Source organism: Mesocricetus auratus, unplaced genomic scaffold (genome assembly GCF_017639785.1).
Source record: "Mesocricetus auratus isolate SY011 unplaced genomic scaffold, BCM_Maur_2.0 Super-Scaffold_100003, whole genome shotgun sequence".
Lineage (NCBI taxonomy): Eukaryota > Metazoa > Chordata > Mammalia > Rodentia > Cricetidae > Mesocricetus > Mesocricetus auratus.
This window is the reverse complement of record NW_024429188.1, coordinates 101419019-101491107: the sequence shown is the minus strand read 5'-3', so window position 1 is coordinate 101491107 and position 72089 is coordinate 101419019. Positions and strand designations below refer to the sequence as shown.

At 41.5% G+C, this 72089-nt stretch overlaps 1 protein-coding gene and 2 pseudogenes across 3 annotated transcripts; all 3 read right to left on the bottom strand.

Moving 5' to 3' along the window:
- Positions 1-24382: 24382 nt before the first annotated feature.
- Positions 24383-34520, bottom strand: Ccdc160 (coiled-coil domain containing 160). 3 transcript variants are annotated; one of them, XM_040744627.1, is made up of 3 exons: positions 34479-34520; positions 31476-31530; positions 24383-25782 (listed from the first exon to the last, which is right to left on the bottom strand). In XM_040744627.1, exon 3 carries the CDS (start codon positions 25756-25758, stop codon positions 24787-24789), a length of 972 nt encoding a protein of 323 aa, XP_040600561.1. In that variant the 5' UTR covers positions 25759-25782; positions 31476-31530; positions 34479-34520; the 3' UTR covers positions 24383-24786. The 3 variants fall into 3 exon arrangements, with proteins under 3 accessions (XP_040600561.1, XP_012980309.1, XP_005085604.1); XM_013124855.3 differs by lacking the exon at positions 34479-34520 and adding an exon at positions 32574-32922; XM_005085547.4 differs by lacking the exons at positions 31476-31530; positions 34479-34520 and adding an exon at positions 32574-32923.
- A 2413-nt stretch (positions 34521-36933) lies between these two features.
- Positions 36934-37777, bottom strand: LOC101825104 (annotated as a pseudogene).
- An 8198-nt stretch (positions 37778-45975) lies between these two features.
- On the bottom strand, positions 45976-60219 carry LOC101825368 (annotated as a pseudogene).
- Positions 60220-72089: the final 11870 nt, after the last annotated feature.

The window sequence follows — 72089 nt, the reverse complement described above, 5'->3', positions numbered from 1 at the left end:
TTTAAGGATTTATTTTTATTTATTTGTATGGGTCTTTTGCGTGCATGTATTTCTGCACACCGTGTACATGCCTGGTGTTTGAGGAGGTCAGAAGTGGGCATCAGGTCATCTGAAATTACAGATGGGATGTTAGCTGTCATGTGGATACCTGGAATGGCACCTGAGTGCTCTGCAAGAACAGGTGCTTTTAACTGTGTAATTAATCTCCCCAGCTCTCAACTATAGTTTCAGATTAAAAGTTTGTTTTTAATAGACTTTTAAGATTCAGTTTGTTAAGATTCACTTTGTTTTAATAGTGTTCTCCAAGCTATATCTCAAAAATAAAGTAAAACACAAGGTTGACAAGTCGTCTGCCATGTTTCTAAAACTGCTTTGCTCATCACAAGTGATGTCTGGTAAATCTTATTTCATCTGCTAGGTTCTAATTACTAAAAGAACTAAAGACTCAGATGATAATGGCCCCTGTATTAGCCCCAATGACAGATGGTAACATTGCAATTCTCTGCATTTGGCATAGAAAATTCCAAAAATGTGCTACAATCATTCTCATCTTATCCAATAGCAAAGGGCTTTGTAATTGTCCGAGTGTGTGTATTCCTGTGTAGACCTATACTTTTAAAATCCTGTGGTAAAATGCTAGTGAGACAACAGATTCCTCCAAGATTGATTCCTTTCTATGCCAGGAGACAGATGTAACCTGTACAGCTTTACTGAGAAGTTGAGGTTGGGTGATGAGGAGCAGGGGCAGGAATCTCTTCAAGATGTCTCCATTGTGCCAAGCTACCCCAGAATGGCTCTTTAGTGCTCTGCCTTCCACTTCTTCCTCTTCTCTGGAGGGTGATATTATTGTGACGAATCGAGTTTGTAGTTGGGGTGAAGACAAAAGTTTGTGCCCCAGTTGGGGTATGGGTTGGGAAATAATAGAGGATTTCAGTTGTAAAGTAATCTCGCTAGCTTCCTGCATACCCTGTTTAAAAGTAACTCAGGCACACCTCTGAGAATGCCCTGGGAAGGGAGTTATTCAGGCAGCACCACAGGAAATTAAGGAAGCTGGTGGGGCAGAATTTTATGGAAAGAAGGTTTTAAAATATGTTTAAGACCAACTACTTCTTTTAATGTCTTTCTAAAATAGCAGCCAAAACAAAACCAGTGGAGTTTTCAGATTTATCCAAGTGAATATGTCTGGTCTAATTAAGCAAAACGAGGACAGTGTATAAACTCAATAACAGTTATGTTCCAGGAGAGATAGCTCAGTGGGGAACCTGGGTTCAATTCCCAGCATTCACATGGTGGTTCACAACAGTCTGTAGCTCCAGTTCCAGGATACTCAACTCCCAGTCTCTGTGGCCCCCAGGCATATATGTGATGCACAGACATATATGCAACAAAACACCCATATACATAAAACAAAAATAATAATACTCAGTTGCTACTTTATCCAAAATGTATGTACATTTATGATTAGGTGTGCCATTTACAGTAGTCTAGTTTTATTCCTGAAAGGGCTAATAATAATTTGTTTTGTCCTCTGAGAAGACCTAGATTATCATGAGACATATTAGTAACTGGGATGCAGGTACAGTATTGAAATGGATGATGAATAATTCAAATAGACAATTTACATTCTGAGAATTAGGAATTAGCATTCTGTTTTTTTTAAAGACACTCCTATGCCAGAAATGGGTTAAACACTCATTTTCTACATGACTGTTCTATTCTTAAAGATGTGAAACGTGTTCTAGCAAAAACTGACACATGAATGTTTATAACAGTATTATTCAGATTAGCCAACAAATAGACTCTTCCAAATGCTATCTAAAACTACATAGATACAAAAAATGCTGTGTCTTACAGTACAAACATTATTTGGACATAAAACCAAATGCAGTACTAACAATGCTAAAATATGGATGAACCTTGAAAACACAATTCTACATAAAAGAAGACATGCAAATGGCACACATATTGTATGATTCCATTTTCATGATCTACCACAGGCAACTCCATGCAGAAAGAAAACATGTTGGTGGTTGCCAGAATTGGGTATGGAATTTCCTGCTGGGGTAATGAAATGTTCCAAAAATTGAAAGTGGTGATGGATGCCTGAGCCCTTTAATGCACTGAAAATAATTGAATTATAAATATTAAGTGGATGAGTTGCCTAACATGTGATTGATGTTCCAATAAAACTGTTACCAAAAAAAGAGGAAAAAGCCTATCGGCACAGATCTAGTTAGCATAGGGGTTTGTAAATTAGCTGAATAATTGTTGCATCTTCCTGGGAAATATGACATCTAGTGCTTTCCTGTACATAACTAAAAATAAGGATAGCTGGATTTACATCCTGTCTGGTTCCTATTTTTAAGCCCCAGGGATTCTGAAGGATCCACAGACACAGTTAACTGGCCAAATACTTGAGTGACTCAAGCATTTCAACTGGATCTGGGAAACACTCAAGTTTACACATTGATCGTCTATATCTCCAGTCAGATAAGCCAATATAAGGGGCCAGGGAGAAATGAAGATGCTCTAAAGGGACAACTGCATCTCTCATTTTGACTATCAAAACAGTGGACTTCAAAGAAATGGAAAATTTCCCCCAAAGGAATCTTATTCTGGTAGGAAGAAAGAAAGGGCCTTAGCCTTAGTGGGGAACTTGCCCACTGTAAAGAGATTTCCCCACAGTTCTTACAACTTGTCAGACCATCTTGTCAGATAACACTGAAGTCCAGACAATACTGGATCCCTGATGGATGGACGAAACCACACCTTGACTGGGACTGCTTAAATGTTCACATATTTGGCCCTCTATTTAAGTTTTAATCTGACTTCAGTACCCCACGATGGATTTGGAGTGTTAGCTGGATCCCTTTGTCCTTCCCAATGTGGCTACATTGAACACATTTCACACTGAATAAACCTCACTATTAATTTGGTTCTTTTAATTGACCTACTGATAGGTGGCTGAAGCTGGTTTGGGGCACAAGCTGTGACCTCCAATTTGATAACAACCTGAGTGCTTATTGTTTTGTTTCAGTGCTGGGGACCAGGACCTTGCATATGCTAGGCAAGTGCTCTAAGCTATACTTTCAGTCCTATTTGAGACGTTTATTATTTCTAATTTTTATTAAATCACCTTTTTCATAGTCATACCTACTTGATCTATGTGTATCTCTTTTTTCACATTGCAATACTGTTTTTTGTCATCTGTAAAGTTTATCCTCAAAAATCACACAATCACACAAACAAGTTACAAAACAAACAAACAAAAAATCAAACAAACAAACTGGCCATAATGTTTGAAGTAAATGTAGGGTTTTGTGTTGGATTCATAGTTGTCTTGGGCCACAGATGCTCCACAAGCTAGGGGTTGTTTTCTATTCATACTCTCATAAGTGGAAAATAAGGTAAGTTAAAAATACACTTAAACAGCTGGAGAGATGCCTTAGTGGTTAAGAATACTTGTTCTTCTGTCGGAAAGCCTGATTTTGGTTCCTAGCCACTATATAGGGTAGCTTACAACAACATGTAACTCTGGCTCCAGGAGATCTGACGCCCTTTTCTGGCCTCTGCAGGAACCTACATTCATGCACACAGCAAAACACATACACATAATTTAAAAGAAATAATAAAAAACTAAAAAAAGTACATTTCATGCATTTAACATACCAAATGACATAGATTAGTCTAATATGTTTTGAATCTGTTCAGAACACTTATATAAGCCAAAACTTGGCACAGACCATCTAGCAGAAGCTCTGATTTCTAGTAAGCATTGACTATTCCCTGGAATTTATTGTGTACTGTACTACAAATGAAAACAATGGTCGCACATATACTCAAAATTAACATACACAGCAGGATATACAGATGGACCTTTTGTAGATATGGTGGGATGTAGAAGCACATCAACATCCAAAAAATGCCTTAGCAACACACCACAGTGCAGTGTAGACGCAGCATGGCCTATTTCCCCTCAAAGTTACATGATGGCTGAGCCGCACTTTGCTGTTTCTGCCAAGCATCATGAGGGAGTGTGATAAAACACATCAACAGCCTAGGAAAGATCAAAGTTCAAAATTTGAAATATAGCTTCCATCAAATGTGTATGCTTTCACAATGAGGCAAAATCAGAAAATGATAAATTGAGCCATTGCAATTTAGGGACCTTCAGGGGCTTCCAAAAACTATTGTTATCAGATTTGAGGATGGATTTGGCTTACTTACAGAAGGTAGGACACACGACTGGAGGAGCACTAGTAAGAGAGAAATTTTTATTTCCACAGAGAGAAACCCCAAGTATTTGTGAGACCATTTTTCTTCTAGTCTATTTTAAATTTTATTTTATTTAATTAGCATTTTTAAATTTACTTTACATACCGGCCACAATTTTCCCTCCCACCTCTCCTCTGATTCCCTCCTCCTCACTCTCATGTACCCCCTCCACATCCACTCCTCCTCCATCTCCATTCAGAAAGAGGCAGGCCTCCCATGGGCTTGAACAAAGAATGACACATCAAGTTGAGGTAGCATGGAACTCTTCTCCCTGCATCAAGGCTGGTCTGGGGAAGGAGATCCAGCATGGGGAACAGGTTCCCAAAGGCCAGCTCAAGGCCAGGGACAGGTCCTAATCTTGTGAGAACATTTTAAAGGGATTCAAAAGTACCGATCAGTCCAGCTGACTGGGCCAGAAGAGGTGGTCCAACAACCTGTTCTATTTTTTTTCTGTTGCTATGATAAACACCATAACTAAAAGCAAACCATACAGAAGAGAATTTATTTGACTAACAAGTTACCGTCCATGTCCAAGAGAAGCTAAGGCAGGAACTGAAGGCTGGAGGTTGAAAGAGAGCCCATGGAGGAATGCTGCTCCAGGCTTGCTCCCTGGTTTGTGTTCAGCTTGATTTCTGTGGAGGTTTGAATGATAATGGCCCCTATTGACTCTAATATTTGAATGCTTTGCTGCTAGCTTTCGAACTATTTTGGGAAGGCTTAGAAGGTGTAGCCTTGTTGGAGGTGGTATAACACTGGAGGTGGACTTTGCGGTTTCTAAAGCCCACACCAGATCCAGTTTCTCTCTCCGCCTCCAACTTGCAAATCTGCACTGTAAGCTCTCAGCTACTGCTCCAGTGCCATGTCTTCTTGCTTGCTGCCTTTCTCCCTGATGACGGTCATGCACTCAACCTCTAAAACTAAGCAAGCTCCCAATTAAATGTGTTCTTTGATAAGTTGCCTTGGTTATGGTGTCTCTTGAATAGCAATAGAAAAGTAACTAATATACTTTCTTATAAAGCTCACCTGCCTAGGTAAGGCATCACCCACAGTGGGTTGGACTCTTCTACATCAATTAATGATCAAGAAGATACCCCACTGGCATAGCCACAGGACAATTTGGTGGAGGCAATTCCTCAATCAAGGTTCCCTGCTTTTAGATGTGTTAAACTGACAACAAAACTAAGTAGAATGAAAACTTTTGTTGTAGCCAGTTTGCCTTGGTCTTCATAGAGCTCTGCTTCAAGTGAAATGACCTAGTAATGTGGAGTACTGTGAATATGAATTCTATCAACCATCTTTGGTACCTACATGTGAAGGTTCCGCTTTTAGTTTTTCTCCAACGATCCTGGGCTCCTGACATTGACACCGTGTATGATTTCCTCTCCTCATGAGTAGCTGTGACTTCTGACTTGCTCTAACTAAAAGAATGTAGCAGGGATGATGGGAATACCACTTTCTATCATGCAAGCTGACTTTCTCTACTGCCTTTGCAATTTATGTGACTTGATGAAGCAAGCAGCCATGCTAGGGAGGACTATGTGTCAAATAGAGTGAGGTGAGACTCTGCTAACAGTCAATCCAGGAGAACACAGGAACTGAGTTGTCCTGACCATGAGACCTTGCAAGTAAACCCTCTCCAGTTGAGTTCCATATGGGACCCAGCACCATTCAGGAATCTCTATTGCAATTCTCTGCAAGACCTTGAAACAGGCATCCTAGCTAAGCCTGAAGTTGAGGCAATAAATGTATGTGTAACAAGAGAGAGAGAGAGAGACTGTGTGTGTGTGTGTGTGTGTGTGTGTGTGTGTGTGTGTGTGTGTGTGTGCGTGCGTGCGTGCGCACTGTGGTAGAGTTTCATGTCAGGTGTCTCCCAGTTCTGGGATTAAACTTGTGTGCCACCACCTCCTGACTCAACTAATTTTTTGAAAAATGTTCTCTCACTGAGCCTGGAACTGACCAGTTTGTCTAAGCTCTTTGTTGATGAGTTACAAGGACCTTCCTGTCCCTGTCGTCCCAGTGCTGGGATTGCAGGATGCCTGCTTTTTATGTGGGTGTTGGGAATCCAAACTCAGGTCCTCACGCTTTTTCAGCAAGCACCTTATTGAATGACTCATCTCCCAAGCTCCTAAACTGCTTTTCAATTGAGGTGTCTCATTGTGTTGGCCAAGCTGTCTTAAAACAATTCTCTTGCCTCAGACTCCTGAGTGTCTGGGATTACAGTTGTGTGCTACGGTGCTTAGCTTAAGCTGCTTTGGAAAAAAACAACTCTTGTGAGGATAACTCCTTGCTCAGAAAGTTTTCTTTTGTATCAGCCTTAGGGAGGGGACTGATTATTGTATGCCCCAGTAAAATGGGTACAATAAGAAATAAGATGAGACAAACACTTATTTTAAAACAAGTTCTAGAAACAAAAGTATTCTGTTATGGGGGGGTGTCTTTCACCTGCATGTACATCTGTGCACTACATGTGTGCAGTGCCCCTGGAGACCAAAAGAGAGCACTGGATTGCTAGGGGATGGAATAACAAAGGGTTGTGAGCTGCCATGTGGATGCTAGGGATCAAACCTGGATCCTCTGGAAGAGCAGCCAGTGCTCTTAACTGATGGGCCATCTCTCCTGCCTGAAATGAAGTATTTGTAGGTTCAATGAAATGCCTTGGATTTGCCTTAAAGTTGTTCATTTGGGATTTGGGTATTGTAGGCAGGGGGTGGGGTTTGGAAGCAGAGAGAGACTATAGATGAAACTAGCTAAGTTATGTACTGGTAATTATTAAAGTTGAGTGATATGTAAACCATTATATAATTCTTTCTACTTCTGTGTGCATGCTTGAAATTTTCCATAATAAAGCAAAACCAGTTCTTACAAGGTCACATTGTTCTGTACTGCCATGTAAACAGTAAGTATTTCAGAAGTCACTAAACTGTGACCTATTGTACAGACTAATAGAACTATTGCCATTCAAAATACATGATATGGAGATTCTTGTACTCGGCTTGACATGTGACCATTTTTTAGCAGATGCTATTTGTATTTGCAAGATATGATGTTGTTGCCTGTTATTCATTTTGAGGGAGGGTCAGGTCCAAGATAGCAACATTTTAGGTTTATTTTGGTTATTTAAACTCTGTGCTCTTAATGGCTATGATTGACAATAACTTTGTGTAGTAGGAATAATAAAAACCCAGAGACAGATATTGGGGTTAAAGCTGAAAATCAGAGAAGCAAAGAAGCCAGCCACTAGAGAGTTCTCACCTCTACCAATGCTCAGATGGAAGGGGCAATCCAGTGAACCTCAGAGTGCTCCCAACTGCATTGCTCCTCCAACTGCATCTCTCTTGTCTCCTCCTGCCTTATATTCCTGTCTCTGCCCAGCCATATCACTTCTGTCTCCACCTCCCTAGTGCTGGGATTAAAGTGTCTTTCCATGTGCTGGGATCGCCTTTGTGTGAGTTTTTCTTTTAGACAGATTCAATCTCCTGAAGCCCAGGGTGGCCTTGAACTAACATTCATCTGCTTCTGTCTCTCAAGTGCTGGGATTAAAGTTGTATACCATCACTGCCTGGCCTCTATGACTAACTAGTGTGGCTATTGGGATTAAAACTGGGTGCCACCACTTCCTGTCCTCTATGGCTGACTAGTGTGGCTGGCTTTGCATTCTGATCTTCAGGCAAGCTTTATTTGTTAGATCATAAACAAAATATCTCCACAACTTTTTATAGATTTAAATAGAAAACATCACAAATATATTGATTATAATGTAGGCATTATATGTATATGCATATATAAGCAGTAGCATACACAAAACCGAAAATAACGCCAGGCGTTGGTGGCTCACGCCTTTAATCCCAGCACTTGGGAGGCAGAGGCAGGCGGATCTCTGTGAGTTCCAAGACCAGCTTGGTCTACAAGAGTTAGTTCCGGGACAGCCTCCAAAGCCACAGAGAAACCCTGTCTCCAAAAACCAAACAACAACAACAACAAACAAACAAAAAAAACTGGAAATGATAACACAAAAAGAGAAAACAAACTAATTTATATAGAAATTTCCCAAACAGGGAAAACCTAAAGCAAAAATTAAAATAGCCCAAGGTTCCTCAGAACCAGTACATTTACATTCAACACAGCAAAGACAAATGTTACCTTCGATTCAGGGGGCAAAAAAGTCCCTTTTTGTCTTTTAAAGCATTTCATCCTTTTAGCACTAGAGAACTGACTCAGTGATGAAGACCACTTGCTACTCTTTCAGAGGACCTTGGTTCAATTCACAGAACCTACATGGTGACTCACTACTCCAACTATTGGCGATCTGGTGCCCCCTTCTGGCCTCTACAAGTACACATGCAGTGCAATATATACATGCAGGAAACCCATGAATGAAATGAAAATGAATACATTTTTACTAAATGATTTCATTCAAAGCCAAGCATGATGGCATATGCCTATAATCAGGAGACTGCGGCAAGAGAGCACTGTGAGTTCAAGGCCAGCTGGACTACATAGAGCATTCTAGGTCAGCTTGTGCTACAGTGTAAGAATCTGTCTCGAGAAAAAATTATTCAGACTGTCAATCATTTAATATGTATGCTCTGACAGGCACTGAAACGTGTTTTGGCAGGAAAGAAATGAGAAAGTACTTAAATCCCAGCCTTCAGGGAGAACACTTTGAAGCGAGGGTTTAAGATTAGGACCTCTTTATACTGGGCTGAAATTGCCTTTTAAGTACAGAATGATTGGGCATTCGTTAATAGGATACTAATAGGAATGAAGGCAGCTCCACATTCCATTTCAGTGCTTTGCAGTATATGTTCATTTTTGCTTTTCATAGGTATTAAGAGTGTACCTAAGTACACTCCCTAATTAAACAAGTGCTTTCTTGAATGAAACCAATGGTCAAACCATCAGGGAAATCTTGTTTGACCAGCTCTGCACACCCTAACTGATGGAGAATTCTCAGCCTCTTGGTAAGGATATTAAAAATAAATAAATGGATCACCTACATGGCTAACAGGAGCAGATAACTACAGTAAATGAACACCTGAGTTAACAGGCAACTGACAACCACGTTGAAAAGGTCATGACTGCTTTGGTTGTATACAAAAGAGTTCTCTTGTCTCCTACATGGAGAGGGTAGATAGAGAATTCTAGAAAACAAGCCTGGAACTTTATAGTTAAGATTGGCTTGATTTTAAGGTTCAAGTCAGCAAAAACAAGGCTGTTGGTTTGGGAATTTTGACACCCTGACAGATGACTCAGGCCATCTAGGTGAGTGCTCAAAGAGGTTTCAAATCTTGTCATCCTTTGGATGAGAATAGGGTCAGGAATTTAAGGTCTTGGTACCCAGTTGATGGTACTCTTTGGGGAATGTCTTATTTAAGTTATCTATTTGAAGAGATACCATGGCCACTCTTGTAAAGGAAAACATTTAGTTGTGGCTTATAGTTCAGGGGTTCAATCCATTACCAGCATAGCAGGAAACAAGGCAGTGTAGGCAGACATGGTGCTGGAGAGGAAGCTGAGAGTCCTAATCTTGATCCACAGGTAACAGGAAGTGGTCTGTCTCACTGGGCCTGGTTTGAGCATATATGAGACCTCAAACCTCCTCCAACAAGATCACACCTCCTCCAACAAAACCACAACTCCTAATAGTGCCACTCCCTTTGGGGGTCATTTTCTTTCAAAGCACCACAGGGAAGTTTAGGAAGTGCAGCCTTGCAGGAGGAAGTACGTCACTGGGGACAGGCTTTGAGAGTAAAAGGCCCTTCCACTTTGCACACATTGCTTCATGCTTGCATTTGACGATATGAGCTCTCAGCTTCCTGCTCTTCAAACCATGCGTGCCATGCTTTGTAATGATTGCCGACTTTATCCTTCTGAAACCACACAAATAAACTCTATTATAAGTTGTCTTGGTCACAGTGTTTTAAAACAGCAACAGAAGCTGAATGTGGTGGCGCAGGTCTTTAATTCAAGCACTTGGGAGGCAGAGGCAGGCAGATCTCCAAGTTCGAGACCAGCCTGGTCTACAGAGTGAGTTCTAGTACAGTCAGGGCTACACAGAGAAATCCTGCCTTGAAAAACAAAACAGAAACAAAAACAAAAACAAAAAGCCCAGCAACCAAAAAGTTACTAATACAAACCCTTAAGCTAATGGATATGAACCACCTCATCTGTATTAAGAGCAAGCATCCTGCTGTCTCCATGCTGGAAGACTAAGCAAAAGCCTCTTTCCATAAAACAATATAAGTTCCATTTCAGGACCCTTCCTAATGTCCCTTTCAGTATAGTATTTAGGCATCATATATTTGGGGATGTGCTGGATCTGGTATGCAAGGAAAGGGCTTATACTCCAAGGAAGATGAAAGCAACTAGCAACCAGCAACTAGCAGAAGAAATGGCCCTTGGTGCATGAAAATACATTGAGCAGGTAAGGTAAGAGGAATTCTTTTTTTTCTCAGATTTTTTATTTAAATTAGGAACAAGCTTATTTTACATGTCAATCTCAGTTCTCTCTCCCCCAATCCTCCCCTGCTCTCTACCAACCCCCTATCCCATCCCCTTTCTGCTCCCCAAAGAGGGTGAGGCCTTCCATGGGGGAATCTTCAAAATCTGTCATATCATTTGGAGAAGGGCCTAGACCCTCTCCCGTGTGTCTAGGCTGACAGAGTATGCCTCTACATGGAGTGTACCTGCCAGGGGAGATAGATACCATGATCACGTAAGAGGAATTCTATGACTGGGAAAGTACTAACTTGGGAGCAGATTTTCTGAGCTACACAATGTTAAGACATTGTCCAGGACCCCAGAAAGTCGTCAAATTTTCTAATGGGATGGTACCTAGAAGTAAGAAAAATGTGATAGCTTATAACGAGAGAAGCTGAAATGTTAGAAGTGTCGTGGTGCCAGGCATTGGTGGCACATGCCTTTAATCCCAGCACTCTGGAAGCAGAGGAAGGCAGATCTCTGTTGAGTTCGAGACCAGCCTGGTCTACAGAGTGAGTTCCAGGACAGCCTCCAAAGCCACAGAGAAACCCTGTCTCAAAAAACCAACCAACCAACAAACCAACCAACCAACCAACAAACAAACAAATAAATAAATAAATAAATAAATAACTGCTGTGGCAAATAGCATGGAAGGGGAACAAAAGGACTCCAGGAAGTACCCATATTAGAATGGATGTTACTAAGGACAGCCACATGACTTACTGAAAGATTGAATCACCAAGAACAGCCTGTAAATCCACTGTTTAACAAAGGCCACCAGTAATGCTTGGAGATAGGGTTGCTGGTATCACTGAAAAAAGTCTAGGGGTTGTGAGATAGCTTTAATGGTATGTGGGGTGCCTGTATTTTCAGCTACTGCAGAGACTGATGCAGGAGGATCTCTTTCAAGGTCAATCTAAGAAACAGGGTCCTGGTTAGTTTTTTTTTTGTCAGCTTGGTACAAGACAGGGTCATCTGGGAAGAAGGAACCTCAGATGAACAAATGGTGTCATAAGGTTGGTGTATAGGCAAATCTATGGGGCCATTTGCTTGATTAATGATTGATGTGGGAGGGCCTAACCTACTGGGGGTGGTGCCATTCCTGAGAAGGTGGTCTCAGGATGTATAAGAAAGCAGGCTGAGCAAGCGACAAGGAGCAAGTCTGTAAGCAGTGGTCCTCCATGGCCTCTGCTTCAGTTAAGTTTACTTGCTTTTAACTTTGTAATAACATCCAAATCAGAGGGCAGGTCATGGTTCTTATTAGCCAGGGGCCAGGAGCTTTTATAATAATTGTAATATAAATTACATTAATGAAATTATTGTATTAGTGTGTATTATTATATTACTATTAATAAGATATAATATACAATTATAATAATAAAATTAAGTTTATATGGACACCAAAGGGAGACGACTCAAGAGAGTTCTGGAGATGATTGTTAAAACAGCATGGTATCTCTTGGGGTATAATTTATTGGACTATTAGCTTGTAATAACAGAAAAAGTCTGGAAAGTCAAGGGCAGACACTTCAATAAGCTGTTATGACCTCTGGTACATTTTCTAGGTCTGAGACCATTTGCAGTCTCGAGCTCAGCAGAGGATGGGATTAGGTTCCTAAGAGAAAAGAGTTCTCTGAGTCTCCCCTTTCTTTCTGCAGATATGCTTCTGGTCATTTATTTGAGCAACTTTTCACCAAATAAAGCAAATACTGGGATGTGGTAAAGTATATGGGAGATCTATTCTGAACTGATACAAGTGCTCAGAGAGCCAATGCATCGTTAATGTCAACTGTGAGAGCAGGGATAGAATGAACCCAGGTAAAGGAGACCTGGGCTTCCAGCCAAGACCCACCTCAGAGGAATCCCTCTGGGTGCAAGAATTAGTGTAAGAACATTCTCTGGGTGTTCAATGAGGTGGTTTTCGTTAGCATTTTGTGACTTTGGCTAGTGACTTAATATCTGTTGCAATGGAGATGGTCAAGTGGAAGTCTGTTACTAAACCACTACTGCCCCCGGCCAAGACAGTAAACCATCGCATCCCCAAGGGTGGGTGTATGTGCAGATCAGTGTTATATTTAAGGATGTAGGAGTGGTGATTGGCATTATATCTCCGTGGAATTTTCAAGTCTTATGTCTGAAAAAGCTAGAAAGAACCTGGAAAGTGACTATAGACTCCTATAAGATTGAGCAAGTAGCAGGTATAGGCAAAACTGTAAATGCAAGCTGTCCTAGATGTTCTTTGTGAGAGTAGATTAATACAGTTAGAAATCCATGTTATGTTGGATTTGGTGGTTATTGTCTGCAATCCAAATTTAGGAGGTTGAGGAGTTCTGGGTGAGCCTGGGCTATATAGATAAACCTTGTCTGAATTACTCAGTTCTGGTGTGGTGTGCATGGCTGTAAACCCAGTCCTCATGAGGCCAAGGCAGGAATCTCAATGCAATTTTAAAACCATCTTGAGCTACATAATCAATTCAAGCCCAGATTGGGCTATATATTGAGACCTTGACTCAAAAAAATGTAAGTAGATAGATGATTGACAGATAATAGGTAGATAGATGATAGACACATAATAGATAGATGATAGATAGATAGATAGATAGATGGATATGCAGAGCACTTACTTATTATGCAGAAACCCTATGTTCAATCCACAGCATCACATAAACCAAGTAATCTCAGCACTTGAATGGGGTGGGAAGACTCAAGAGGATTGGGAGTTCAAAGTCATTCTCAGCTATATAGTGCATTGGCAGCTAGTCTAGCACACGAGAAAGAGAAAAGTTGCCATTTTAGCAGAATAGAAAAGGGCATGTATTTACAGTTTTGCCTCAAGGTTATATTAGCCCTCCAACCCATTTCCATATTTAGTCTGAAGAAACCACAACTGTCTATACATGCTGGAAAATATATTAACCTATCACACTGATGATGTTTTGATGATTCCACCAGATGAGTACTTTGAGTGTGAGAGATAAATTCCAGGAAAAATCAGAGGCTTACAAGACCCATACAATTTTTAGAAGTCTAGTGGTCAGGGCCATAGTGGGCAGTCCCTCAAAAATAATGAACAAAGTCTTGCATGTTGTATGTTGTACCTCCTGCTACAAATAACAACATAAGGTGAACTTTGTTGGGTTTCAGAGGCAACACATTTCATTCACGTGGGCTCTGCTCCATCCCTTACACCAAGTAAAAAGGAAAACTGCCAGCAGTGTCTAGGCCCAGAACTGTAAAGGGCTTTGTGGCGGGTCTAGACAGTCACAGGACACATGCCAATGGAGCTGTCATTAGCTGAGTTCTATCAGAGCCACTCAAGTGCCGAAGTGCATCTACTAATACCCCACCAATAGATGAGAGGGGGCTGGTCAATAGTGACCATGCGCAGAAGTAGAGGGCTTGAGAAAACTTCAAGATCATCCAGCATAGACCTTTATGACTGCACTATCTTTCTAGCACCATCCCGCTTTCAGTGCATGCCTATTGTTTTGGGGACTTTGGCATTAACTGTAAGAAGATGGCAAACAGCCAGGCATAGTGGCACACATCTTTAATCCCAGCACTGGGGGGGGGGCACAGAGGCAAGCAAATTTATGAGTTCAAGGTCAGTTTGGTCTTTGTAGTGAGTTCCAGGGAAGCCAGGACTACACAGATAAACGTTGTTTGGAAAACAAAACAAAACAAAAATGTGGTAAACCTTATTTTATGGAAAGGTTGGATCAGTATGAATGTACAAATTAGGGGCTGGAGGGTTGGCTCAGTGGTTAAGAGCACTGACTGCTCTTCCAGAGGACACAGGTTCAATTCCCAACACCCACATGGCAGTTCTCAACTGTCTGTAATTCCAGTTCCAGGGGACCTGACACCTATGGCAAAACATCAATGCACATAAAATAAAAATAAATAAATTTTTAAAAAGTTCAAATTAAAACTGGACAGTGGTCACTCACCTTCCCTTCACTCCTTCAACTGAAGAAGGTCATTAAGTCTTCATTAAAGACTGATCTTAACTTTGAAGCCACAAGGACACAGAAAATATTCTGAACAAATAAGGAAACTCTCCATCCTCACCAGTTCATTTGCTATGGGATCATATCCTTTTGTCTTCTAATTGTATTTTCCCATGACTGTTCACACTTCATCTGACTTAAGCATAAAAATATACAGGCTTCTTTGTTTCTTGGCTTCATTTCAGAAAGCTCCTGGGTCACATGAAACTTACATTAAATAAGTTTATATGCTCTGTCTTGTTAATGTTTTTTATTTGTTGCTGTTATTATAGGAGCTTTAGCCATGAACCTAGTTATGAGCAAGCAAAGAAATCTCCCAACACCATACAGGGCCACAGGATCTGGTCCCCAAAGGGGATGCATCTTCATTAGGGCTGTACCAAGAGTCCTGCCTAAGTTATAAGTGATACCACTGTCAGGGGGCCTTGAGCTCCTTGTGCCTCAGGACCAGAAGAGGTGTTGCTGAGCAGGAGTACTTCACCTTTCTTATCAGGAATACATGGCTGCTGTCCTACCAGTGGAGCAGGGAGAAATATCTGAAAATACGTGTGCCACTTGGGCCTAACTTGGCACTCTTAGGCTCAATGTGATTATAAGTGATCACTGCAACAGCTGTAGCATGAGAAGGGCATAAGGATCAGGTGGTTGACTCCCTTCACAATGAGGGTTGGGGTCAGGCCAGCTAGGAAGCTACAAAAGCCAGCAGAGGGTATTGGTTGTGGGTGAGAGTGTCCTAAAATGAATAGTAGGAGAGGCAGGGAACGTTTCAATTGGACCTCTGAGGTCAGTGCAAGAGTGACGCCTGAGTTTCTACAGGAATCACACACACTTGGGAGAAAGGCCTGAAGGAATCCGGAAGGAGTGTTGCATAGGTGCTCACCAAGCATGTACATCAAGGAAGGGCTAGCTTCAGTGGTAGGAGTCAAGTTCACAGATGGATCCAGCCCTCAGTGATTGCAGGCTTTGCCTTATCTGGAACAAGCCACTCAGTACCAACTCATATCCTTCCAGAAGCATCCTACTTTTGGTGACTGAGTGAGGCAGGAGCATAAAGGCCCCACCCATCTCCACCCATGTGGAGCTAGCCTCATGTGCAAGTTTCCCATCTCTCTCTGATCCCCAATAAACATCTGGCTCTATAGCTCCACCTTAATGGCTCCTACCAGTGGACCCAACTGGGCAGAATGCCACAAAGCATGCTTCTCATAGTCTACAACCTCTCTCTGGCTTGAGAAGATGAACCAGAGCCCTCTTGCTGACAGCAGTTCATTTGTTTTAAATTAATTTGTTGTATAGATGTATGAGCGTTTTGCCTGTATGTACATACACGTACCACATGCACACTAGTGCCTTTCTAGGTCAAAAGAAGGCATTGAAATTCCTGGAAGTGAACTTATGGGTGACTGTGAGCCATTATGTGGATGCTGGGAACTGAACACACAAGAGCAACAAGTGTTCTTAACCAATGAGCCATTTCTACAGCCCCAGCAGTTTATTTATTAAACAAATGTTTTTTTATTTAAGTTAGAAACAAACTTGCTTCACATGTCAATCCCAGCTCCCTCTCCCTCCCCTCCTCCCCCACCCTCCCCATCAAGTCCCCCCAGTCCCCCACCCAAACTCCACTCTGATTCCCAGGGAGGGTGAGGTCCTCCATGGGGGATCTCCAGAGTCTGTCATTTCATCCAGGTCAGAGCCTAGGCTCTCCCCTATGTGTCCAGGCTGAGAGAGCATCCCTCATTGTGGGATGGACACCCAAAGTCTATTTGTATGCTAGGGATAAATACTACCCAAGGCCCCATAGATTGCCTAGGCCTCCTCACTGACACCCACATTCAGGGGATTTGGATCAGTCCCATGCTTTCTCAGTCTGGGGTCCAAGAGCTCCCCCTTGTTCAGCTCAGCTGTTTCTGTGGGTTAAACCAACGAATCTTAAAATATTCCCAAAGGGAATAACCCATGTTTGGTGCGGGAAGTCCTTATGCTACACACACACACACACACACACACATATATATATATATTTACAACCACATAAAAGCATATCATATATTTTGAAAAGTTAATTATCTCAGAACCAGAAATGCCCTTCAGGCTCTCTGCTGACATAACATTTATAAATGTCAAGAGCAACTCTCCAGATTTTGTTCTACTTCAGTATATGAAGGAGAAATATTGCTTTTATACATTCCCAAATAAATGTGTAGATTTGAAATAAAGTGTCTTGTGTTGTAAATGAAAACGTTTTAATAAAAAGACCCCGAGATACCTTTTGATGCATCCCTTCAGCAGCTGCAGAGGTGATGCAGCAGTTTTGAGTGCTTGCTGCTCCCACAAAAGATCTCAGTTCTGTCCCCAGTACCCTGTCATGTGTTACACAGGACCCCATGCCCTCTTCTTGCATCTTTGATTACTGATGCTCACATGCATATTCCCAAACACACACACACACACACACACACACACACACACACACACACACACACGCACACGCACGCACGCACGCACGCACCTGAAAGGAAGACAAAATCGTAAGAACAAAGACCGAACAAGATACAATTCCTTTCTTGTAACTGAAAAACTTACCAGGAAGCAAAGAAAGAGTAAGGGGAAAACATGCAAATCCTCTATATAATTAACGCATTCTGAGCAGCAGGGATCTTTGTAGCGTTGTGATTTTTTTCACTCAGAGCTAATTAGCTTTCAATGACAACACTTTAGAAAGCAAAGATTCCAAAGAAGAAAGTAAATATTGTATGAAAAAATGATGAACAATTTTGAATTGGAAAATATTGAGATCCCCAACAATACAACAAAGACTCATCATAGTCCTGGTTGCCTGGTTTTTTGGTTTCTCTGCCAATGCTGGCACTAAACTTACAGAGCTGTTGGTTTGGCTTCATATTTCAGTTGTTTTTATGTTACTATCATAGTTCAACACAAAAAGCAGGATGCTGTCTCCTTCATGTAGACATACTTACCCATCACACACGGACACACACACACACACCATCTCAGCCACTTATGAGATGATTACATCAAGTTGAGTTCAGGCTACAGTATTAAAACAGTTTGTCTTCGAGAGAGTTAGACAACCTTTAGGATGACTTAATTTGACTCATTTAAAAGCACAATATAATCTAATATAGTAGAATAAGTATTGTGCCTAGTGACAAGCTGGGTTTGAATCCAAGATCTATCAGTTACTAGTTTTGTGATATTTCCTAAGTCATTCATCATCTCTGAGCCCCAGCTTCCTCATCTGAAAAACATCTGGCAAACCAGTGCATACCATACAAGTCTGTGTGTATGGAATTGTGTGACATGTTGTTGTGTGCTAACACTTTTTCTAAGGAGACATGAACAAATGACTATACTACCCCAGGTAGGAAACCAACAACAGAAACAAACAATTCCACCCATGTGTAGCTTACTGAACCAATGATTGTTTTTTGGTTTTTTGAGACAGGGCTTCTCTGTATTGTTTTGGAGGTTGTACAGGAACTCACTCTGTAGACCAGGCTGGCCTCGAACTCATAGAGAGCCACCTGCCTCTGCCTCCCAAGTGCTGGGATTAAAGGCGTGAGCCACCAATGCCCAGCTTGAACAAATGATTTAACTAAGGCTGCTTATAGTAACATAGGTTAGGGGGTGGCTGCTAACAGAACAGGGGTAACTCGTGGGTGGCTACACCACTAAGGAAAATGTTTCTGCCTCACAGGAAGTATTAATTGTCTTTAAATTATTGAAGAAAATTAGGGCCTCATGAGCTCCTCCTGTGATTCCTGACAGAAAGTTAATGAGCCCAATCTTGTATAGGTCTTTTGCAGGTAATCACAAGTGCTCAGAGTTCTAAATGACTACCATCATTTCAAGCCAGGGAACACTATTCCCTAGCACACATAATACAATTTTGAATTTTTTCAAAGGTAGCCAAGGGTTCTGGTGACATAAAGAGACTCTCACAGGCTTTTTCCACTGCTGGGTGCCTGTTTTAATGTCAACAGGCATGGTGTGAAAGGTGAAGGAAATGCTTCAAAGATAACTCAGAATACATTCTGAGAAGCAGGTATAAACAAGGTGTACCAATTACCCAACAAAAGTAACTTGAGGAAGGAAGGGTTTATTCTGGCTTACAATGCAAAGGTAGGTACAATCTATCATGGTAGAGAAACCATGGTGTCAGGAGCAGGAGGTAGCTGGTCACATTACAATCACAGTCAGGAAGAAGAGGGAGATGGATGCTGGTGCTCAGCTTGCTTTCTCCAATTTTTTCAGTTCAGGACTTCAGTCCATGGAATGATGCCACCCACATTTAGAGTGGCTTCTCCATCTCAGTTAACCCAATCTAGAACTGTCCTCAGAGATATGCCGAGAGAGACTAACGTGCTAGATGAGGCTAGATCTTGTGGAGTTGACAATCAACATCAACTATCACATTCGGTCTCCCAGGAAGTGATAACCTGAGCCAGTGAAATACAGTGATAATCAAAAGCCTGGAGAGAGAGAGAGAGAGAGAGAGAGAGAGAGAGAGAGAGAGAGAGAGAGAGAGAGAGAGAGAGAGAGAGGGAGAGGGAGAGGGAGAGGGAGAGGGAGAGGGAGAGGGAGAGGGAGAGGGAGAGGAAGAGAGACAGAGAGAGGGAGAGAGAGACAGAGAGAGAGAGAGACAGAGAGAGGGAGAGAGAGAGGAGAGGACGAGAGGACTAAGGACACTACTACAGTAGCTTTGACATCTGAAGCAGGCAGACATTCCGTTGATATTCAGTATGGGAATGAGGGTACATGTACAGTACATGTCTAACTATAGTATTAGTGTCTTTAGGGTACAAATAAGAAGACAATGATGTAAAAAAAGACAATGATGTATTTATTCTGCTCTGAATGCAGTTTAGTGGTGGGTCCCCAGCTGCATAGCTCCTTGTCTAAAGGGAAACAGAAAATACTATAATAATTTCTCTTGCCTTTATTCCATTTTCTCAGATGGTTTTTTTTTCACAATGGAGAACCAAAGCAGAGCCTTCGTCCCTTTTCTGGTACTCTACTTGCCAGGGACAACTTTACACAGCCTTCACTAGGGAGGGGCTTGGTAGGTTCTGACTCTAGAAATTTCAGTTGCAGGAAGTAAGTATCCAGAGAGGCCATCTAGCAGATTCATTATTTTGGGTTAAAGCCTCATGTAGTAACAAACTCAAAATATTCTCCCTATCACTTGATCTACTTTCCCAAACATGCACATATCCACTAAGGTATATATGTATATATCATATGACAAATGATACACTCTCCAGAGAATGGAATTACAGGAAGCATATCAATAAGGAGATAGATATGCTTTTACATTGTCAGTTAAGATCATAGTAACTACAATGAAGGGGACTTGTACTGAATCTTTGTAATCTCTGCTCATCCTCCCAACAAGACTATTGATCCTGGCTTAGAAGATGCGGAACCCGAGTTGCCAAGTTCACATGAGTAGTAAGTGACTTATGTTAGCCTGCACATTCAGTCTCTGAAGCCTCTTTGGAGAGAGATCAACTGTGGAATTTCTCTTTCATGCTTGCTTTTGAAGCCAGACTGCTTGGGATGGTATCTGCTCAATATTACCACTGATGTTTCTTAGGCATATTGTTTCCAAAATAAAAAGAATGGCTACCAAAGGTCTATTGGCACTGGCACAGTTATTTTTCTGCCTTTGTCATCTGGAACCCAGGCTTTACATCCTGAGGACATCGTGCTTTGACATAGCTGAAAAGGAGCAGGAGTTGGAAGTCCCAGGAGCTTCCCAGAGTAGGAGTTTAAGTGGGACTTAAAAACTCAGCACTGCACAGCATCCAAGACCTTTTAATTCACTGCTGCCAAGAGTTCTCTTGGAGGCAGAATGAACCCTCCACATTCACATTTCAGAAATGGCTCTGCCTTCCGTGTCACGGGCAAGTCCTACTGACACCTCCTTTCTGAATATTCCTAGCCTCAGGGCCAGAATTCATCGCTCTTCCTCCATGCTCTAACCCACTTTACACTAACATTGCTACTACAGTTCTTAGCACTTTGTTTTAGTTCATTGATGAGGTCAGAGAGGCCGGTTATATTCATAAATCCGTTGATTCCCATATCCCCAGGCTAGCAAATTTCATACTTCACCATATCTGAAACCGCACTGACTGAGAGATATACCAGTATTTCAAAAACTACTCAGAAGAAAATACTAACAACTATACTGTGACATGCCATTAATTTGAAGTTGTGTCTTAAATTCAGAAAAGTCAAGTGTTTCTTAAAGCCTGCATTAGAATATATGAAGGATGGGGGCTGCAGCAAAGGCTCAGTGGGTAGAGTACTTGCTGCACCAGTATAACAATGTGAATTTGGAGCCCCAGCATCCAACACAAAACTGAGCATGGCTGTGTGTGCTTGTAACCCTGCACTGAGAGGTAGAGACAGGAGGAAGCCAGGCGCTCAGTGGCCATTCAGTCTAGTCAGCTGGTGAGCTCCAGGTTCAGTGGGAGACCCCAAAAATAAAGTGGAGAGTGATGAAAGGCAACTACTGTTGACCTGTGGCCTCCACCCCCACCCCCACACATACACCAGGTACACAAACTATTTCTAAAATAAGTAAGGAGCTATGATAATAAAGGCTCAGAAAAATATTATAGAACTGGAGCCCTAGATGGAGCACATTTTAATAATACTGACAACCCAGGTTTCTTGGTGGAAGAGTTAAGGACTCAGTGGCACTTGGTGGTTTCATTGCTGATTTCAAATTCGAAACTTAACAAACTAAAGGAATGAGTGATCTAATGTGCCACTCCCATTTTAAAAATGCTTGTACATTTCACTAGCAATTGGAAAGTGGAGTAGAAGGATTTGGAGTTGGAGGTCAACAAGGGCTACACACTGAGGATCTGTCTCAAAAAAGGACAGAAATGAAGGAAGGGAGGAAGGAAGGGAGGGTGGGAGGGAGGGACAGAGGGTGGGAGAGAGGGAGGAAGGAAGAAAGGAAGGAAGGAAGGAAGGAGGGAGGGAAGGAAAAAAATACATTAATGGTGGCTGTGTGCTTGCTCTAGCATGAACAAGACCTTGGGTTTGATGCCCAGCACCACATACACAAAAACAGAATTATATTGAATGATTAAGTTTGGTAGTGTAGCACACTGTGACAGCTCAGCATACTATCATTAAGGAATGAGCACCTTTATGGGGCAAAGACAAATGAACAATTTTAAGAGTGTGTTGAAGAACAAATGATCCAAGTAGGGCAGAAATTTCCTGGTCTCCTTTGGCAGGTAGCCTCTTGGTGGGAAGTCAGAGGGACCACTAAAGCCCCAAACATCTTCATTGCTTTGAAACAGGCTACCAGTGCCTGCATTACCTTTATGACTAAGTGAGAAAGCACCAACGTTGATGTCTTCCACTTGAATTCAGTCTTCCCTGGCCAGGCAACCTTGCCTAGCCTCTGGGTCAGCTGACTTTCTTCCATTCATTACCTTCCCTGGTCTTAATGAATAAAGAAAAATAAGAGAAAGGAGAAACAACCTCCTTAACTTGTTCCACAGATTTACTGGCACAATGCTTGGAGATGTTGAAATAACATAGAGAGCCTGTATACACTGCCTTGGAAAGGCAGGTGTGAAGTACAGGTGCCCCAAAATATTAGAGTTGAATTTCACCTCCTCACAGGTATGGTTAGTTATACTTTCGAAGAAAAAAATCATTAAGTTGAAGTCATACCTAAAACCTGGACAGAATGTTTTGTAAATGATGGGGTTATCTCTATAATGCACACGTTGGCCTTGGGCCTCTAGGCTCCAGTGAGCCCTCTGCTCTTGCCTCTGGAGTGATGCAACTACAGGGCCATGCCACCATAGTCAGCTCTGAAGACAGATCTGCTTTTTCACTGTATAAATTAGGGCTTTTAGATCTAGAAGAAATTAAATAGTCAATGGGAAAGCGTGTGCTAGAGATCACAGTACCCCAACTCCCAGTTTGGGGATTTCACCACCTTTCTGACTGTATCCCACTCTCATAGTCTGTGATTACATTTGATTCATTTGGACTTAAAAAGATCCCAATAAGGGGCTGGAGAGATGGCTCTGAGGTTAAAAGCACTGGCTGCTCTTCCTGAGGACACGGGTTTGTCCTGGTGGCTCACAATTGCCTGTAATCCAGTTCCAGGGCATTTGATGCCTTCTTCTGGCCTCCATAGGCACCAGGCACATATGTGGTGCATATATATTTGTGCGTGCAAAACAGCCATATGAATAAAATTATTAAAATAATTAGAGATTCCCTTGTTTCTATACACTACATTAAAAAATAAACAAAACAGGGCTAGTAAAGTCACAGATCTTAGAGAAGAACCTACAACTGCTCCTTTACTAAACCAGCATAGTCCTAACTACATTCTAAATGCTTGTCCTTATATTCACAGATAAATGTACTCCTCTCAATAAAAATGCAGTTATGGAGCACAGTCCCAATGGATTCATTTATAAAACAACTCCTGAACCTAGGGCTCAGAGAACATTTTGGAAGAGTGGCAGAAAATTTGTAAGATCCAGAGGATTAGGGAGTTTACTATGAGACTGTGTCTCCGAGGAGTGTCAGAAACTGCACCCATAAAATCTCACCAACATGACTGCCTAAACATGATCTGAGCAAGGACCACAGGAATAGATATGCCAGAATGGACTGGAGAAAGCCCATGAGGCCTCAGGTTTACACAACAAACTACAGCAAACCAAGAGATGCTCAAAGTGGGAGAAATAGTCTTCCCCTGAGAAGAGCCCACCAACTGGTTACCCAATGCCAAATGCCCTGAAAACATGCATACAAGTAGCGTTGTACAGACTAACCAGGTTATATTTAGGAATACCCCTGCATATGCAACTACATATACATATGGGTATGTAGCAACAGTTATTGAAAAAGGAGGCCATGAATTTGCAATGGAATAAGGAGGGCATGTGAGTGGTTTAGAGAGAGGAAAGAGTAGGAAGAAATGATGTAATTATATTATAATCTCCAAAAAATGCAAGTAAGTGTGTGATTTCCAGAAATCGGGATGGTCAACACCACCATTGCAGGGAATCAATCTGGGCCTTCATTTCCACTGAAGGACAGAGGCAGCACACTTTCCCTCTTTGTAAATACAAAGCAAATTCCCATTTTCTGGGCCCCGTACAGGGGTGGGTGATAACCTAAATCAAGCCAGCACTCTAGAAGTTTGTCTAGATGACATCTAACACCTTTCACAGCAGCCCTAGCTCAGTGATGGAAGCCAGACAAGGAGCTTGGAAAATTCACCCTGGCTGAACTCTGGAAGAACTGCATAAACAAAATGCCCCTTGCTGGCCAATGAGAGAAAATGCAAGAGCCATGGCTGACAGAGGCCCTGCTTCTAGCAAAGGTCAGAACAGTGACTCTAAATCATTCTTTGTCTATGGGAACTGTATCCAAGTCCAAAGAAAAAGCATGGGGAAATCAGCAGGGGAGACTGTGTTCCGGAGATGTTTACATGTGTCTAATTAAGGTTAGACCCCAAAGAAAGCAGATGCATTTTTATCCTGCTGTGTTTGAGCAGGCAACTACAAAACTCACAGGCATATTTTATGCTTATCCATGTAAACAAGATTTTTATTGTTCACATTGAAAACCACAGATGGGAGAACATCAATGTGCCAAGGACATGGCTTACAAGATCACACGATGCTGCTGATTCTGATTCCTCCATGATCTGGTGAATACTCTGGGTGTTTTGGTGTTGTTTTGTTTTAGTGATATTTAGTGATATATGTGCACCCATATAAAAGAGATTTCAGGAGTTTCCATTAGGATTCTCACAATGACTTCATCAGAAACAAAAAAAAAAAACAGTCGTTTCAAAGTTAATATCTGCATGATTCTGATTCACCATAAAGATTACAAGCTATCAAATACATTTTAGCAGTACACAAATACATAGTACAATAAACATCGATTTGGCTCAATTGCTTGCCCAGTGAAAGGCTTTTTTCCCTTAAGTTTAAAAAGCATTCCCAGTAAAGTGGTCAGCGGTATGCGATGACCTTACCACGGAAGCAACGTGTCTTCCAAGCAACTCCAGGCCTCTGGTGTTCTTAGCTCGCAGGGTCTTCTCAGCTCTCAGTTCATTCTTGATGGTACCCAGCTCGAAGCGGATCTTTTCCATTTCCAGCTCATGAAACAATTTCATCTCTTCCCTCAGGAGTGTGGTACTGAGTTCAATTTGACGCTTCAGTTTTTTGAAAGCATCTTTCAAGTTTCTGTTCTCCAGATTCAACCTGTACATGACTTCTTTGGCTTGCTGGAGCTCTTGGGTTAAGCTTTTTACGTTTGTGGCTTTTTCAGACAGATCATTTTTTAAAGCTTGCAGTTCCCGGTCATTCTTTGAAGCAGCTGTTCCTGGTTCTTGAAAATTGACCGATTTCACTGAGGCTTCCTTTCGAGAGTTCAAAAGTTCTTTTTCGGCATTTTCAAAGTCCTTTTCGATCTTCCGGCATTTCAGGTTAAGTTCTCCCAGCTCCTCGTTCAGGAGGTGCAGGCGGAGTTTTGGAGTCATTGCTTCTGTCCATTTCTTTCTGGTGCCTTGTGCTGCAGCCAGCAATTCCTTCTTATTCCATGCAGAGGCACTCTCCCTTTTGGGAGAACTTTCCTTCGTTGCACCATCCCAACTATGCAAGTCCCAGGCAACAGAATTTGCGTTTGCTACATTCTTTGACGTGTTCATCCTTCTCTCTCTTAAATTGGGGTCTTGTTCTCTTTCTGGTATCTGGGAAGAATAGTCTTTCCTCTTAAATTTATTTCCTTCCTGAACGTTTCTACTGGAAAAGTTAGAAATTCTCTCTATCCTCCTGGATCTGTCTTCAGTTGTTTCTTCAGAGAAAGACTGAAGAGGCTCAGCATCTTCTAGAACATTGTGCTCATTTAAAAGGGGAGTGAACGTATTGTCTTTCCAGTGCTTTCGTCTAGCATCCATCTTGTCGGGCACCTCTTTGATTTCCTGAAAAACAAGAGTTAAAACCAAGCCTATTATCTCCATGGGTAGTCCAGTAGTAGAAAGATCTAAGAATGCTGATTTGCACCTGAACATTTGAGGGCCAGCTCTCCTCAAACTAACAGAGTGACTTGGACCTATTTTCCTTGTTTATAAATATAAAGGGCTAATGTAGCTAAGTTCTGCAAAAACCTGCTCCTGAAAATTCTTCCATCCCATGAAATAGAACCTGTAAATGAATATATTTAGTTATTCATTGTAGACAGTTTTATGGGAAGGCAACTGCACGCACGAAAACAGACTGCTTTAACATAATAAAAAGGTTATTTTGAAATTACTAGGCAAATACTGGTAATACCTTTTCCTTCAATGTGTCTTACTTTGTGTCTAGTTCTCTCCGGCAGAATTACTTAGAGTGACTGAAACTTCAAGGCTTGATGCAACATGAGCTGCTTCTGGTAAAGTGTACCAAGCAGACTTCCTCATGACTAACTCTGCCAAATGCCCTTCTGCCTTGACCTATGAATTCTTGCTAGTCCAGTCTTAGGTTTTGCCTTTGGGAAAGACTGCCAAGTGTACGGAATTCTCTCTGTTCGGATAGCGATTTTATAATGAGCTGCCATGTCAACAATTGAAAATATTGATGCTATTAAAAGTGTTTTCTTTTTCTTTTCTTTTTGTTTTTTGTTTTTTTTCTAGGCAGGGTTTTTCTGTGTAGTCCTAGCTGTCCTGGAACTCGCTTTGTAGAGCAGGCTGGCCTCAAACTCACAGAGATCTGCCTGCCCCTAAAAAGTGTTTTCTTATATAGACTCTGAGTATATGAAAATAGCCTAGAAAATCACAACCAGCATCCAAGTTGATAAAAATTAAGGGCAATTGCTGCCAGTTTGGTAGATAGCACACACTTTGTAACTCCAGCATTCCAGGGAGGTGGAGGAAGAAGGACCAGGAGTTCAAGGCCCGGTCTTGGCTACACAGAGTTTGAGATCAGCATGGCCTTCGTGAGATCCCTGTCTCAAAAAAAAACAAACAAGCTAAAAAAGTTTAGTTAATCAGGGCTGGAGTGTAGCTCAGTGACAGAGTGTTTATTTAGTATGTAACAAATCCTGGATTCCATTCCCAGACCATAGTGACAAACACAGACAAGAAATTCATGGTGTACATTTGCCAGAATCATGGTTTTTCTAGAAATAGTCCTTTCTGACTTTTCTTATTCTTTTAGTCACAATCCAGAAGAATCTATGATATGACTGTCTGTGCTTATTTAGAAACATCACCACAAGTGAGTCAAGAGAGCAACAACACTCAATCGTGAGGAAAAGGAACCAGTGCGAGAGGAAAGACAGCAGGGTTAGCCTGTTCGCCACATTCTTTCAAAAGTCAAAATTTTACCAGAGAATTCTGTTTAAAAAAGCTTGTAATGGTAGCAAGGGCAGAGAGAGATGACTGACCAAGTGACAGTCTGCTTTCCCCTAATTCTGCGCGAAGATAGTGGTGGGACTGATCAGGACGGAGGTGAGCTGTGTGCAGTTAAGGTGAGGGCTCTCACTTTACACCTGCACATACAAATAGGAAACCATCTAAGACAGAGGTCTGGGTACATAGAAGTTACTGGTTTTAATGATGCTCTTCACACACACACACACACACACACACACACACACACACACACACACACTTTGTCATTTTTCCCTATCTTTCTTCCCCATTCTTTGGTAGACTTCCCTGAATGCCACAAAGGATTTACCTTTCAATGAATCCTAGAAATCCAGTCCTTTATCCAAGAACCTGGAGGAGTCCATTGATTAAATAACCACTTCAGAGAAACTGAGTGACTTGAACAAGGCCACATAGCCTGTAGTGATAAAATCGAGTTCCTGTCTCCCAGGTCAGTGCTTGTTCTGAAAACCCCCTTCCTTCATCTGCTAGGTGTCATTCCACAGAGCAAAAGAACAGATTGCATTGTTTGCAGAGCTTAGGTTATCCTTTAAGGAGCACAAGAGGAGAGAAAAGCTGACAGGGGGAGGGGAAGAGAGAAAGAAAGGTCTGAAAGACTCCCTGGCATTCCTCTCCCCAGGCTACCACCGGCAGGGTCAAGGGGTCTCCCAGATGCTCCCTTTTTCTCTTTCATTGGCGAGGCAGCCTTTAAGGACTTGTTCCCACATTCAGTTGGAGTGTGGCAAAGCTCCAACAAGGGGTGAAAGCTGTCAGCAGCACCTTCTCAGTGCTGTTTGCTGCTACTGCAGAACAAGTATGTTGTGAGGACTCTGAGCAAGGACAGGGAATATGCCTTAAAAATAATGACATCCCTCCCCCTTGGCCTGGCAGCCATTTTGTTCTCAATCAACTTTACTAGGTAATTTGCCTCAGCAGAAGGGAAACCATTACAGAAAATATAAACATGCCCTTTCAGCTGGGCAGTGTGCACATTTGTTCGTGTGTCTACTCAGCTTTACGTTGACCCTTGAAGGACCCAAGAGAAATGAAAAATTCAAAGAATCCCGTCAAAATGCAGACAGAAAAAAAATAAAGTCATGACAAAAATAACATTAGAGCTCTTCCACAATTATTCCTTGAAAGGCATTGGGACTGCACTGTTATATTAAACAACCGTATCTACATTTGTGTCTGGCATGAATTAATGATTGACTTCTGATCATTCTAATTAGTGTCCCACCTGGAAATATTACTATTTATCCTCTGAGGATTATTTTATGGTGGCAAAATACTTCGGGCATTTTGTCCAGCAAGGGATGGCTTGCTTCATGTTTTACATTTTTTTTCAAAGCAGTTGGCTACTTAATGGCAGTTCTTCCTTAAGAAACACATGTGGGGTACATCTTATTGTTTCCTGAGCACCTCTCTTTCTGTTAACCTCTGTGCTTAAGATTTGTGTCAAAGATGTCTCCAGTGAACTGAGGACGAGGAAGGAGAGGACAAAGAGGAAGAGGAGGGAGAGTAAGAAGAGGGGAAGAGGGAGAGCCTTCTAGAAAGGCTGAAATATGAAATAGTAGTATCACTAAAGGTCAAGAATTCTATGAAAGGCAGGTGGCATTGGTGGCACTCATCTTTAATCACAGCACTTGGAAGGCTAAGGCAGGTGATTTTGAGGCCAGCCTGGCCTACAGAGTAAGTTCCAGGACAGCCAGGGCTGTTACACTGAAAAACCCTGTCTCAAAAACAAAACAAAACAAAACAAAAAGCTACGAAAAAGAGTTTTGGAATCACTGATAAAACAAATTGAGAGTGAAATAATAACGTAATGTGATGTAACAACATTAATGTCAAGGACAAAGCCAAGAGTGATTATTTATTAAGACTCTCAGATATATCATTGTACTGAAAATACTCGGTGAAAGTATACCTATCTTTATACAGCTTCAGAAAATGATATGCAACTGTTTATTGGGAAAGAAGAAATCAATAAAACCACTTCTTTTTCATGTTCAAGGTCAGGCCCTGGGGAGGAATCTTCCATTAAGGAAGAAAAACTTAATTATTTGTTTTCTAAAATATTTGTATTTGAAATCATATGCTTTGGGAAAGTTCCTGTTACAATACCAATACGGTTTTATCCCTCTGTTGTGTTATCCCATTTACATAAGAGTATGCTTTCAAATTTTCAGAACTATCTTGGTATAAATATAAGTCTGTCTGTAAGTGCATCTGTTTGTTCCGGCATAGGTGAAAGGCTCAGGCATTACGCTGGCCTGCCCTGTCACCTGGCAGAATGCACTAGGGCAGCACCCTGGTCAGCCCAGGATTCCATGAGTACAGCCTGCACGCAGGTACAAAGAACCATTTTAAGAGACAGCCCCCCCCCCAAGCCCTCTCTAGGCTCTCCACTCTCTTACACTCCCTGCGCTCTTCTTTTACCCCTTCTTCTCTCCATCCCCCTCTTCGCATTTCTCATGTCTGCCCCCCCACTCTCCTCGCTCTAATAAACTATGGTTAATGTACTCTATATGGCAGCTCTCCATGGCTTGTGCTCCATCATGCCCATCTCATCTCTCGTGTCCTTTCTAATTTCTTTTTTCTAATTTTTAAACTTTGACAAAAGAACAATAGGTAGGTAGTTACTGGGCAGCGGTTTATGAGAGGATGTCAGAGGTTTTGCCCATCTCACAAAGGTCCTCCTTCTCAAGCTATGTAGATGTGGAGTGGAGGTTGCTAAAGTTCACCTCCCCCAACCCATGTTGAGCAATGTCTGCCCCTACTTAGTCACTCAACTTCCCTCAGCTGGCTTTCCAGGCTGGTGAGATGGCTCAACAGTTAAGAGCACTCACTGCTCCTCTACAGGACCTGGTTTACAATTCCCAGCACCCACATGGCAGCTCACAACTGTGAGTAACTCCAGTTCCAGGGAATCTATCGTACTAGGTATGTATGTAGTGCATGTATCTGTACATGCAGGCGAAATACCCATGTACATAAAATAAATCTTTTAAAAAAGGTCTAACTTTCAGTCATCCCTTAGGGAACATTAGATGAAAACAAAGGGCCCCCTTTTAGTTCAAAGAACACCCTCTCTTTATACCTAGTGGTTTCTACTCTTTGACCCTCAGAAAAACTGCTCAGCCAAAATAGGAAAAGAATGTATGTTACTTGGCTAAGCATGGGGGTACATGTCTGATCCCAGCACTCAGGAGGCAAAGGAAGGCAGATCTCTGTGAGTTCGAGGCCAGCTCAGTCTATAGAGCAACTGAGACTCTGTCTCAGGAAAGAAAAAAAAAGGAAGTCTTGTAACATTTTTAAAAAATTTTCATTGCTTCCAGGCAGGAAACAGAGACAATTGTGACCTGGTTCCTCTAGGATACCTTCCCCACCCTCTTTCCCTAAGTTGTAAAAAAAACCACATAGTAACAAAATGAAGACCCAAGTGAACTGTGTGCAGTCCAAGCGGATCTGTGTTTTACTAGACAAACCGAGGGAAGCTGGAAAGGGGAAATCTTGGCAAAGGACTAAGTGCAGGCTGGGGCAGAGGAAGATGAGAGAAGCCTAGCTATCCTGGCGCTCATGTTTCAGAACCGCTAAAGCATTGCCTTCTAGGAAGCGCAGAGTTTTAAGGTATAAAACAGAGGTGATGAACCTACTTCACAGGTGGTTAATAGCAAATGGCCCACCTCAAGAACTGTGATCCCTGACACCAGGACTAAGTCCCAATCCCAGTAAATGGGGCCTCACAGCTAAAATCTACATATGCACATTTCCTGGTGTTTCTAAAAGCTGTAACACTGGCTATAGGAAAAGCTGAAAATTTTCTCTTTAAAACTATGAGTAAATTCACTTTTCCACTTCATATATAGTTGTCATATTCCCTTTTTTTTCTGTTAACATGGGCAAGCATTCAGACCCAGAGCCAAGTATAATGGTCACACTGGTATCTGGTAACACTTGATTTTAATTGAATGGTTTTGTTTTTTTAAGAAGAAGAAAAGAAAATCCATAATCTCCTCTCTAGCTTACAAAGTGCTTTGGATGACATTTTAGGGCAAGGGCTTTAATTTTTCCCTTGAAGTTTATTTGGCTTAGCTAAAGTCTTCAGGGCACTTTGCTTTTGAATGTTTATGAGGCCGTCTTGAAAGCATACTGACAATGAAGACTTATGATTGGGTTACAAAGTTGAAGGTTTATGTTGGGCAAGGCTCTGGGCTTCTAAACTCCCAGGATGAGATAACAGCCAGAACAACTGTACTTACCCTTCCTGAGGTCCAAGGTCTTAGACCGGATGCCACTGGTCTCCTCCAACTTGAGCTGGAAAAAAACAGTCCACCCCCACCCCGTGAAATATAGTCAGGAAATATAATTTCAAGAATGTCTAAACTCGTGTTAGTCTCTGAAGAGTGCATTAAAGTCACACATGCTACACATAGAATGTCCATGGGTCTATCTGCAATGTGGCACGAGACAGAAGGAATTTCTCCTTTTAAGTTTTCAATACATTGTGCCAACTGCTATGCTCCTGCCTTCCTTCCTCAGGGAACACAAATGTCAAGTGGGGCAAGAATCATGGTGACACAGTATCTCCTCACTTAGTGAGCATTGGACAAACAAGCCACTGGTGGTCGAGACGGTAGCTTGCTGCTGGAGCCTAGGACTGGCTTCCCTCCCTTAGTTCATTTGTAAAAACACGACAAAGAGACGTGATCTTGCTTTTTGCTTTCATCTTTCCACCGCCCTAACATATGGGTCAAGTGTCCACCTCCCTGGACAGATTCTTTTCTATTGTTTGACCAGTATGGTGAGAGAAACAAAGTACCATTAAAAACTGGGTACACTGTATGGTTATCACCCTCCAACTCTTTGTTATTAGTGTGAAATGATTCCTTCTTGAAGAAAAGATACAGAGTCACCTGAGTTCCCAAGGCTTAGACTTTATTACTATGGGAGTCACATTCTTGCTATAAAGCTGTATCTTTGTATGCATAGTTTGGAGATTTTTCTCTGTGAATGGTTAACTGAAACTCCTGCCATCCTTGCTGCTATGGAAAAGAAGGTGGCTGGGAACGAGATGTTGCTAGAACCCCCACTGCAGGTGACACTTTTCACCTCCCCAGTCCCGATCCTGTAGCTGGCCGGGGAATGGACAAGCTTGACCTCACTTCTCCTTCCATAACCCCTTTCCCACGCCCTGTTTCTTCTCTTTCCAAACACTCGCTTGCTCCAGCCTGGAGGACTCAAGAGAAAAAAAAACCTGCTGCTGGGACTTCCTTGGTTTTCCGCCTTCTTGCTGGGCGAGTCAGGGGGTAAAGAGGGGCACACCAGGGGAGCCGGGGATGTCCCTTCCACAGACATACCTGGAAGCGCGGGTGCGGTCTGGAGAGCCCTGTCCACTCTTCCCCGAAGCCGGCCACCACCGGCAGGCGGCAGCCCCTTGTTCAGTGCTAGCCACCACGACCTGGCCAGGCTGGCCCGGGGCAGAGCCTCTGCAGTGCAGCTCCAGCGCGGGCCGCACCGTTGCCTAGCAACCACGCGGATGGATTTAAAGGGACCGGGCACTGAAGGGACCGGGCGCTGCAGGCTGAGTACTGCTAGTCGGGGAAGTCAAGGCTGGGCTAGAGCACTGATCATGCCCAGTAGGACGGCCACCATGGTGGCTTCTGCCAGGCAAGAAATAGGAAGGCAGGGAGAAGACGCTGAGTCAGAATAGGAAGAGTCAAGAAAGTGTGAGGGAACCCACCCACGAGTGGGACTATTAGAATGGGTCTGGGAGGCTCTCATGGCTATGTGATCATTGACTGTGGAGGGATGGAGTAGCAGTTGCAGAGGGTTAATCCCTAGGTTTGGTATATTAATTACATGATGTAATGGAAGCTTTGCTTTGGAAGTTCTGGGTTGGAGTCAGGTTGCTAATAATTTAGGGCTTGCATCGTACCCCTATACCCATGTACACCCTTGCAGGTCAGCACAATGGCTTAATCAGAAGCTCTACAGTGGACCAAGTACGAAGAGTCTCAAATTAAGCGTCTTGTCACCTAGCTGTGCCTGTGTGGGAGATTAGATCTGTCTCTCAATCTTGTTGTCTCTGTTTATCACTCAAGAATTTGCCTAAGTTCTTCATGAACTCATTTGAATTAAAAAAAAAACTTCCGGCACAACTAGTTCAAACTATTCTCAGAGCAAATTGTTTGCTTTTTTCAGTCATCCAAATACTCTCTTGACTCGTTAAAGCTACCTCCAACTGCCAAGGGTTTGCTCAGGCAACAAAACTCCTATCTTTCATTATATTATTATTTCAATCATGTGATTTTGTGGCATAAATAAATGATCTCCATTTTGAGGACTGGCGAATCTATACCATGCAACCAGACTAATCAAACTCCAAGGGGATCATTTATTTATTCCACACAATTGCATGGACTTGGAGCACCAGATAGAGTAATGAGTGACTCTTTAGAAAGTTGGCCTTTTCTTGGAACCAAGAGGCAGAAAAGGAAATGATGGCTCTGGAATCTCAAGAGCAAGGTGATTTAAGCACATTTTTAAAAAGTGACAACCTAGTTTAAGAAGACCTAACAAACGAGTGACTTGGAAACAATACTGGAGATACATTTCAAAACTTCAAACCTTGAGAACCAGATCTAACAGGTGATTGGAAGCTGGCAAGGCCACACTCAGGTGCCCTGAGGCCTAGTTCTCAGGATGCCTTTTCCTCTTTAGAGAACCCAAGTCAACAAGGGAGAGAGGTGGCAGAGAGGTGGATGTCTCCCGTCAATGTGTGTTTTATTGAAGACCCTGACAGAATTGGCCTGTCACGCTTCTTGATACTAAATTTCCAAATTGCCCTGTTTTTATCATTGGTTTTCATTGTCTCAAAAGGGCTCCATTTCCTTTTGCTTGCTATGGCATCTATTACTAATATAAGAAAAACTTCTTTCTTGATTGCTCTGTGCTTTAGTTTCCTCATTTGCACAATAGGAGGGATTATATCTCACTTGTGAGAGTGGTGTGAAGACTGAGTTAATCATTTTCAAGTCCTTAGAACAGTATGTGACAGTCAATCCTATGGAAAAGATTGCAACTGTCATTACCTTCCTCCGTAATTTCTTTACTTTCCTGAAATCAAAACACAACTACAATGATGGAAAATAGGATTTGGAATTGTAATCACACCAAATCTCTATTTCAGGTAGAGTTGCAAGTCTTTTAAAGCAATTCCACCCTACTGCTACATTCCTGGGTGAAAGAGCAACACAGCTTACCTGGGTCTGCTGTAGTTCTGTTGGAAATATGGTGTCTCACTCCTCTGTGTTCTAGAAGTATCAAATGGCAAACAGTCAAAAACCACAAAGACAGGAAATTTCAGTTTTCAATACTACAACTATCTTGGAAGAACATGAAAGTCAAAAACCAACTTACTATGCTCTGCAACCATTCCCAGTGCTGAGACAACAGGGTGATTATTTGACAATAATAGAATCACAAATCACACAGTAGAGCCTGATATTGTCATTTTACACGTAGGATACTAAGCCCCAGAGAAACAACATAACTTACTTTCTGACCACACAGCAAAGCAGGCTGTTTTGATTGCCCTATCAACCAACTTCTGCAGTCCCAAACCTGGGATAATCTGAGCAATGAAAATATGTACACTTCTAAGCCCACATGCATGTATATAAATATCTAAACATTAATACAGGCAATGACAATACTACATAACATCAATCATATTCCACATCTCATATTTCAGCATAGGATACTGGCTGTACATTCTCGGTGAATCTAGGATCTGTTTTTTACTGTTTTGTTGCCATCGTTACTCACCAGATCCTGGCCCTTGTCACTTCTTGACTGGACTATTGCAATCATGGAATTGTTTCTATACTTGCTCACTGGGTCTATTTCTCGGAGTTGCTGTAACAAACTGTGAGACTTAAAACAATAGACACTTACACTTTAACTGTTCTCAGCGCACAGCCAAGGTCATGCAGAGCTGGTTCTTTCTGGAGGCTCTGAGGGAGAATCTGTTTCTCCTCGGTCTTGGCTGTTATCAACAATCCTTGGCCTTCCTTGGCTGCTGGATGTACCATTCCAATCTCTGCCTGCTTTAACATTGTGTTCCCTCTACATATCTGTTTTGTTTTCACATGACTGTCTCGTCTCTGAGTATGCGTGTGTCCTAATTTCTCTCCTCTTACAAAACCAGCTGGTAGATGAGAGCCCATGGTAACACAGCAGGACATCATCTTAACATCTTAGTGTCAGAAAAGATTCAGTTCCTAAATCAGGTAACATTTACAGGTACCAGGGATGAGCATTTGAACATAGCTTTTAGGAGAACACAATTTGTCTCAGTGTGCCTGCCTACAGTCAATTTACATCAAGATCTTCCTACCTCCATTCTTTTTAAAAGAAAATATTTATTATGTACACAGTGTTCTGTATGCATGTATCCCTACAGGCCAGAAGAGGGCACAAGACCTCGTTATAGATGGTTGTGAGCCATCATGTGGTTGCTGGGAATTGAACTCAGGCCCCCTGGAAGACCAGCCAGTGTTCTTAGCCACTGAGCCATCTCTCCAGCTCCCTACCTCCATTCTTAATTCGTCCTTAACCCCATCTCCTACTTCTTTCATCTTTCTGCCTCCACTCCAGCAGACTGGCTATCTTGTTTTGAAAATACCCATGTCCCTTTCTATCATTAGGAACTTTGCTCAACTTGTTCCCTTTCTTTTTAATACTCTTTTCCAGAGTATCAACACATCTTACTTCCTTACCTCCCAGCATTAGATTCTTTTCCTGTTGTTGTGGTAAAATATTCTGACAAAAGCAACTTAAGGGAGAAAGACTTTACTCTGGATCAGTTCAATAATATGCTCCTTCATGGTGGAGAAGTCAAGGCGAAGGAACCTGAAGCAACTGGTCATATCAGGAAACAGAATTATGACTGCATGGTGCTGCTCAGCTACCTTTCCCATTTGTACAGTTCAAGATCCTAGCCAGGGAATGTTACCACCCACAGTAGATGGGGCTTCCTGCTTCAATGTAAACAATCAAGATAATCCTCTACAGACATGCCCAGAGAACTATCTCGTGGGTAATGCTCCCTTAAGTTGTTGCTCAAGTCCTAGTGCTTCTTGGTAAGGCCTATATTGACCCTTATGGTTTCTAAAAATGTGATAAATACTTTTATTCTGGATGGGGCTTTGCTTAAGTGGCCCAACACTGCATGCATCCTTACTAGACAGCAAATATTGCTGGAAACTATTTGTCAAATGAACCTTGATGTTTGGACCTCTAATGCTTCAGATTTATTATCTGCCACAGATATTTACCATTCTCTATGATGTTCTATTTTTGTCTATGTTTGAAGTAGTCATTAATTCTTTTTTAAATTTTGTTTTTTCTTTTTAATACTTGCCTTTATAGAGTATTAAATTAATAAAACTATATATTCAAGGTAGCCAGGCCAGGGGTCATGGTGGAGTCTGGGTTCTCTTTGTGTCAAGCACGCCCCCCCCACTTACATGCTTTCCTTGTTTGGGGTGGGGGGTTCTGTCTGCTGCTTTGCTGAGGGCTGAGAGCTCTGGGAAGGAGTAAAGAGCTCGGGCAAACTAGACTGGTCTCTGGGGGCACAGCCTCCGGATTTTAGGCATAATGGCACCTTCTCTTCAGCAACCCTAGACAGCCTGGATACTGCTTTCCTCCCCTTCTTCAGCCCAGAGCGTCTCCCAGGGCCCAGAGGGCTACCCACAGAAGAAGTGGGACAGGTTTCATGTCAGACTTCCGTCAAAGGGGTTGCTGGTGCGCTGGCGGAGGTAGACAATTCGGTGTGTGGACATGAATTACCAGTAGTAGTGTTGCTGGCCACCGGGTAGAGGTGTGAGGTTAGGAACAGGCCGACCACCAATGAGAAGAAGGAAAGCAGCAGGAAGGTGGAAAACAGGAGCCAGGTAGACCACAGCCACAGCTCCTAGGGCTGGAAGAACGGGAGGCTGGACCTTGAGGACAGAGAGGGAGATGCTGGGGAAATGCAGGGAGTCCTCACTCTGTGAGCATCTATGTGTATACTGTCCACACTCTCCAGTGCACTTACCATGCCAGAAACAGGTCCCAGAGGAGAACCACCAGCTGCAGTGCCAGAGTGGGTGGTTGCATTCACCTACACAGTTCTCCATCCAGGGACAGTGGTGGTCATAACGGCGAACACAGCGACGACAGTCACGACAGTGTCAGGGCTGCAGCACCAGGCAGTATCTGCAACGTCGAAGTGGGTTAGCCTGAGGTACCATAGCTGTCTATTCCTCGTTAGGCTCCTACTGAGATTGGGACTGAGCAGTCACATGGCCTGGGTCCATGAGTGACAGCGAGATAGAGCAGCAGGTAGCCCAGGACCAGGAACAGAAAGATGAGGGGCAGGAACAGCTCCCCTTGCTCTTCCCATTGGTGTCGTAGCTTGGTGTTGTGCAGGAAGAGCACCAGCGTGATTCTCCATAGCCAACACCGCGTGCCCAGTCCCCATCAGCACTCCAGGGCTGAGCAGCGCCCAGAGAGCCATGGCCTTGGCCCCTGCTCCAGCCCAGCCGGAAGAAGCACCCCGAAGGAGGGGCAAGTTAGTAATAAAAGGAATGAAATTCATTATGATATTTTCATAAATGGCATTGGTTTTGTGTTGTGTAATCTATCCTTCTACACTATGGTCTCATCTCTTTTATCATCTTCTTGCTGGTCACTTTTCTGCTTCCAAATAGTCTTTCTACTTTCATCACACATACTCTAATAATCACTTTTTTATTCCCTCCCCTAAGATCATTTCTTCCCCTTTCAGGATCCCCCTTTTACTTTCATGAGCTACACAGATACAAATTTACACACACATGCACAGTCTAGAGTAAACACATATGAGGGAAATGTGGTGTTATCTGAGTTTGCCTTGTTTTGCTTAATTCAATGATTTCCAGTTTCGTTCATTTCCTCACAAATGCTATGGTTTCATTTTTCTTTATGCCTTAATAAAGTTCCATTGTGTGTATGCACCACATGTTCTTTGTCTGTCCATTTGTTGGTGGACACCTAGAATGGTTCCATATGTTTGGAACTGAGAAGAGAACAGCGACAAACTGGATGTGAAAGTATCTCTGTTGCATCAGGCTTTTTCTTTTGGGCCACCAATCAGCTCTCAAATCATGACACAGAGACTTATAATTAGTTTTGCATGCTCAGCTTAGCTTAGCTCTTTTCTAGCTAGCTCTTATAACTTAAATTAACCCATTTCACTCTTCCACTGCTGGTGGGAATACAAGCTTGCATAACAACTTTGGAAATCATTATGTTTGTTTCTCAGAAAATAGAGGTCAATCTACCTCAAGACCCAGCTATACCAACCTCCCGTATATACCCAAAGGATGCTCAATCATACCACAAGTACACTTGCTCAGCTATATTCATAGCAGCATTGTTTGTAACAGCCAAAACATAGGAACAATCCAGATGCCCCTCAACTGAAGAATGGATAAAGAAAATGTTATACATTTACATAATAGAGTATTACTCAACAGTAAAAAATAATAAAATTTGCAGACAAATGGATGGAATGAGAAAAAAAATCATCCTGAGTGAGGTAACCCAGACCCAGAAAGACAAACATGGTATGTACTCAGTTATAAGTGGATACTAACTATAAAGTAAAGGATGACCAGGCTACAGTCTACAGCCCCAGAGAAGCTAGATAACAAGGAGGACCCTAAGAGAGACATGCATGGATCACCCTGGGAAGGGGAAATAGATGAGATGTCCTGGGTAAACTGGGGGCGGGGGTTGGTAGAGGGGAGGGGATGGGAGGGGATGGGGGTTGAGAACATGAGGGAATGGAATAGTTGAGTTGTGGGACAGAGAGGGAGAGTAATGAAAGATATCTTGATAGATGGGGTCAGGATTATGGGGTTAGGGAGAAATCTAGTGCCAGAAAAACTCCAAGGAATCTATAAGGATGATCTCAGCTGAGACTCCAAGCAGTAGTGGAGAAGGTGACTGAACTGGCCTTCCCCTGTAATCAGATTGATGACTACCCTAATTGTCATCATAGTATCTTCACCCAGTAAATGATGGAAGCAGATGCAGTGATCCACAGCTAAGTACCTGGCCGAGCTCCAGGAGATTAGTAAAAGAGAAGGAGGAGGAATTATATAAGCAAGGGGGGTAAAGATCTTGACTGAAACCTACATAAACAACTGACCTGAGCTCGAGGGAGCTCACAGACTCTAGACCAACAGCTAGGGAGCTTGTATGGGACTGACCTAGGACCTCTGCATGTGGGTGACAGTTGCGTAGTTTGGTCTGTTTGTGGGGCTCCTAACAATGGGACCAGGATCTGTCCCTGGTTCATGAGCTGGTTTTTTGAAACCCATTCCTTATGGTGGGATGCCTTGCTCAGCCTTGATGCAGCAGGGAGGGGCTTGGTCCTGCTTCAACTTTGAGAGTTGAGAGTCAGGCTTTGTTGACTCTTATGGGAGGCCTGACCCTCTGAGGAATGAGTGGGAGGCTAGAATGGAGGGGGGACGGACATGAGGAAAGGAGGGAGGGGAAACTATGGTTGGTATGTAAAATAAAATTTAAAATTTAATAATAAAAATTAACCTCTTTCTCTTTCTCGACCTTTTGCCTCAGGGTTTTTTACCTTTTATACTTTCTTGCTGTCTCTATGTCTGGCTGACTGATGGCTGCCTGGCTTCTGACCCCAGGGCATGTCCCCTTCTTTCCTCCTCTCATTCTTCTGTCATTCCTCTTTTCTTCTTTTTGAGTCTAGATTTCTCCTCCTATTTAGTCTTTCTGTCTGCTAGCCCCATCTATCATTTCTCTGCCTAGCTATTGACCATTTAGCTCTTTATTAAACCAATCAGGTGCCTTAGGCAGACAAGGTGAAACAGATGCAACACATCTTTTCATAAATAAACAAATATATCGTAAAAAAGCAACACACCTTTACACAGTTAAAGAAATATTCTTCAGCATAACACATCTTTGTCTAGTTAAACTAATATTCTACAACACTCTGTAGGATGTTGACTTAGGGTATATACGTTGATTGATATACCTGGGTCATGACAGCGGGGAGGCCAGCATGGAACTGATCTGCCCCCCCCCCCCCGGAATGTGAGAGTCAGTGAGGAGGCCTGGGCAACCTACGGGGCCCTGAGCTGTGGATCAGTGTCTATCCCTGGAATACAAACAGACATGGTGTGCCTATAGCCTATAGCACAAAGAGGGATGCTCTCTCAGCCTGGACTCTTAGGGGAATGCCTGGACCCTACCCTGAGTGAAATGACAGACTCTAGATATCCCCTATGTGGAAGGAATTGGCAATAGGGTGGGAGGCTGGGGGAGATGGGGAGTGCAGGAGGAGGGGAGGGAGAGGGAACTGGGATTGACATGTAAAACAAGCTATTTAAAATTAAAATAAAAAAATTAAAAAAAGATATACCCGGGTCATGAGATAGCTTTTATTTTTAATTTTTTTGAAGAATCTCCATACTGATTTCCATAGTGGCTCCACCAGTTTATACTACCACCAACAGTGTGCAAGGGTTCACTTGTTCATCCTTGTATTTGTTGTTGTTTGTTTACTTGATGATTGCTATCCTGACTGGGCTGAGATAGAGTGTCAAGTAGTTCTAAATTGCATTTCCTGAATGGCTAAAAATTCTGAACACTTTTAAAAAATATCTACTGGCCAGTTTTAGTTTTTTCTTTTGAGAACTCTTTTTATTCAGTTTATCAACCCATTTATTGATAGGATTTTAATGTTTCCTGGTTTCTTGGTTATAGGGTTTTTCTTTTTGTTTTGTTCTGGTTTCTGGAGACAGAGTCTCACTATGTAGTTCTGTCTGTCCTGGAATCAGGATGTAGACCAAACTGGCTTCAAACTCAGAGATCTGCCTGCTCCTGTCTCCTGAATCCTAGAATGAAAGGTGTGTGTCACCACACTAGGTTCTTTTAGTATTTAACTTTATAGTTCTTTATATATCTTAGATATTAAGTCCTTGTTTGATTTTACTCCATTCTGAAGGAGTCTTCACTTTAGTGATTGCTGCCTTTTTAATAGAGGTGCTGATAGTGACGTGGGGGTTCACTAAGTTCATTCCATAGGATGGAAAAAAGTTAAACATCTGGGAAAGACAAAAGACCAAGTCACCGAGAAAGTGAAAAATAACAGCTTCATTGAAGCAAGCAAACTGCTTCCTTTGGCATGGGTGGGGCTCCAGAGCTGGGGGCCCTTCCACCCTTCCTCTATTGGTCTTTAGATTTCAGCCCTTGTACCAGTACACTTCTCACAATGTCTTTTGGGAGCTAGAAATACTTGTCTTAAGAATCCATTTTCACTTTCCCTGTCTAGCCATGTCTTGCGAACTCTTCTTAACTTTACCATGCAGAAGCTTTTTTATGCCACGTATTCTCCTTGGTCAGTTCTTGGATTATTTCCTATGCTATTAGAGTCCTTTCCGGAAAATCTTCATCTATGCCTGTATCTTAAAGTGTTTTATCTATGCTTTCTCCTCACACTCTCAAGATTTCAGGACTTATTTTAAGTTCTTTTATCCATTCCAGTATGAATTGATTTTTGTACACCATGAAAGATATGGATGGAGTCCCTATTCTTCTATATGTGGAATTTGAGTTTTCCCAGGATGATTTGTTAAAGAGGCTGTCTTCTCTCCAAGGAAGCTTTATGACTCCTTTGTTAAAAAAAAATTGATGGTTGTGGCTCTGACTCTCTTATTTTATTGGCTTGCATAAATGTTTTGGTGCCAGCATCATTCTGAACTTTCAAATGACAGCTCTGTAATATAATTTGAAATCATTTTGGGCAGGGTGGCACACACCTTTCATCTCAGCACCTGGGAGACAAGTGGATGTCTGTGAGTTTGAGGCCAGCCTGGTCTACAAAGAGGACAGACTCCAAAGCTACACAGAGAAACTCTGTCTTGAAAAACAAAAGCAAAACAACAAAAAACCCAAACAATTTGAAGTCAGGCATTGTGATGTTTCCTTTTTCTTAGTATTGCTTTCTCTACTGTGACTTGGGGGGTATCTGTAGAATGTTGTGGGAACTCATTCAGTCAATAGCCTTTGGAGTACAACCCATTAAAGTGTGGTCTCAGGTGCTAAGTGTGAACTGATAAGGGAGAGAAGATGCATGCTCTCTCCCTTGGGTGGTGGTGGGAGATCTGATCACAGCTTCCTGCGCCCAAGGACAGAAGACCGCAGAGGCTTTCTACCTTTATTGTGTAAGTGTTCTCCAAATAAATAGTTTATATCCTTTTGTTTGGGTTTTCGTGGATTTCCTTTCAGCTGTATTTTCATGTAACCCTTTATATTGTTTTTTCTAGTTCTGTGGAGAATGTCAGGGATTTTAATGGGGGGGTGTGCATTCATTCCGTGGGTCATTTCTGGGAATATAACTATTTGGCATTGGTAATTCTACCAGTCTACAAGCATGGGAGGGCTTTCTATCGTTCAATATCTTCAATTTCCTTCTTTAATGTCTCAAAATTTTCATTATGGAAGTTTTTCATCTTCTTGGAAAGGTTAACTCATACTTTTTAAAAAGCTATTGGGAATGGGATTTTTTTCCCATGACTTCTCTTTTGAAAATTTGACTATTGGCACACAGAAAAGTGACTACTTTTAATGCGTTGGTGGCCTGCTGCTTTCTTGAACGTGTTGATCAAGAGTAAGAGCTTTCTGGTGGAGTCCCTAGGGTCTTTTAAGTTTTGAGTATAGGATCATGTCCATGTCATCTGTAATCAGTAATTCTTTGACTTTTTGTTTGTTTGTTTGTTTTGAGACAGAATTTCTCTGTGTAATCTTGGCTTCCTGGAATTCACGCTATAGATCAGGCTGGCCTCAAGCTCACAAAGATCCATCTGCCTTGAATTAACTTTTTGAGACAGGGTCTCAGGTATCAGAGATTGGCCTAGAGCTCTTGGTGGAGCTGAGGATGACTTTAAACACCTGATCCTCTTGTTTCTACCTCCAAAGTATTGACAATTTTTCATTTCTTATTTGTGTCCATTTTATTTTTCCCTTGTCTTACTACTATAGTTATGACTTTGAACATTGTCCTGGTTATTTTTTTTTGTTGTTAACTTGACAGACGTTAGAGTCATTTGAGAAGAGGAACCTCAATTGAGAACATGCTCCCCAACAGATTGGCCTGTGGGCAAGTCTGTGGGACATTTTCTTCATTAATGATTGGTATGTGAGGGCCTAGCTCACTGTAGGTGGTGCTACTGAGGCAAGTGGTCCTGGGTGGCATAAGAAAGCAAACTGAACCAGCCAAGAGGAGCAAGCCAGTCAGCAGCACTCCACCACACGGCTGCTTCTTCAGCTCCTACCTCCAGATCTTTCCTTGCTTGAGTAACTGCCCTGACTTCTATCACTGATGGACTGTTACCCAAAAGTGTAAGATAAAATGAATCCTTTCCTTCCCCAATTTCTTTTGGTCATGGTGTCTTATCACAGCAACAGAAACCCTAACTAACACAAACACTATGTTGAATAAGAGCAGACTGGACATCCTTGGCCCATTCCTGATTTTGGAGGAAATGCTTTCAGTTTTTTTCCTACTTAGCATAATATTAGTTATAGATTTCTCATATTTACATTTTATTATATCGAAGCATCCTTCCATTCCTATTTTCGGGGATTTTATCATGAAGATATGTTGAGCTTTGCTAAAAACCTATTTTTAAATTTTTTTCTGGTTTTTTGAGACAGGCTTTCTCTGTGTAACAGCCCTGGCTGTTCTAGAACTAGCTCTGTAGTCCAGGCTGGCCTGGAACTCACAGAGATCTACCTGCATCTGCCTCAAATAGATGCAGGATTTGAGTTCCTCTAGTCTTCATATACATCACTCAAACACAACCTACAAAAAATTCAGCTGTCTTCTACTTAAACTAAACATGTTTACAGAAGTGTAAAATAATGCCACTTTATTCACGAAGAATTTTTTGAAAAAACTATTTTATAAAATGTTATTCACACTAGCATGAGTTTTTATTACTGTTTAGATGACAATACATAGTTTTTTAATTTCTCAATTTCATTTTCTCGTCTGGTATATGTCAGTAGCTGTTTAACATTTGCAGTAAGTTTTAACAGTTTGACAAAATCTTGAAGGCTGGCTATGTAGTTCAGTTAGCATGGAGATTGCCTAACATATACAAAGGCATGGGCCATCCCTAGCACCACACAGATCCTTGTGGTCATTACTCCATTACTTGGGAGGTGTAGGAAAGAAAAAGAGTAGCATGGAGCATAAAAGTGTAAGAACTACTGATCTAACATATATTCAGGAGTGGCATTGACAGATTATCGTTTACCTTCCATTTCCAAATGTTCTCTAAAATGGTTATACCAATGTAAACTTTCACTTTTAATGTGTTAGAAATTCCTTGTCAGTATTTTAGAATTGTTTCAGACTTAAATTCTGTTTATGTCTGGTGGGAGCCAAAGCAGGGAGTGGTGCCTGACTACTAGTGACATTGTGCACTTTCCAAGTATTTATTGACCTTACAAATTTGTCTCTTCTTTCATATTTCTGCTTTTATCTATTTTTATCCACTTATCGAATGAGTTCTTATCTCTTTGCATCATTTAAGAAAATTTTTTTTCAAGACAGGGTTTCTCTGTGCAGCTTTGGAGCCTATCCTGGCACTCGCTCTGTAGACAAGGCTGGCCTCAAACTGACAGAGTGCTGGGATTAAAGGCATGCACCACCAACACCCGGCAAAAATATATTTTTATTTATTATTTGACAATTTCATATGTGTATATAGGGAATTTTGATCATGTCATCTGCATGTGAGAATTTTTTTAACTTCTAGATCTTGCAATTCTTTGGAATATAAGTTTTCAGTATATTCACTAATGACTCTCCAGATTTCATTAGATTCATTCCTAACCTCTCCCTGTCACTTCTAGTTTTATAAACTTGAATCTTCTTGGGAGTTGGAGAGATGGCTTAGCAGTTAAGAGCACTGGCTGCTCTTCCAGAGGTCCTGAGTTCAATTCCCAGCAACCACATGGCATCTCACAATCTGATGCCCTCTTCTGGTCTTCAGTCATGCATGTAGACAAAGCACCTGCACACATTAAAAAAAGAAAGAAAGAAAAATCTCTCACTCTCATTTTAGTTAGTTTGGCTAGGACTTTGTTAATTGTTGATCTTGTTTATTTTTTCCCAAAATTAGTTCTCTGGTTGATTTTATGTATTTTTCTTTTAGCTCCATTTCATTTATTTCTGTTTTGATCTTTATCATTCTTGCTGTCTATTGCTGTTTGGAGTTACATTGTTCTTGTTTTCTAAGACCTTGAGGTTCTTCATTAGGTTATTTATTTGGGATCTCTATGATTTCTAATGTATTTATTAAATTCTGGAGAAGATTTTGAAAGTTTACTGAAATAGGTAAAACACAAGATAAATATTTTAAAAGTTTACTTGTGCTGGGTGGTGGTGGTGCATGCCTTTAGTCCCAGCACTTGGGAGGCAGAGATAGGTGGATCTCTGTGAGTTCAAGGCTAAGCTGGTTTACAAAACAAGTTCCAGGACAGGCTCCAAAAGCTACACTGAGAAACCCTGTCTTGAAAACCCAGAAAGGAAGAGAGAGAGAGAGAGAGAGAGAGAGAGAGAGAGAGAGAGAGAGAGAGAGAGAGAGAGAGAGAGAGAGAGAGAAAGATAAAGAGAGAGAATAAAGTTTACTGGTAGATGTGATTGTTAACCTAAAACAGAATACAAGCAAAAGGATTAAGTCAGTCAAAAACAGTTCAGAACTGTGTTAGCTCTTTCCAATGACTGTTATACATTGTGCTTTCATTTTCATTTAATTCGGGGGATTCTTAAATGTTCTTTTTGATTTCTTCAATGACCTACCAATCACTCAAAAATGTATCATTCAGTCTCCATGTATTTATGTCATTTCTCTAGTTATTGATTTCTAGTTTTATTCCACTGTGATCCTACAAGATACAAAAGATTGTTTGGTTTCTTTTGTATAAAGATTTGCTTTGTTATCTAGAATGTATCTGTGTTAAAGTAAAGTATATGGACTGCTGAAATGGAGGTATATTCTGTACCTGTGGGATGAAGTAATCTGTATATATCTGCTAATCTGTTTGTTCTACAGATTTTTTTGTTTTTTGTTATTAGAATCTCCATTTTATGCAGTTTTGTAAACAATACAGGTACTCACAATGAAACAAAAAAGCTTCAAAGGCATAAAATCTAGCTGTCTTGTGTGTAAAAGGGGTCAGAGCTGTTTCCTGGATACCACAGTACAAAATTAGGACTACAAAACTCCAGAATAAATTACAAGTATTTAAATATGAGACTGGCAAACATAAAGCAATAGTAGCAGAAAAATAGATCATTCTTAACATTGAGGTTGGGTGTATAAAGGTGCAACCTCTGGCCATCTCCCTGAATGTTATACAGGCACATGGCTTGCAGGGGCAAGCTAGTACCTCCCTTGTGCATTTATGTGCACATAGAGGCAGACAAGTACTTTTTTACCGACAAATGGACAAAATAGAACCTGGCTACCCAGAGGGGACGGGTGGCACAGGCAACCTGTCAGTATACTCAAGCTGCTCACTGCCAGCGTATAGGGCCATTCTCATTCAAACTCCACAGTAAGCATAGCAAACTTTTGGCACTATTACCACTTTTCATTTTGAATAAAAGTGACTTACCCTTCATCATGTATGTACATTCAAAATACTAAATAACAATCACTAGTGGACTCTGATTATATTTCCTAGCTTAATTGTGACAAGGGGAAGAGGTTTTCATAAAGAACAAATTGCAGGTATTCACTTAAAATTTTAGGGATACTTTGTCTTTGGATGTTTCTTGGCAGTAACTTGGAACTTCTTCCTGCCATTTCAGAGGTGTTATAAGTGGGGCTATGAGTCACCATCCTGTGGCTTGGGGAAGTCTCTGTCTGCACACCATTGAATGAAATGTTGCCTAACAGCGTGCAGGCGTTTCTTGTCTTTCTTCTTACAGTAGACTTGAATGAGCTGCTCTGTGAATTTCTGTGGCAGAAGCTTTGACATCGGATCTTTAGTGATCATGAGTGCGTGCTTCATGTTCTTTTTACAATGGAAGTGAACATAGTCAATTGGATTCTTGTCTTTCATCCCATAACCCATGTTGATATCACCCACTATGAAATCTTCGGTCTTCAGTTGGGCATCCAGGCACGCATCAGGTTTGCTGTCAACAAGGTCTTGGGGAAGCTGATCGTATTCTTCCTCTCTAATCTTGACTTGACCGTTTGGCTGGGTCTCACCCACATATTTGTATAGACTACGTCATTCGATGTTCCTTAAATTATTTCGTGCCTCAGACAACCTTGGATCAGTAGAGTATAAAATCTCCAGGAAAATGTTATCTGTCAGCTTGGTGAAAGGCTTCCATGTCATCAATGGCTGTAGAAATACAGAACTTCTCCCCATTGGCCCCCAAAATCTCCATGTAGGTGTCTGCTTTGAGGAAGGCCTCTGTGATCATTTTATTGATGAGGTTGCTGATTTTATGTTGATAAGCTCTGCGGTGTAAGCAATTGCATGTGTCGAACATGTCATACAGATTCCCAACCTCCTTTTCTCTAGTACAAATTTGCTTCATCTTACAGCTACGGGTCGTGTCTTCCACTTCACAGATATGGACAAATTTAAGCACTTATAATCAAAATTATTTTGGATTCCAAGATAGTGACAGTTCCTGGCAAAATAATACCATTGGTCCACATCAATGCCATTTCTTTTCTTAGCCACTATCTCATAAAGAAAGCTCTTCTCAGCAGAACGTTCTTTATATGGTCACGAGCAGTCCTTGATTGGAGTTCCAGGTCGTCCCATAATTTGTTCCTTGATAAAGGCAGTATCTTCTCCAGGGTTGAGCCCATAGTTTTTCATGACAGGTTTGAGTTTATTAGAATTAACCAGATGCTCAAACATCTTAACTGACCCCTGTTCATGCTTCCACTCTTTATCTGGGGGAGCAAGTGGGATAAATCTTCCATCAAATATATGAGAAAATGGCTCATGACCAAGGTCATGGCAGAGTCCAGCAACCTGAACACAGAGCATATTTCTCTCACTGATCTGTAGCTATGGCTGTTTTTCTGCGAATGCTTGAACGAGGCAGCCTGCTAGGTACCCAAACCCCAGACACAAAGCGATTGTGTGAAGCTCCTGGGAAAACATAGTACCCACCTCCCAGCTGTTTGATGTATAGATTCTGATAAGGAGAGGGTGGAACTCAGTATGGCTGTGAATAGGATCATTAAATACCTTCATTAGCTCTACATGAGATTGACTCAGTTCTTGGATACATGCAATCATCTTCTTCCTCTCCTCCAAAGAACTTACTCCAAGTTTTTCAAGACCACACTCATCAAGAAAGGGCAGAAATGAAAGAGTGATTTTATTTTCTTTGAAGGGGTCCAGCACTTTCTTCTCTTGGAAGCTGCATCCCTCTAATTAGGAGCACAGTCCTCCATTTCCCAGGTCTGGAGGTCGTTGTGGAGGCCGGAGCTGGAGACACCTTTGCCACTGCAGAGCTGCAGGAGGGGTTCTCTGTGGCGTTCTTGGGCTGCTCAGGATCTGCTCTCTTCATGGCTACCTCTGACACTCGAATTTTTTATTGATTGATTGATGTTTAGTTTGGATAAGAGTGGGGTAGTGAAATCATCTGATGTTTTGTGTACATTATGGCTTGCTATTTGAAATTATGAGCCTCAACATTTGGTACACATGTATTTGCTATTGCTATATCTTCTTGATGAATGATTAATAAATAAATCATGGCTTTCTTTGTATTTTCTGAATAGATTTGATTTGAAGTTGACCTTGTCAGATCTTAGAATAGACTCTCATTGGTTTTGCTCCTGTTCATTTGCTAGATTGCTTTCCCTCCTTTGACCCTCAGAAGTCAGTCAGCCAGTCTGTATCTCTTTATTGGTGAGCTGAGGCCATTTCATGAAAAGTTATTATGGGGCTTGGTGAGATAGCTCAGCAGTTAAGAGCACTGGCTGCTTTTCCAGAGGTCCTGAGTTCAATTCCCCGATACCATATGGTGGCTAACAACCATTCATAATGAGATTTGGTGCCTTCTTCTGGCCTGCAGGCATACATGCAGACAGAACATGTATACATAATAAATAAATAAACAAATCTTTTTAAAAAAAGCATTATGATGAAATGTTTAGTAGTTTCTAAACTTTTGTTGACTGCTTTTCTGGTTGGGTGAATTATTGTTTGATCTTTTCTATCTTAGTTTTTAGTGCTAGGCATTTGCTGGTTTACTGTGTTGGACATGATGGATTCCTTCCTGACTCTCCTTTGCTCATCTAATATTCTCATGAAATTTATTGTTTCCTGTGATCTTGTGATTGGTGCTATCTTTATCCTTCTGTGTATATTATTCTTTTATCTTCTGCAGTGCTGACTTGAGAGTCATGAACTACCTTAGCTAGTTTGTCTTGGTGTGCTATTATTTCTCTATCGACTTTTAAAATAAGTTTTCTTGGGTACAGTAATCTTGGTCGGCAGGAATTTACTTTCAGGGCTTGAACTACACAGGTCCTTCCTCTCCTGAATTTTAGGAATTTTATTGAGAGAAATGAATTCTAACTTTATAAGTGAGTTGTCCTTTTTCCTTTACAGCTTTTAATGTTTGTTTGTCTTACATTTTTTGGTAGCTTGATTGTGATATTTTTAAAGATTTATTTATTTATTTTATATGAGTTCTCTATCTATACACACGCCTTTATACTGGAATGCATGAGGTTGTGAGCCACGATGTGTTTGCTGGGAATTGAACTCAGGACCTCTAAGCCATCTCTCCAGCCCCATGATTGTACTATTTTGTTTGCATATACTTGGGGGTCCACATATTTGAATGCCTCTATCTACATTTGGAATTTTTCTGCTATAATTTAGTTGAATAGACATTGTTAGTTTTTGTCTTAACTCCTTCTTCTAGCTCATGAATTCTTTGTTCTTATGATTATATCTCAGAATTCTTCAATGATATCGTCATACTCATTCATCCTCACATGTATTTATCATTTTACCTCTGTGTATACATGTTCATGCCATGGCATACATGTGAAGGTCAGAGGACAACTTATAGGAGTCAATTCTCTTACTAGCAATGCAGGTTCCAGGGACCTCCGGAAACTGAGAATCTTCTGAAAGGCAAAGGACACAGTCAACAAGACAACACAGCAGCCCACAGAATGGGAAAAGATCTTCACCAAGCCCACATCTGACAGATGGCTGATTCCAAAATATACAAAGAACTCAAGAAACTAGTCACCAAAACATCAAATAATCCAATTAAAAAGTGGGGTACAGAAATAAATAGAGAAGTCTCAATAGAGGAATCTAAAATGGCTGAAAGACACTTAAGAAAGTGCTCAACATCCTTAAACATCAGGGAAATGCAAATCAAAACAACTCTGAGATACCATACTGCTCCTGTCAGAATGGCTAAAATAAAAAAAAACCACGACAGTTTATGCTGGAGGGGACGTGGGAAAGGGGAACACTCCTCCACTGCTTTGGAAATCAGTATGGTGGTTCCTCAGGAAAATGGGAATCAGTCTAGCACAAGATCCAGCAATTCCACTCTTAGGCATATGCCCAAAAGATGCACATTCATATAACAAGAACATCTCTCCAACTATGTTCATAGCAGCATTATTTGTAATAGCCAGCACCTGGAAGCATCCTAGATGCCCCTCAACTGAAGAGTGGATAGAGAAAATGTGGTACATTTACACAATGGAGTACAACTCAGTGGGAAAAAAACAATGGAATCTTGAAATGAATGAGACTAGAAGAAACGATCCTGAGTGATGTAACCCAGTTACAAAATGACAAACATGGTATGTACTCATATATGGATTTTAGACATAGAGCAAAGTATTACCAGTCTACAATCCACAACGGCAGATAAGCTAGGAAACAAGGAGGACCCTAAGAGAGACATACATGGTCCCCTGGAGAAAGGGAAAGGGACAAGATCTCCTGAGCTAATTGGTAGCATGGGGAGAGGGGAGAGGGAGTTAGGAGAAAGAGAAGGGGAGAAAAGGACGGGAAAGGAGGACATGAGGGAGCAGGAAGATTGAGTCAGGGCAAGAATAGAGGAGAGCAAGAAAAAGATACCATAATAGAGGGAGCTATTATAGGTTTAAAGAGAAATCTGGCACTAGGGAAATGTCCAGAGATCTGCGACCCCCGGGAAGGGACCCCCGACCCGCGGGGGTGAGGTGATGAGGGTCGCTACTAATTTAGTGGGCCTTCACGAGCAGATCCGATCTGGAAAGTGAACTTCAAGAGGTTAATGGAAACAGGCTCAAGACAACGTTCGCTGATCAAGAGCCTTTATTTTTTGGGGCGCGCTGGAACTTATAGAGGAAGGACCTCAGGGGGTGGTACAAGCATGTCAATCAAGTCTCAATTCAAATATACACCAAATACGGTAAAGACAAAGCTGTAATTTTCCATCAGTCATTAGTTACATTCCACAAATGCTTGTCAGTGTAAGTCAGGTGCAAGAATTAGGGAAGGATAGGAAGTGTACAGCAGAACACTATAATTTTGTTAACAAAGACAATTGCTCTGTAAGGGTATTTCCCCTGGCTAGGCGGGTGGGCTGCCCTGTGTAAATTTAACTTTAATGGTTAGCCTTTTCCTTTGTCTCAAGGGCATGTGTGCTCGCAGTCACGTAGGCGGAAGGCCAAGAAACGGTTGACAGACTCCATTTTGTTCAAGGTTCTAGCAGTCCCCAACAGAGATCTACAAGGATGACCCCAACTAAGAATCTAAGCAATAGTGGAGAGGCTACCTTAAATGCCCTTCCCCGATAATGACTACCTTAAATGTCATCCTAGGGCCTTCATCCAGTAGCTGATGGAAGCAGAATCAGACTCCCTCAGCTAAACACTGAGTTGAACTCCTGGAAACTAGTTGCGGAGAGGAAGGAGTGATAAGAAAAGGGGTCAAGACCAGGCTGGAGAAACCCACAGAAACAGCTGACCTGAACAAAGGGGAAGCTCATGGATCCCAAACTGACAGCTGGGAAACCAGCACAGGACTTATCCAGACCCCCTGAACATGGTTGTCAGTGAGGAGGAATGGGCAATCTATGGGGCCTCTGGTAGTAGATCAGTATTTATCCCTAGTATATGAATGAATGGACTTTGGGAGCCCATTCCACATAGAGGGATGCTCTCTCAGCCTAGACACACGGGGGAGGGCCTAGGGCCTGTTCCAAATGATATGACAGACTTTGAAGCTCCCCCATGGAAGGCCTCACCCTCCCTGGGGAGCAGAAAGAGGATGGGATAGGGGTATGGTGGGAGACAGGGGAGGAGGTGAGGGAACTGGGATTGACATGTAAAACAAGCTTGTTTCTAATTTAAATTTTAAAAAATCACAAAAATTGAAAAAGATGGAGACTAAATGTAAGAGTGTTTTAAAAAACTAATAAAGCCAAACACTACTGCTAGGAAGAAACAACATAAAAGTAACAGAAGGAGGAGGCAGAGAAGTAAGGAAGGAAAACAAACATTACTCCATAATGAAAACTCTATAAATAAAAGTTGAAAGCAGCTAATTGGTGAAAGCATACTTTTTTGAGACAGGGTTTCTCTGCAGCTTTGTAACCTCTTCTGGAACTGAAACTCACAGAGATCCACCTATCTCTGCCTCCTAAGTGCTGGGATTATAGGCATGCACCACTACTGCCCAGCTAAAAGCATATTTTGAAATATATTGAAGTAGAATAAAAAGAAAAGAGAGAAAGCATGAGGGGTCAAAAATAGAGAAAAGCAAAACAGACTGAATTTTCCAGCGTCTTCTTTCCCAGTCCTTAAAAACTGCATAGGGAGTTGAATTTGGGAACTCTTGCTTTTCTAAGGTTTAGGCTAATGCTGAATCTGGATAAGACAAAAGAATGCCCAATGTCAAATGGACATTTCTGGCTTTCCATCTTTGCAAAGCAGTGCCCTCTGCTGGCAGTATGTAGCTTTGCAGGCTGTGTGCTGGTTAGGTTCTCTTACCCTCCTGAGACTTTCCAAATCATATTCCATAGATGTCCAATGATCTAAACATTGGGTGTGTCCCAGTTGAATCTGGAGTGAAGGAAGCAAACAGCACAGATATTGGTATGGGTAGAGGACCTGTTTTCATACTTTCAAGGCTCCTTGAGTATTAATCACTCTGCTGGAGGATACCATCATGGATATTATATATAAAATCCTGGAACTTCAGTGTTCTTGGGCTCTACAGCAGTGAGGGACAGACAAGTGGCTCCAGACTTTGACCCACTTGCTGACTTCAGACTAAGACCTCCCAAACTCCAGTGTCGTTGATGAGATCTGCTGCTCCTGCCCACCAAGGACTAAGTCCATTTTTCTTATTCTGATCATGGTTTCACCTCTCCCACCTCCTCCCAGATTGTCCCTACCTCCCCAGCTACCCAACTCCACAACTGCTCTGTCTCTCTTCAGAGAGAAACAGGCAAATGAAAAAGACAAACCACAATTTAAAAACCCCAACAATAACATAAAAAGCACAAGAAACACACACAGACACCAAAAACCAAAAACAAACAAAAGCAGAAACCATACAATACAAGCAGAAGACCTGGGGCCTGCTTTTCTATGATGGCTGAGGCAGGTCAAATTGTGTGTTTCTCCTACCCATGAATGTTCACCATTTTCAGGCTCTTAGAGTAGCTTAGATTTTAAACAAACGTTTCTCTTGTTGGTCAGCTCTCTTTGTCTATACAGTTTCTAGGAATTTCCAAAGTTCTTATCTCTTTCTCTTTGGAATAAAATCTAGTTTTGAGAACTCTGACTTTACTTTTATCAGCTCACATGTAAGTAACTTCTAGCTCCTCCTCACCTTACCCAGAGGCCTCCTCTACGTTTATCACGCTCACATTTAATGCTGGTAACATTCAAATTCTACAACTGCTGCAAAGGAAAGCGCCTTAACATGCTCTACTTTCTCCCAATTTCTATTTTCCTAGTTGAGGTGGTGTCCAGACACCACCAAAGGACACTAGCATTTCTTTTTTTTTGTTTTTTTGTTTTGTTTTGTTTTTCGAGACAGGGTTTCTCTGTGGCTTTGGAGGCTGTCCTGGAACTCGCTCTGAAAACCAGGCTGGCCTCGAACTCACAGAGATCCGCCTGCCTCTGCCTCCCGAGTGCTGGGATTAAAGGCGTGCACCACCAACGCCCGGCGATGACACTAGCATTTCTATTTTATAGTTACAGACACTTCTTTCTGTGTTCCCCTGGTTCCTGGTAACCACTAACCTGTTCTCCATGTTCTCTGACTTTGTCGTTCCAACAGTATGCTATTCAGGGCTGTGGCAAGGTGGCTCAAGGGGTAAAGGTTATCATGGCACAAGCCTGGTCACCTAGGTTCAACTCTGAACACATGCTATGGTGCAAGGAGAGAACCAACTTCACAAAGTTGTTCTCTGACCTTCACATATGGTCTAACACACACACACACACACACACACACACACACACACACACACACACACACACACACACACCATGTTTCCCAATCATGAGGACATGAATTCTAAATCCCCAAAGCACACAAAACTCCAGGTATGGTGTCATGCGCCTGTCATCTCACTGATGGCAAGATGGGAAGCAGAGACAGACAGCTCCTCAGGAACACATGGGCAGCTAGCCTATGCAGTGTAGCTTGAAGCTAACAAGAGACCTTGTCCCAAACAAAACGGAAGACACCCGAGGAACAACCCTCCGGTTGTCCTGTGGCTTCCACAACTTTGCACTTGGCACCCACATGCACAGGCAACTTTCACCCCATCACCCACAAAATATGCAACTCAGATGGCATCACATAGTATATAGGAAGCTGTGAGGAGTCAGGGATCAGTTAGTTAACTAGTGTCTACCCCATCTTTGGTAGAAATCTTCCCATCTCTGACTGTACTCTGACGTATCTCCTCCCTCCCCTTACAGTATTGACTGTGTTTTATTCTCTTTCCCCTTTCCTTCTGGAACCAAAGGTGTATGTATTTTGACACTTTCTTAATCAATCACTTTATAAGTTTCCAGTATCCTTTCTTGTGTGCTTTTTTTTAATCTTCTTCTTTTCTTGAAAGAAAAAACGACAACACCAGCTAGGTGGGCTATACAGCTTCCTCTGAAACATACTGTCCTCCAGCAAGTTTTTCTGGAAAACAGTTTTGTTCCCTCTTTTATTCTATCTGTTTGCTTTTGTTCTGCCTTCTGAATAAATTATTCTGAACTATCTTCCAGTTCACCAATTCTCTACTTAGTTATGGCTTACTGGCTGCTGGTTCTTCAATTGTTGAGTTCATTTTACACTCACACACACACACCCTTCTAGGAGTTCAATGAAGTATTATTTTCAAATATGGTCACTGATTAGAATTTCTGCACCCATGTTTGTTTCCATAAATACACCATAGTCTTCATAATATTCATTTAATGATTACATGATTGATGTTACTTGTTTGTTATTTTTTGTTGATTTTCATTTGTGAACTGCTCACTTTTCCTTCTAAGATAATGTGGATGCATTCTTTGAGATCTGGGACAAAGATGCACTTCTCTTCAGAGGATCTGTTTGCTTTCTTGAGGTGTCTAGAGATATTAACAGGCCAGGGTGTTTTTACATTTATGACTAGAGGTTTCATTAGTCACTCAGGCAGTATGAGTGGAGCCTGCATGATTACATCTTCTAGGCCATTCCCCACCTGCCCTGTCTGCTCAGCACCAGTAAGTTAATGTTCTTTTTAGTCTCCCTTGGAGCACACATTAAGGTGTATTTTTTGAGGGTGCATTCCTTCCTATGTCATATAATGAAAAAGGACTCCCATGCCACCTTTAATGGATCACTATCCTTCTCCTTAATCTATAATCTGTGAGCCTTTCGATAAAGCTGAACTCAGTGAATTCTTCAGATTCGGCAGTGGATAAGAATGGCTTTTGTCCTTCCAATATATCTACTCTCATTGTCTTAGGTTTAACCCTGCTAATTCCTTACCTTGCCTATCTCAGAGGCCTTTAAATTGTTGTTTTCTCACCTGTTAATCAGTGCTCTCTGTTGTGTTCTGCAGTGACGGCATGCAAGAACAGAAAGCCTCAACTCCTTCCTTGGTCCATTGTAACGCAGCATCCGGACTCACTAAAATTCCTCTTCTTGTGGTCAAAAATGATCATGAAGCTGCCATAGCAGCTTGGCATTATTTCCTCTTGGAACCAGTGGGCTTCACACCCCCCATCTTCCCATGTGATGCCTCATTCTTTGGGGGGCCCTCTCTGGATTCTTTCTGCACTGCCTCGGTCTGCACCTCAGACTACTAAGGTCTTATATATTACTTCAGTAGTTTCCTACTTGGGTGTTTTTATCTGCCTTCTCTTCCTCAACCAGTCCACACTCCCCATAAAACCAAAATGATCAATCTTTTCAAAAAGAAAAGTGGATCATGCAATTTTACTTGGGTAAAATTTCCCCAGCATGCTGCATTTGAATATTCGATAAATTCCAAGCTATTTAACATTCCCCACAGAGCCTTGTATGATTTAACTTCTGCCCGTGGACACATATTTATCCTCCTGTATAATGAATGGTACATAGGCAAACTGACTTTATTCAATTTCTCAGGTGTGCCCATTTTTTTTCTTACTTCAAAGCCTTATCTCTTTTTGTTGAACTGTTGTGAACTCTTTAGTCGTACTTAGTATCTTACCTTGACTATTCATTTATCAGATGTCTCCTCTGATCACTTAATACAATAGGCTCTTTCCCCTTTCTTTAAGAAAATTTATGATAGGTCATCATTATTCATTGTGGGTTCATTTATTTCAGATCTGCTCCACAGTAATCATTGAATACTAGGAATACAGAGGTCCCATGTGTAATCTTACAGCATGGCGTTCGACTCCAAGTAGTTCAAGAAACATGTGTCAAGTGATTGATTTCCCTCCTTTTAAATGACCTGTTGAAAAGTACAATTACTTATGTACAATTATTCCATGGTGAGTACAGAATGAGAATTAAAGAGCATGATAGCTTAAGTGATAGTAGCATTCATAAGGAAAAAGTGTGAATAAGATATATACAGAGGGCTGGAGAGCTGGTGCCACAGTTAAAATCACTGCTTGCTCTTGCAGGGGGCCCGGATTCAGTTTTCAGAACCCACATGGCAGCTCACAAATATTCCAGCACTCAGGAAGCAGACTTCTGTGAGTTTGAGGCCAGCCTGGTCTTTAGAGTGAGTTCTAGGACAGCCTGTGCTACACAGAGACCCTGGTCTTTAGAGTGAGTTCTAGGACAGCCTGTGCTACACAGAGACCCTGTCTCAGGGGGGAAAAGAATGTAGTAAAGGGATTGGAGCAATGGCTCTGTGGTTAGGAGTGATTAGTGCTCTTGCAAGGGGCCTGGGTTGGGTTCCCAGTACCCACCCATACAGAGAGAGAGCAATATTCCTTCTAGGCATAGTGTGTAACTCCAGCTTCAAGTGATCTGACCTCTTTTTGTGACCTCCTCAGGCACCAGTCACATATGTGATGTACATACGTATATGCAGGCAAACACTCATACACATAATTTTTTTTAATGTAGAAATTCTGGAGATGGAGAGATGGTTCAGTGATTAAGAATACAAGTTTGGTTCTCAGCACCCACGGAGGATGGCTCATAACCACCTGGAACTCCAGCTCCAGAACATCTGACAACCTTTTCTGGCCTCCATAGGCAACACACTCAGATGCACATACAGAAAGACAAACACAAACACTTAATTTAAAATGAAATACATTTAGTTTCACTCATGTTGTCACAAATGACAGGATCTCATTTTGAAAGTTGAATAATATTCCATTGTGTATGTATGTCACATTTTTTCCATTTACAAGTCCATGGACACCCAGGCTGATTCCATAGCTTGGCGATTATGAATACTGATGTAATGAATATGAGATGTGACATGCTTATTTTAAAATGACACATTTTCAGAGTTGTCTGTGGTAGAGCACATCTTTAATCCCAGCACTGAGGAGGCAGAAGCAGGCAGATCTCTGTGAGTTCAAGGCCAATCTGGTCTACAGATCTAGTTCCAGGACAGCCAAGGCTACACAGAGAAACCCTGTCTTGAAAAAAGAAAAGAAAAAATACTACATTTCAGTATGTGTAGGGTTTTTTTCTGTGCTAGGAGTTTAATTGAACCTAGTGACTTGTGCATCCTAAGCAAGTGATCCACCACTAAACCACGTCTCCAACTCCTACAGCTCATTTTATGTCAATTATGTGTCAATAAAGTTGCTCTTGAAAAACGTTATAAAATGAGTAAGAGTAGTGAGCATTCTGGAGAGCCACATTCCCTGAGGGATCTTGTAGGAGAAGACAGTACTAGAGTTTCCTAAGAGGAAAGTGTGTGTCTTAAAAGCAAAACATTTTGCCACACTAATATGATTCTCTTGGAGAAATATTTATCTTGAAATTTAAAACAGTGTAAAAGGAGAAGACATTTTTTAGAAGTATCTAAAGAGAAACATAGATTTGTAAAGATTATAAGATTATTTTTAATGTCAAAAACCTTTCTTAACATCTCCAGTTGTTTACTTTAGATTCATATGCATCTTATTTTGAAGTTTCTGTTACATGTATTGTTTATGTGTGTGTATGTGTACATGTGCCACAGTGCTTATGTGGGGAGCAGAGGACAGCTGTCAGAAAGTCAGTTCTCTCTTTCTACTACGTGGGGCTGGGGATTGAATTGGTGGCAAACTCCTCTGCCCAACAGTCATCTCATTGGTCCTCATATGCATTTATGAAAAGTCCAACAGTTGGGCCCAGCACAAAATGAAAGAAGAAAAATTAAATCTTTTGCCCCTTTCACAATTTAATCTTGACCTTAGAAGTTACCATCATTAATAGTGTCTTATGAAATTATACCCAAATTATGTACAATATTCAAGTTGAAAGGGAAAGGTTTTTTTCATTTTGTTTTGACACCAAGCAAAGAGTCTGAAACAAAGAGATCTGTTTTCTTTTTGACAGCTGCGTGTTAGTCTTCTGACTGCTATACCTCCACTTAGTTTAACTAGTCCTGCATTTGTGAAGATTTGAGTTGTTTGCAATTGTGAGGCATTTCCCTACCACTGTCAGCACTCTTAATTCTGGCTGTTCTTCAAGGCACGTATTTGTAGAGAATCATTGAAGAAATGGTTTAGAAAGTCAGGAAGTTAGGAGAACAGGCTAGCATTAGCGTGATTAGCAGCCTGGACCTCGGCCCTTAGGAGATTGCAGGGATTTTACTCGCTGGAAACATTTGCCTTTGTTTCCTCCTGAATATGGGAAAGTTCCTTATTCCATTGTGAGTGAGCCTGGGAGCTGGAAATGTTTTACTGGGTATCTGTACTTCTTTAAAGAAGTGCTTTGCAAAGGAGAACCTAAAATGTGTGTGTGCGCGTGCGTGCGTGCGTGTGTGCGTGAGTGTGTGTGTGTGTGTGTGTGTGTGCTCACGTGCCACTTTAGGGGAGCCCAGCTAGTAGAGTAAATGGGATACACTTTCATGCTACTTGTGCTTCAGAATAAATAGAACTTTTCCATTGCCCATACATGTGCCAAATCTCTAAAGAGAAGGACAATAGAGATGCGGTTTTCTGTCATTTAAGCAAAAAATCGGCCTGTAATGTGCCGAGGGCAGTCAGACATATGGTGAGAATTAAGATTTTCAGAGGGATAGAAAGGATGGTTTGTTTCTTTCTTTGGCTAAAAGGTTATGACCTGCCATGCACCACGTGACCTGTCAAGACCTACTGACCCCCCAATTATCCTGTGGAAAATGGAACTCACTAGCTCTTCCTCACTTTTGCCTTCATCTGCAGCTCCTGCATCCTTCATTATCCTACTAAAGGCATCATGTGCATCCAGTCAGCCAAGGTGGAAATTCCAGGCTCAGCACCATTTCTTTCTCTATCCCTCACAGCTGCTACCAGTCCTCACCCTTCTCCCTGCGTCTTCATGAGGAAGAAAGAAGGTAATGTGTGATGAAGAACCAGTCAGGAAAATGGCTTGCATCCACCCACGTTTTACAGAGTTTGTTCCATCCCTAACAACTACCACAAAACCCCAACAGTCTCCTCTCCTTCCCAGGGATTTACTGCTTTCCACATTGCCCCACTCAGGCTTCTGCCCTGTTTGTTAAACTGTCTACCTGAAGGTATTGGTGGAGAGGACGTTATCCCATTCAGTAAGCAGGAAGAATGGAGTTGTCCATGTGGAACACATTCATTGAAAAAAAATCCCCTAATCTTTTTATTTCATAAACAGAAAGGATGCGGATGACTTCTCTTCTTACATGTCAGTACTGTTGTTTGTAACTTTGCTCATGGAAGAAACATTGATGGAATGCCCCCAGAGTGCGTTTGGAAGGAGCTCATAACTCGGGCAAAAGCACAGTGTCTCAGTGGTGGTGGGAAGTGAAATAAAAGTCGGTGATCACCACCCTCTGACCTCCTTGTAGGTTATCAGTATCTACCTACCCTGAAACTGCTCCCTGGCCTGTGTCTTCCACCACCTTCTGTAGGGAAAAGTAGAAGCTACAAATTCACTTTCCAGTGTCTATTATCCTCAGCAATAACTAAGAACAGAAATGTCTACTTCTAAAGATAATATTACCCATTGAAAAAGGAAATACTATGAGGTTTAGATTAGGTGTTTTTTCAGATTATCTTTGCTATTGCCTTTAGAGGGTCAAATTTCTTCTACAGCTTAGCAACCCTTGAAAATTTGTTTAGCTATAAACATAAGTCCTTCTGGGGAAGCTACAAGTAGGAGTGCTTCTGGTGTTTGTGTGTACGAAAAGCAGATGTGTTTCTTTTGATACAAAGGTACAGATATCATCAATACTTGGAAATTTGCATATAATTTTTTAAATATGTTCAAACCTTCCAATATTTCCCAGTCATGAACAGAAAACAAATCTAGCATTTATTCAGTATTGAGGTCAGTCCATTCAAGCAGCTTAGTTGTTCATTACTTGCCTGGGTTATTATATTTTAAGACACTAATCAAATGGTAACTACTTTTTTTTAGGCAGGGTCTCACTATGTAGCCCTGGCTAGCTTGGAACTCACTATGTAGACCAAGCTGGCCTAGAACTCACAGAGATGCATCAGCCTCTGCCTCCTGAATGCTGGGTTTAAAGGAGTGTTCGGGCATGCATGGTGGAAAGCACCTTTTTAGTTATCATTTTTAATTTTTATCATATTTACTTGAGACAGAGAAAGTTACGCTTGTGGAGGTCACGACACTTTTGGGGACATAGTTCTTTCTTTCTGCCATGTGGCTCCCAGGATAGAACTCAAGTTGTCAAGGTCAGTATTGCCTTTACCCGCTAAGCCATCATGCATGATTTACAGGCACCTAAAAGTCCTAAATAGTTAATTAATGAATGAATCTTTGGGGGTGCTAGAGAATGAACCTAGGTGATCCTAGTGAGCACTAGGCAAGGGTTCTATGACCATGCTACAACTTAAGCTCCCAGCATACTTTTTATGTTGGAGAAGTGGTTTCCCTTCCTACCATACACAAGCTTCTGTTCTTCAGGAGTAAGCATTCAGAAATGTCTTAAGAATACTTCTAGAGGGGCTGGAGAGGTTGATCAGTGGTGAAGAACACTTGCCGCTCTTGCAGAGAACCTGAGTTCAATTCCCAGGACCCACATGTGGTGACTTACAACTGGCTGTTACTCCACTTCTAGGGCATATGACATTCTCTTCTAATCTATGAGGGCATGGCATACATACATGTTGTGTGCTAACATACGTAAATGCAAGCAAAAACTAATATGCATAAAATCAAAATAGATCTTTAAAAAGAAATAACCTATGGAAATAAGCACATATACATGCACATAACACGCCCTTCTTTAAACAAATGAGAGTATTATTCATATTTCTATATCGTTTTCCCTTATTATAACTTGGGGGTTGTTAAACAGCAATAGATAGAAGCTATTATCTTTATTACATGTAGATGTAAATGTATATCTTTATATTTATTACATGTGTATATACATATATATCTATATTTTTAACAAAAAATCATAGTTTCCATGGTACAGATAAAACCAATTCTTATTTTAGATACTTAGATCATTTATATGTTTTTTTATTGCAAAGAATACTGTCAACTTTATCCTTCTGTGCCTTTACAGGGGACACAGAAAACACAGAAGTGATGAAAATACCAGTCTCCCTAAATTTATGAGCCCCAATACCTCATAGGCAACATTGTTTCTTCCATCTGGGTATACTGTCCTTGCTCTGTTTTTCTGAGGTGTTTCTTCCATAAATATTTCATAACATACCCCCCCAAAAGAAAAGAAAATTTAAAAGTCATGAGGCTGGAGAGATAGCTCAGTGGTTAGAAGTACATAATGATCATCTAGAGGCTCCAAGTTCACTTTCCAGTGGCTCATAACTGACTTTATCTCCAGCTTTGGAGGACCTGAAACCCTTTTCTGACTTCCAAGTGCATCTACACACACGTGGCATTCACACACATACACAAAATAAAAATTGTAAAACTAAGCCTTTTTTAAAAAATCATACTACATACTATTACCATAAAGTTTAAAGAGAATTTATTAGGCTGGTCACCAGGGTCCATGTCTTAATTCTAGCACTAGGGAGGCAGAGGCAGGTATGTCTCTGTGAGTTTGCAGTCAGTCAGGGCTACATAGCAAGGCCCTGTCTCTAAATAACAACAGACCCCCCAAAACCAAAAGAGGATTTTCTTTTTGTTTTTTCAAGACAGGGTTTCTCTCTGTAGCCCTGGCTGTTCTGGTACTCACTGTGTAGACCAGGCTTGAAGATGGAGTTTCTGTCCAGGGACAGGTTGGCCTCAAACTCACAGAGATCTGCCTGAGAGATCCACTTGCCTCTGCCTCGAAAGTGATGGAATTAAAGGCATGTGCCACCTCCATCTGGCCCAAAAGTAGATTTCTTGACCTCAGTGATAGCCTGTCAGCATTTATAAGCGCCTTCTGGATTATGGCTTAAATCATATTTGATATACTCAGATTTAAATTAATAAATTTGTTAAACATCAGATTTCAAGCAAGGTTGACACATTTCTAAAATCCTTTTCCTCCTTGCAAGATTTGGGGTGTTGAAACTGTACTGTTTGCCAGCCAGTTTCACACACTTTGAGTTTTGCCGACTGCATTTCGAGGTGTTTAATATGTTCTCCTTTCTCTCTTGTACATTATATATAATGGTGCTTTGGTCAAGTCTCCTGGATAGCTGAAAGATTAGATCCTAGCTGTTATACAGCTCCCTTTAGGAGAGGCTTGGCATCCTTATGTCCAGACTGATAGGAGTGTACCAGAAGAACAAATCTCTCACAATCTGTTTTTTTCCATTCTATTTTGTATCCTGGTGAGTGTTACCAAATTATTAATGTGCTCTTCACAGAAATCCTGCCACTTTTTCATTCCCACCTGAAATAAATAAGACTTTGCATTTTCCACCAAGACAGTGTTTTCTGAAGCTCTTCGAGTCTCTGCCTGGAGTCTCCGATACATGGGAAGTGTTATCCTGCCAAATATAATACCATTTATATTTGATTGGAACTAGATTTCATGTTGCCATATGACAATTTCTTTCTCTACTATCTCATATGGGTGTAACATAAATTGCAGAACAAAATTCTCTTAAACTGTAACACCCAAGGCACCCATACAAGTTAAATCCAGGGACACGAGCAAAATATCTGTGAAAACTTAAGGTGAAGGTACATGGTCCATGCTCCTGCTTTTGCTTGTGAGTGCAAATGAACGTCAAAGAAATCATGCCTTTATAATTAGAGAACGGATGGGTCACCTCATTTCCCAGCCCATGTCTGAGCATTAGCTCTGTACCAAGTATCTGGAAGGACCTGGTGATAGATGAAGGCTGTGCTTGTTGAACTAAGAGTTCACAGTCCAGTAAGGGAGGCAGCATACTTAATCAGAGTGTAGTTAAAATTTAGAGAAAGGGAGAGGTCAAATCAGTTGGAGGGATCAAGAGTGCTGGTGTCCAAAGGGCCTTGAAGAATGGATAAGCCTTGGGAAGGCTTATCAGATGAGGGTAACTTTCCAGATAACAGGAAGGGCAGACGCCAATGTTGGAGATGAAGAAAGTCCAGGTCAAGTAATCCTGAGAAAGTCACTTTAGCGAGGCCTTATATAAAGGACCTGTGACTATGTGTGAAGAGACCACAGTGCTGAACAGCGTTTAGAAAATCAAGCTAGTTATCATGGTTATTTATGATATATAACACTTTGAATATTTAAGAGGAAATAATTGTTACTTCTATAAAAGTGAAAATCCAAATCTGCTGTTTTTTTTTAATGGTATCACATGGAATAGCACTCAATACAATGTGCTACAAACACATACACAACTTTTAAATAACTTTGAAAGATTTGTTTACTTCATTTTTATGTGTATGAATGTTCTGCCTGCATGTATGTGCATGTACCACATTTATTGTTGGTGTCCACAGAGGCCAGAAGAGAGCCGTGGATTCCCTGGATAGGAGTTGTAGATAGTTGTGAGCTACCATGTAGGTACTGAGAACAAACCTGGATCCCCTGCACATGCAACAGGTATCTTTTTTTTTTGAGACAGGGTTTGTCTGTAGATTTGGAGCCTGTCCTGGAACTCAATCTATAGACAAGGCTGACCTGGAACTCACAGAGATCTGTCTGCCTCTGCCTCCCGAGTGCTGGATTTAAAATTGGTGCCACCACCACACCACTGCAACAAGTATTCTTTTTTTTATTTTAAAAACAAAAACAAAAAAAAACCCCAAAAAATAAAAAAATAAAAACAAAAAAACCCAAAAAACAACCTTTTCTAATTTTACATACCAATCCCAGTTCCCACTCCCTTCCCTCCTCCTGCTACCCCCTCCTTCTGCCCACCCCACCCCCACCCACTCCTCACAGAGTAATACTTCCCTTGGGGAGTCAATGATCTCTGGTATCTTACTTTGAGGCAGGACCAAGGCCCTCCCTCCTATATCTAGGCAGAGCGAGGTAGCCCTCCAGATAGAATGGGTTCCAAAAATCCAGTTCAAGCACTAGGGATAAATCTTGGTCCTACTGCCAGTGGGCCCACAGATTGCCCAAGCCACCCACTGTCACCCACATTCAGGGGGTCTCGTTTGGTCCTATGCAGGTTCCCCAGTTGTCAGTCCAGAGTCAGTGAGCTCCCACTAGCTTGTGTCAGCTGTCTCTGTGGGTTTCCCCATCATGGTCTTGACAGCTTTGCTCATGTTATCCTACCCCCTCTCTTCAACTGGATTCTGGGAGCTCAGCCCAGTGCTTAGCTGTGGATCTCTGCACCTGCCTCCATCAGTTACTGGATGAAGATTTGTGTTTGTCTTTCTGGGTCTGGGTTATCTCATTCAGGATTTTTTTCTAGTTTCATCCTTTGCCAGAAAATTTCAAGATGTCATTGTTTTTACTGCTGAGTAGTACTACGTTGCGTAAATGTACCACATTTTCTTTACCCATTCTTCGGTTGAGGGGCATCTAGGTTGTTTCCAAGTTCTGACTATTACAAAAAAGCTACTATGTACATAGTTGAGCAAATATCCTTGTGGTATGAGTGTGCATCCTTTGGGTATACACCCAAGAGTGGTACTGCAACAAGCATTCTTAACCATGAAGAACCATGTAGTTATGGGTATCCTGGAACTTACTATGTAGACCAGACTAGCCTCACACTCACAAGAGATCTGCCTACCTCTGCTACCCTAGTGCTGGGATTAAGGGAATGTACCCCCTCACCATTTTAACCTATGCCATAGTAATTTTATATGCATTTAATGAACACCAACTTAAAAATAGTTTCTGTAGTGTTTGTTCTGTATAGCTCAATTAGAGAGAAAAGAGAGGAGATCACACTTCCTCCTTGTTTACTTAAAACTAAATGGCGTCAAGGCACAGGGCTTCTTTTTAGTTATGAATGTAAATAACAAAATGTTCAAGAAAAATTGAAGAATTCTATTTTATGGTCTGGGGCCTGAAACCCAGATGCCCCACCATGCTATGCAAATTAACTCTACCACCAATTTATATCTACAATCTCCAAATTTTTACCCCCTTTTTTCAATTTCTTGAGACAGAGACTAGTCTAGGCTGGCCTGTAACTCCTGCCTATGTCTCCCCAGGGCTGAGATTAAAATTTGCACTATCAGGAGTAGCTTTAGAATTCTTTCTTTTTGTATTCCATGTGCTCTGATGCTTTGCTCGCATGTATGTCTTTGAGGGTGTTAGATTTCCTGGAACTAGAGTTACAGACAATTGTGAGCTACCATGTGGGTGCTGGGAATTGAATCCAGGTCTTCTGGAAGAGCAGCCAGTGCTCTAAACCGCTGAGCCATCTCCCCAGTCCAGCTTTAGAGTTCTTAATTACCAAAATCATAACCTTAGTTAATTTCTCTACTGGGATGGAGGAGAACAGGTACCAGTTATCTCAGCAAACTACAACAGTGATGAACATTTTCTGAGGAGAGGTCATAAATAAAATGCCTCTCATATAATGAGTGCCCTTTCCAATTTTAGTTTTATTTAATTTTTTCTTGAATGTATTTTGTATGCAGCAGTGTTTTTCTTGCATGTGTTCACCTTGTGCCCAAGGAGGTCAGAAGAATACATTGCACCTCCTGGTGCTGGAGTTTCAGATATTGTGAGGCACTATGTAGGTGCTGAAAATTGAACTTGGGTCTTTTGCAAGAACTGCTGAGCCCTCTGTTCAGTCAGTCAATCAATATCTTTGAAGCCTCATTTCCCAGTGGACTTTCTGGTCAGGAGGGATATGTTCTGTCTTCACTGACTAGTCCAGAGGCCACTAACCTCTTGCGGATTTTGAGGAACAAAGGAGAGTAAGGGACTGAACTATTCTCAGTTGACTTTCATTAATTGTGTTTTAAATAGAAAAATCATGTTTTAAACTAAAAAATAGCTATTCTCTTTCTCCTAAAAGATTAGATTATTGTTTAAAATACCATCAACCAGTACAGTCTGCATTTATGTGTCTACCTGCCTTTGTCTCCCAAGTGCTGTGATTAAAGGCATGCACCACCACCACTCGGCAAGATGCAAGCTCTCTCAGTTAAAGAACTCAGAGGCCATATTCTCCTCCACCTGCAGATACTTCACCTGGCAGAAATATGCTGTGGGTTATCAATCAAGAGTCCCTTTTGGGGAGCTGGAGACATGGCTCAGAGGTTAAGAGCACTGACTACTCTTCCAGAGGTCCTGAGTTCAATTCCCAGCAACCACATGGTGGCTCACAAACATCCATAATGAGATCTGGTGCCCTCTTCTGGAGTGCAGACACACATGGAGGCAGGATGTTGTATTCATAATAAATAAATAAATCTTTAAAAAAAGAGTCCCTTTTGTGGACTGGAGAGATGGTGCAATAGTTAAGGTTTGGTGCATGCACTTGTTCATGCAGAATACCCAAGTTCAATTTCCAGCACCTAATAAGGTGGCTCACAAGCATCCATAATTCCAGTTCCAGGTACCCAACATCTTCTGGTCTCCAGGGCACTGCACTCATGCAGTACATAGCCATGCATGCACACAAAGCATCCACACACAAAATAATAAAATAAAATTTAAAAAGACAGCCCCTTGTGTGGTCTTTTTAATCTTTAGCACTCTTCTCAGCCCCTCGAGCTTGTGAAACACAGAGTAGTGACACTAAGGAAAACTATTGTTCAGAAAAGTAAACCTCTCTGAAGGCCACCAGGAATCCACAAGAAAATCCACATTTCACAGACAATCCAGGCATTTTTATCAAAAAAGCCTTCAAAGATAAACAGAATGTCCTTCTGTCCCATGGGTTTTTAATCATACAAGATGTCCAAATCCAAGGGAAACCAAGAACTAAGGAAAGCTAACATCCACTCACTTGCAGTTCTCAAGACCCAGGTGGTGACCTACAGCCTGATTACACGGCATTTTTTAAAAAGCTTACCCTGATCCAGGGATGAGTTTATTCTCTGACACCTGTTTGGCTGCTGTGTTCTCCAGCTGCACAGAATGTTCAAGCCAGGTGAATTATGATGACTTATTTCACAACAGGGAGAAATGAGATCCAAGAGCAAATTTCCAAAGTGACGTCAATATCATCCAAGTAACACCTAAACAAAGCAGACATATGGGTCGATTCTGAATCCAACACTTTCTTCATCATGTCATTGTCCTAAAGCATCAAGTCCTTGCTGCCCTGATCATTAATGAAGCCCTTTCAAATGCATTGAATTCTTTATCTGCCATGCTTTCTGACAGAACAATTTCAGTATTGTTAGTTCCAATTTCAACCGTCTAGGCTCCTAGAGTCTAGGAGACAGAAGTCAACAGATATCTCTTCCTTTTGTTCTACAAGCTATTTAAACTTGTAGATGCATACCACATCCTTCCTCTGACAGGCTGACTTCCAGGAACTAACCTGTGGTTTTGAAAGCAGAGTATTTTCCATAGCGGGCTGTATTACTGATTGCTGACATTATTCATGTACTCTGAAACTGTGCCTCAGGGACTTTACAATGGGCTACCAAGAAAAACTAAAGAGCAATAAACAAAAAAGTCTCAAACATCTAAAAGTTATTTCCCCCCTTTACATGTTGTTCACTAGGTGGGCACTAAGAACATGGAAAGCAAGGATAAAACAAATTTCCTGGGGTCCCTATAATGTTTTCTTTATGAATCTATAAATAATGCAAGAATGCATAATTTTTCATTTTAGAGTTCTGGGAACAGATCCTGAGAATTAAGCTGTCACCGTGTAGTCACATTTCCTTTCTCAGAGTAGCCGTTTACATTATTTTTTTTTAATTTCACAATGGGTGGAACTATTCCCTTCTACTTGGGATTTGTTTAATATGAACTATTTTGATTTTTTGAGATGTCTTAGAATGAATCATGCAGACTGACAAAAAAATCATTAGAGTGAGATCTTGTCACAGCTAACAGAATAAGTTTTCTGAGCACTTTGAGCAAGTCTGGGTTGTATGAGATTGTGTGTCCAGACTCAAGTTTCACAGTTATCTCCACTTTGAAACATTATAAAGAAAAGCCATGATTTTTTAAAAATGAGGAATCAAGTACATTTTGTACTTAATTTGGAAACATTTCAATATTTAAACTCTAGTGGAACTCTCCACTTCAAAACAGAAAGATCCCAGAATGAGTGAAAGCAGTTTGCTGATAAAGGAATCTTTGTGACAAGGTACGGCTGTCTCTGGCAGAAAATGACCTACTGTAACACTCAAGGCCAAGCTGGTAGCCACCGATTGTTCAGTGGTACATTTTACCATTATTCTTTAGACTCCACCTGCAAAACAAAAACACAGCCTCTTCATACTAATTGAACAATTCCAAATTTTGAAGTCACTCATTTCTTTGGGGCTCAAAATGCAGGCATCAGAGGATTCTAAGTGTAGGATGGTACCTTAACCCTAGAAGAACTTCAGATGGCTTTCTCTGGGGAAGAGTTTTGAAGGCAGTAAACAATGTGACAATAAGGCATGACAAAGCAGGGGGGAAATACTCCTCAACTCTGAATTTTCCAAGTTTAAATTTGTGAAAACCAGAAGCTTTTTGCTTGTTTTCTTTTCTTTTTCTTTTGTTGTGTGTATGTGTTTTTAACTTTTGGTCCTTTTTTTAAATGAGGCTGACACCATAAGAGAGGTATTTTATCAGGGAAGATAAACATGTCATAAAATTTATATTAGTAAGGGCTGTTACAGTTCAGTAGTACAGGCCTTGCCTATTGTGTCAGAGATGCATGGGTTTAGTCTCCAGCACTGGAAAAAATACCCAATATAATTAGTACCAAAAGAGATGATACATACATGCATCTCGTAAATTCCAACTAGGAAGCACTATGAAATCAAAATAGCACTGCACTGTGGGTTACATCTGAAATCTTAGGACTTAGAAGTCTGAAGCAGAGAATCACCATAGGCTGAGGGCAAGCCTGGGTTGCATATAGGACAACCTGAGCTACAGACAGAGATCCTGTACAAAACAAACAAAAAGCAAAACAAATAAGTGTTCAGAGATGAACAGAACATGGTAGTACCAGCCTGGGATCCTAGCATTCCAAAGGCTGAGGTAACAGGATCACGACAAATTTGGAATCAGCCTTGGTTACATAGTGAGACCCCATCTCCAGAAATTCGGCTTATATTAAATTAGCTGAAGTCTGATGACATGAGTTCTAATTAAGCTGCTTAACCTTGAACAAGACACTTAAGCATGCTGTGCTGAAGTTCTGATTAAACGTGCTCCGAACCTTGTAGTTAGAGTGCACAGGTGTGGAGAAACAGCCCAACACAGACATACACAGCCCTTTTCTGTGGCAACTGCGACCAAATTACTCACCGGTATGGAGGGCTGGGGGGAGCCGAAGACAAGTTCAACCTTTGTCACTGACACACAAAGTGTTAGCCAGTTCTCTCCGGTCAGGTTCTAGAGCACAAGCTGGGTAGAGGGACATTTCCATTTGTGGGTTAGAATTAGGTTTCCTCCACTTGGTTTTCCTGTCTGACTCTGGAGCTATGGGTCTGAGTTGACTTGGCTCTGAAATCATGCGTTGGAACTCTGGTCTCCAGTGTAATGGCTTGGAGAGCTTGGGAGGCTTTTAAGCAGTCTGGTGAGTGGATTAATGTCTTTTCCATGAGGATGGGTTAGCACTGTTGAGACTCAATTAGTTCTCATGGGAATGATGTAGTTATTACCCAAGCAGGTTGTTGTAAAGTGAGTACTGGCACCTCCCTTGGGTTTTTCTCACACATGTGCCTTGCATTTTCTGCCATGAATGAGGCTTTATGAGGCTAAGCAGAAAGATTAGGAATGCCATGCTCTCTGGTTTCCAGAACCAGGGGCTAGCTAAAACTGGCCTCTTTTCTTTATAAATTACATAGGCACTAGTAATTCATTATAGCAGCACAAAGTGGACCAATACTCTTAGCAAAGTTAAATGACCTTTGTTTCCTCAATTGTAAAATGAGGAGACAGCTCTACAGATGTTCTAAGGATCTCTTCGTGTGTGTGTGTGTGTGTGTGTGTGTGTGTGTGTGTGTGTATGCATGCACGCGTGAATATCTTGGAATTGTGTGTGACACATTATACACATTAATAAGTGTTAGCTACTATTATGAAATGAACCCATAATGGAGCCTATGTTAGCAGACATGGATTAATGACTTGGAAACACAGGCAAAGCAATATTAACTGCTAATAGCCATGATGTTGATATTGGATAATAAAGAAAGGGGAGAAAGTAGCTGAAGCTATTGATGGAAGTATTGTCCAACATGGTTCTCACTACCCACCTTACTACACAATGCTTGCAGTGTGTTAAATAGCAGATTCTGAAACCTCATTACTCCTAAGGCAATATATGTCATTATGAGTGTTTTATACTGACTACGTGTTCAAATGAGTATATATACATATGTATGTATATATATCTTAGATATATTATGTTAAAGAAAATCCTCTATTGTACTATTTCACTTGTCTCTATTTATTTATTTATTTATTCTGGTGTTGGAAATCAAACCAGGGCACCATTCATGCTAGTCAAGTGTGCTGTCACAGAGCTACATTCCCAGCGTATTATTTTTACCTTTACATTTTACTTATTCATCTACTTATTTAATGTGTATGAGTGTTTTGTCTGCATGTTTGTCTGGTG

Bases quoted from the DNA above. Each gene is read 5' to 3' on its own strand.
- Ccdc160 (XM_040744627.1), bottom strand. From the start codon at position 25,758: ATGGATGCTAGACGAAAGCACTGGAAAGACAATACGTTCACTCCCCTT.